At 40.8% G+C, this 72,089-nt stretch overlaps 3 protein-coding genes and 1 pseudogene across 4 annotated transcripts; 2 read left to right on the top strand and 2 right to left on the bottom strand.

Moving 5' to 3' along the window:
- Positions 1–18,195: 18,195 nt before the first annotated feature.
- On the bottom strand, positions 18,196–37,075 carry LOC147306686 (calpain-1 catalytic subunit-like; annotated as a pseudogene).
- An 8,813-nt stretch (positions 37,076–45,888) lies between these two features.
- On the bottom strand, positions 45,889–56,575 carry LOC147306685 (calpain-1 catalytic subunit-like). Of its 2 annotated transcripts, XM_086275512.1 has the most exons (22): positions 55,788–56,575; positions 54,276–54,529; positions 53,646–53,715; positions 53,443–53,561; positions 53,136–53,269; positions 52,873–53,047; positions 52,182–52,256; positions 51,294–51,379; positions 51,100–51,174; positions 50,755–50,915; positions 50,486–50,643; positions 50,130–50,141; positions 49,718–49,926; positions 49,558–49,603; positions 49,411–49,479; positions 49,224–49,281; positions 48,710–48,771; positions 48,436–48,504; positions 48,256–48,334; positions 47,086–47,202; positions 46,862–46,914; positions 45,889–46,739 (listed from the first exon to the last, which is right to left on the bottom strand). In XM_086275512.1, exons 2-22 carry the CDS (start codon positions 54,510–54,512, stop codon positions 46,713–46,715), a joined length of 2,091 nt encoding a protein of 696 aa, XP_086131638.1. In that variant the 5' UTR covers positions 54,513–54,529; positions 55,788–56,575; the 3' UTR covers positions 45,889–46,712. The 2 variants fall into 2 exon arrangements, with proteins under 2 accessions (XP_086131638.1, XP_086131639.1); XM_086275513.1 differs by lacking the exons at positions 45,889–46,739; positions 46,862–46,914 and having other exon boundaries at positions 47,092–47,202; positions 48,256–48,348.
- An 8,962-nt stretch (positions 56,576–65,537) lies between these two features.
- Positions 65,538–68,625, top strand: cd93 (CD93 molecule). The gene has a single exon (XM_086275238.1). It carries the CDS (start codon positions 65,737–65,739, stop codon positions 67,438–67,440), a length of 1,704 nt encoding a protein of 567 aa, XP_086131364.1. The 5' UTR covers positions 65,538–65,736; the 3' UTR covers positions 67,441–68,625.
- A 139-nt stretch (positions 68,626–68,764) lies between these two features.
- LOC147306683 (complement component C1q receptor-like) lies at positions 68,765–71,748 on the top strand. The gene has a single exon (XM_086275239.1). The coding sequence runs from the start codon at positions 69,195–69,197 to the stop codon at positions 70,188–70,190; it is 996 nt and encodes a 331-aa protein (XP_086131365.1). The 5' UTR covers positions 68,765–69,194; the 3' UTR covers positions 70,191–71,748.
- Positions 71,749–72,089: the final 341 nt, after the last annotated feature.

The following is a 72,089-nucleotide window of genomic DNA, read 5'->3' as shown; positions in this document are numbered from 1 at the left end:
GACGAACAAAAAAGTCTGTGGGCCCATTGACGCAAACCCAACAGGAAGTCCGCCATTTGGAAGAGAAGGTGACATTTTGGCTCAAATTTTGCCATTTCCATGCCTCGAACTTTTGCGAACTCCTCCTTGGGGTTTCATTTCATAACCTTCAAATTTGGACAGTGTCAACTACACCCTTGTGCCATGTTAAATTGCGGAGCTTTTGAGTTTTCACAATACTATGAGGCCGTGGCGCCATGGCGAATTTCGATGACTCGCCATGAAAATCTTATTGCCTCTCATTTTGTCATACATTTTCTGACCTTGACCAAAGTGAACACATATGATAAGGCTCCACCCCTGAACATATTTCAACTGCCATATTTGACACCAGGTACAGCGCCACCTAGTGGGAACAGGAAATGTCATGTTTTACACTTTGGGGTACAGTATTGTGATGGGTGACATCTGCAGCCTCAAATTTCTCCAGGAAAGCCTTAAGGAGTTGGTCTTGGGTTACAGTGAAGACTGTGACTTTTCACGAAAGGGTGTGACCCCAGCAGCATGGCGAACTTTGATGTCACGCCATGAAGAAACAAATTAGTATAACTCAATGAAATCCAGTCTGATCAGTACCAGACTTTACAGGCATGATGTCAGACCCGCCCTGAACAGATTGATGTGCCCATTGTCGGAAATATGGACAGCGCCACCTAGTGGCAACAGGAAATGTCATGGCTTTAACTTTGTTGTACTGATTTTCACAGGTTGATCGTGGCCACCTCAAAAGCGGTGAATATCACCATCAGTCCCTCGTGATGCTTCAGTGCAAAAATTGTGACTTTAAAATGAACGGCGCACCCTGGTGGCAACGCGGTTCATCATGAAAGATGAAGTGGCTTTTGAGGGGCTTGGAAAGTTTATAGAGGCTTGAAATTTGGCACACACCTCCAAATGGATGAAGGCATTGTTGTTATGTAACCATTTTCCTTGAATAGCGCAAAATGGCTCCACAGCGCCCCCTACAATATTTCAAAACATCAGCCCCTGCTCTGTGTTTCATCTATGAGTCTGACACTTGGTAAGCTTGTGTAAGATATCAAGATGTACAAAAAAGTCTCTTGGAGCAATATCCCAAATCCAACAGGAAGTCAGCCATTTTAAAATTAATGTGCAATTTTGGCAACATTTTCCCCTCTTTTCAGGCCTCATACTTTGACGAACTCCTCCAAGGGATTTCATCATATTGAAGCATTCTTCAGTGTGTGGAATCCAAAGACCTTTGTGTTGTTAAATTGCGAAGCTTTTTACGTCCAGGGAAACGGGGTGGTTATGGCGGCACTTAGAGTTTGAATCACTCGCCAAAAAGCAGTAATCTGCTGTCACTCAAAAACACAATGTCCAATCTCTCCCAAACGTCTCAGGTGTGATGAGACTCGAGCTTGGAAGTGTTTGTTATGCCATTTGTACATAATGGTTAGAGCGCCACCTAGTGGAACGACTAACTAATCATGAATGAATGAGTTGAAATGTTAGCTGGTGGTTAAATGCATGAATTCCATCAATGTGACATCAGATCGGAGATGCTGGTTTTAGGTGTTGGGCGTGGCTCGACGCGCCGGGGGTGCGAGGGCCCTCATAACGCTGCTTGCAGCTTTAATTATTATTATTATTATTATTATTATTATTCAGGCGAAACAAGGGCCTTTTTGAGGGCCTAAACATGCTCAAAAACTCATGAAATTTTGCACACATGCCAGGTCTGGTGAAAAATTTTGTATTTTAATGGTTTTACATATGAGCACTGGGAAATGGCTCTAGAGCGCCACCTATGCCTTGTTAAATGCAGCCCTACGACCACATCGTTTGAGCTACATGTATGAAATTTGGCACACATGTGTATCATGCCAAGACGAACAAAAAAGTCTGTGGGCCCATTGACGCAAACCCAACAGGAAGTCCGCCATTTGGAAGAGAAGGTGACATTTTGGCTCTAATTTTGCCATTTCCATGCCTCGAACTTTTGCGAACTCCTCCTTGGGGTTTCATTTCATAACCTTCATATTTGGTCAGTGTCAACTACACCCTTGTGCCATGTTAAATTGCGGAGCTTTTGAGTTTTCACAATACCATGAGGCCGTGGCGCCATGGCGAATTTCGATGACTCGCCATGAAAATCTTATTGCCTCTCATTCTGTCATACATGTTCCGATCTGGACCAAAGAGCACACATATGATAAGGCTCCACCCCTGAACATATTTCAACTGCCATATTTGACATCAAGGACAGCGCCACCTAGTGGGAACAGGAAATGTCATGTTTTACACTTTGGGGTACAGTATAGTGATGGGTGACATCTGCAGCCTCAAATTTCTCCAGGAAAGGCGTAAGGAGTTGGTCTTGGGTTACAGTGAAAACTGTGACTTTTCGCAAAAGGGTGTGACCCCAGCGGCGTGGCGAACTTTGATGTCACGCCATGAAGAAACAAATTAGTATAACTCAATGAAATCCAGTCTGATCAGTACCAGACTTTACAGGCATGATGTCAGACCCGCCCTGAACAGATTGATGTGCCCATTGTCGGAAATACGGACAGCGCCACCTAGTGGCAACAGGAAATGTCATGGCTTTAATTTTGTTGTACTGATTTTCACAGGTTCATCTTGGCCACCTCAAAAGCGGTGAATATCACCATCAGTCCCTCGTGATGCTTCAGTGCAAAAATTGTGAGTTTAAACTGAACGGCGCACCCTGGTGGCAACGCTGTTCAACATGAAAGATGAAGTGGCTTTTGAGGGGCTTGGCAAGTTTATAGAGGCTTGAAATTTGGCCCACACCTCCAAGTGGATGAAGGCTTTGTTGTCATGTGATCATTTTCATTGAATAGCGCGAAATTGCTCCACAGCGCCCCCTACAAAATTTCAAAACAACAGCCCCTGCTCTGTGTTTCATCTATGAGTCTGAAACCTGGTAAGCTTATGGAAAATATCAAGATGTACAAAAAAGTCTCTTGGAGCAATATCCCAAATCCAACAGGAAGTCAGCCATTTTAAAATTAATGTGCAATTTTGGCGACATTTTCCCCTCTTTTCAGGCTTCATACTTTGACGAACTCCTCCAAGGGATTTCATCATATTGAACCATTCTCCAGTGTGTGGAATCTAAAGACCTTTGTGATGTTAAATTGCGAAGCTTTTTACGTTCAAGGAAATGGGGTGGTCATGGCGGCACGTAGAGTTTCAATCACTCGCCAAAAAGCAGTAATCTGCTGTCACTCAAAAACACAATGTCCAATCTCTCCCAAAGCTCATAGGCGTGATGAGACTCGAGCTCGGAAACGTTTGTTATGCCATTTGTGCATAAGGGTTAGAGCGCCACCTATTGGAACGACTAACAAATCATGAATGAATGAGTTGAATTGTTAGCTGGTGGTTAAATGCATGAATTCCATCAATGTGACATGAGATCGGAGGTGCTGGTTTTAGGTGTTGGGCGTGGCTCGACACGCCGGGGGTGCGAGGGCCCTCATAACGCTGCTTGCAGCTTTAATTATTATTATTATTATTATTCAGGCGAAACAAGGGCCTTTTTGAGGGCCTAAACATGCTCAAAAACTCATGAAATTTTGCACACATGCCAGGTCTGGTGAAAAATTTTGTATTTTAATGGTTTTACATATGAGCACTGGGAAATGGCTCTAGAGCGCCACCTATGCCTTGTTAAATGCAGCCCTACGACCACATCGTTTGAGCTACATGTATGAAATTTGGCACACATATGTATCATGCCAAGACGAACAAAAAAGTCTGTGGGCCCATTGACGCAAACCCAACAGGAAGTCCGCCATTTGGAAGAGAAGGTGACATTTTGGCTCAAATTTTGCCATTTCCATGCCTCGAACTTTTGCGAACTCCTCCTTGGGGTTTCATTTCATAACCTTCAAATTTGGACAGTGTCAACTACACCCTTGTGCCATGTTAAATTGCGGAGCTTTTGAGTTTTCACAATACGGTGACGCCGTGGCGCCATGGCGAATTTCGATGACTCGCCATGAAAATCTTATTGCCTCTCATTTTGTCATACATTTTCTGACCTTGACCAAAGTGAACACATATGATAAGGCTCCACCCCTGAACATATTTCAACTGCCATATTTGACACCAGGTACAGCGCCACCTAGTGGGAACAGGAAATGTCATGTTTTACACTTTGGGGTACAGTATTGTGATGGGTGACATCTGCAGCCTCAAATTTCTCCAGGAAAGCCTTAAGGAGTTGGTCTTGGGTTACAGTGAAGACTGTGACTTTTCACGAAAGGGTGTGACCCCAGCAGCATGGCGAACTTTGATGTCACGCCATGAAGAAACAAATTAGTATAACTCAATGAAATCCAGTCTGATCAGTACCAGACTTTACAGGCATGATGTCAGACCCGCCCTGAACAGATTGATGTGCCCATTGTCGGAAATATGGACAGCGCCACCTAGTGGCAACAGGAAATGTCATGGCTTTAACTTTGTTGTACTGATTTTCACAGGTTGATCGTGGCCACCTCAAAAGCGGTGAATATCACCATCAGTCCCTCGTGATGCTTCAGTGCAAAAATTGTGACTTTAAAATGAACGGCGCACCCTGGTGGCAACGCGGTTCATCATGAAAGATGAAGTGGCTTTTGAGGGGCTTGGAAAGTTTATAGAGGCTTGAAATTTGGCACACACCTCCAAATGGATGAAGGCATTGTTGTTATGTAACCATTTTCCTTGAATAGCGCAAAATGGCTCCACAGCGCCCCCTACAATATTTCAAAACATCAGCCCCTGCTCTGTGTTTCATCTATGAGTCTGACACTTGGTAAGCTTGTGTAAGATATCAAGATGTACAAAAAAGTCTCTTGGAGCAATATCCCAAATCCAACAGGAAGTCAGCCATTTTAAAATTAATGTGCAATTTTGGCAACATTTTCCCCTCTTTTCAGGCCTCATACTTTGACGAACTCCTCCAAGGGATTTCATCATATTGAAGCATTCTTCAGTGTGTGGAATCCAAAGACCTTTGTGTTGTTAAATTGCGAAGCTTTTTACGTCCAGGGAAACGGGGTGGTTATGGCGGCACTTAGAGTTTGAATCACTCGCCAAAAAGCAGTAATCTGCTGTCACTCAAAAACACAATGTCCAATCTCTCCCAAACGTCTCAGGTGTGATGAGACTCGAGCTTGGAAGTGTTTGTTATGCCATTTGTACATAATGGTTAGAGCGCCACCTAGTGGAACGACTAACTAATCATGAATGAATGAGTTGAAATGTTAGCTGGTGGTTAAATGCATGAATTCCATCAATGTGACATCAGATCGGAGGTGCTGGTTTTAGGTGTTGGGCGTGGCTCGACGCGCCGGGGGTGCGAGGGCCCTCATAACGCTGCTTGCAGCTTTAATTATTAGGGCCCGAGCACCGAGAGTGCGAAGGCCCTATTGTATCTGCTCCGTTTCTTATTATTATTATTATTATTATTATTATTATTATTATTATTATTATTATTATTATTCACCCCAAACAAGGGCCTTTTTGAGGGCCTAAACATGCTCAAAAACTCATGAAATTTTGCACACATGCCAGGTCTGGTGAAAAATTTTGTATTTTAATGGTTTTACATATGAGCACTGGGAAATGGCTCTACAGCGCCACCTATGCCTTGTTAAATGCAGCCCTACGACCACATGGTTTGAGCTACATGTATGAAATTTGGCACACATGTGTATCATGCCAAGACGAACAAAAAAGTCTGTGGGCCCATTGACGCAAACCCAACAGGAAGTCCGCCATTTGGAAGAGAAGGTGACATTTTGGCTCTAATTTTGCCATTTCCATGCCTCGAACTTTTGCGAACTCCTCCTTGGGGTTTCATTTCATAACCTTCAAATTTGGACAGTGTCAACTACACCCTTGTGCCATGTTAAATTGCGGAGCTTTTGAGTTTTCACAATACTATGAGGCCGTGGCGCCATGGCGAATTTCGATGACTCGCCATGAAAATCTTATTGCCTCTCATTTTGTCATACATTTTCTGACCTTGACCAAAGTGAACACATATGATAAGGCTCCACCCCTGAACATATTTCAACTGCCATATTTGACCTCAAGGACAGCGCCACCTAGTGGGAACAGGAAATGTCATGTTTTACACTTTGGGGTACAGTATAGTGATGGGTGACATCTGCAGCCTCAAATTTCTCCAGGAAAGCCTTAAGGAGTTGGTCTTGGGTTACAGTGAAAACTGTGAGTTTTCGCGAAAGGGTGTGACCCCAGCAGCATGGCGAACTTTGATGTCACGCCATGAAGAAACAACTTAGTATAACTCAATGAAATCCAGTCTGATCAGTACCAGACTTTACAGGCATGATGTCAGACCCGCCCTGAACAGATTGATGTGCCCATTGTCGGAAATACGGACAGCGCCACCTAGTGGCAACAGGAAATGTCATGGCTTTAACTTTGTTGTACTGATTTTCACAGGTTGATCGTGGCCACCTCAAAAGCGGTGAATATCACCATCAGTCCCTCGTGATGCTTCAGTGCAAAAATTGTGACTTTAAACTGAACGGCGCACCCTGGTGGCAACGCGGTTCATCATGAAAGATGAAGTGGCTTTTGAGGGGCTTGGAAAGTTTATAGAGGCTTTAAATTTGGCGCACACCTCCAAATGGATGAAGGCATTGTTGTTATGTAACCATTTTCCTTGAATAGCGCAAAATGGCTCCACAGCGCCCCCTACAATATTTCAAAACATCAGCCCCTGCTCTGTGTTTCATCTATGAGTCTGACACTTGGTAAGCTTGTGTAAGATATCAAGATGTACAAAAAAGTCTCTTGGAGCAATATCCCAAATCCAACAGGAAGTCAGCCATTTTAAAATTAATGTGTAATTTTGATGACATTTTCCCCCCTTTTCAGGCCTCATACTTTGACGAACTCCTCCAAGGGATTTCATCATATTGAAGCATTCTTCAGTGTGTAGAATCTAAAGACCTTTGTGATGTTAAATTGCGAAGCTTTTTCCGTTCAGGGAAACGGGGTGGTCATGGCGGCACGTAGAGTTTCAATCACTCGCAAAAAGCAGTAATCTGCTGTCACTAAAAAACACAATGTCCAATCTCTCCCAAAGGTCGCAGGTGTGATGAGACTCGAGCTTGGAAATGTTTGTTATGCTATTTGTCAATAATGGTTAGAGCGCCACCTAGTGGCATGACTATAATCCTGGTTGAATAAGATGAAATGTTAGCTGGTGATTAAAAGCATGAAATCCATCAATGTGACATCACATCGGACGTGCCGGTTTGAGGTGTTGGCAGTGGCTCGACGTGCCGGGGGTGCGAGGGCCCTCATAACGCTGCTTGCAGCTTTAATTATTATTATTATTATTATTATTCAGGCGAAACAAGGGCCTTTTTGAGGGCCTAAACATGCTCAAAAACTCATGAAATTTTGCACACATGCCAGGTCTGGTGAAAAATTTTGTATTTTAATGGTTTTACATATGAGCACTGGGAAATGGCTCTAGAGCGCCACCTATGCCTTGTTAAATGCAGCCCTACGACCACATCGTTTGAGCTACATGTATGAAATTTGGCACACATATGTATCATGCCAAGACGAACAAAAAAGTCTGTGGGCCCATTGACGCAAACCCAACAGGAAGTCCGCCATTTGGAAGAGAAGGTGACATTTTGGCTCAAATTTTGCCATTTCCATGCCTCGAACTTTTGCGAACTCCTCCTTGGGGTTTGATTTCATAACCTTCATATTTGGTCAGTGTCAACTACACCCTTGTGCCATGTTAAATTGCGGAGCTTTTGAGTTTTCACAATACTATGAGGCCGTGGCGCCATGGCGAATTTCGATGACTCGCCATGAAAATCTTATTGCCTCTCATTTTGTCATACATGTTCCGATCTGGACCAAAGAGCACACATATGATAAGGCTCCACCCCTGAACATATTTCAACTGCCATATTTGACATCAAGGACAGCGCCACCTAGTGGGAACAGGAAATGTCATGTTTTACACTTTGGGGTACAGTATAGTGAAGGGTGACATCTGCAGCCTCAAATTTCTCCAGGAAAGCCTTAAGGAGTTGGTCTTGGGTTACAGTGAAAACTGTGAGTTTTCGCGAAAGGGTGTGACCCCAGCAGCATGGCGAACTTTGATGTCACGCCATGAAGAAACAAATTAGTATAACTCAATGAAATCCAGTCTGATCAGTACCAGACTTTACAGGCATGATGTCAGACCCGCCCTGAACAGATTGATGTGCCCATTGTCGGAAATACGGACAGCGCCACCTAGTGGCAACAGGAAATGTCATGTCTTACACTTTGTTGTACTGATTTTCACAGGTTCATTGTGGACACCTCAAAAGCGGTGAATATCACCGTCAGTCCTTCATGATGCTGCAGTGCGAATATTGTGACTTTATACTGAACGGCGCACCCTGGTGGCAACGCTGTTCACCATGAAAAATGAAGTGGCTTTTGAGAGGCTTGGAAAGTTTAAAAAGTCTTGAAATTTGGTGCACACCTCCAATGTGCATAAGGCTTTGTTGTTATGTGATCATTTTTATTGAATAGCGCAAAATGGCTCCACAGCGCCCCCTACGAAATTTCAAAACATCAGCCCCAGCTCTGTGTTTTATGTATGAGTCTTAAACCTGGTAAGCTTATAGGAGATATCAAGATGTACAAAAAAGTCTCTTGGAGCAATATCCCAAATCCAACAGGAAGTCAGCCATTTTAAAATGAATGTGTAATTTTGGCAACATTTTCCCCGCTTTCCAGGCACCGTTCTTTGACGTACTCCTCCAAGGGATTTCATCATATTGAACCAATCTCCAGTGTGTGGAATCTAAAGACCTTTGTGATGTTAAATTGCGAAGCTTTTTACGTTCAGGGAAACGGGGTTGTCATGGCGGCACGTGGAGTTTCAATCACTCGCCAAAAAGCAGTAATCTGCTGTCACTCAAAATCTAAATGTCCAAATTCTCCCAAAGGTCGCAGGCGTGATGAGACTCGAGCTTGGAAATGTTTGTTATGCCATTTGTCAGTAATGGTTAGAGCGCCACCTAGTGGGACGACTATAATGATGACTGAATGAGATGAAATGTTAGCTGGTGGTTAAATGCATGAATTCCATCAATGTGACATCAGATCGGAGGTGCTGGTTGTAGGTGTTGGGCGTGGCTCGATGCGATGTGGTGCGAGGGCCCTCATAACGCTGCTTGCAGCTTTAATTAGGGCCCGAGCACCGAGAGTGCGAAGGCCCTATTGTATCTGCTCCGTTTCTTATTATTATTATTATTATTATTATTATTATTCAGGCGAAACAAGGGCCTTTTTGAGGGCCTAAACATGCTCAAAAACTCATGAAATTTTGCACACATGCCAGGTCTGGTGAAAAATTTTGTATTTTAATGGTTTTACATATGAGCACTGGGAAATGGCTCTAGAGCGCCACCTATGCCTTGTTAAATGCAGCCCTACGACCACATCGTTTGAGCTACATGTATGAAATTTGGCACACATATGTATCATGCCAAGACGAACAAAAAAGTCTGTGGGCCCATTGACGCAAACCCAACAGGAAGTCCGCCATTTGGAAGAGAAGGTGACATTTTGGCTCTAATTTTGCCATTTCCATGCCTCGAACTTTTGCGAACTCCTCCTTGGGGTTTGATTTCATAACCTTCATATTTGGTCAGTGTCAACTACACCCTTGTGCCATGTTAAATTGCGGAGCTTTTGAGTTTTCACAATACTATGAGGCCGTGGCGCCATGGCGAATTTCGATGACTCGCCATGAAAATCTTATTGCCTCTCATTTTGTCATACATTTTCTGACCTTGACCAAAGTGAACACATATGATAAGGCTCCACCCCTGAACATATTTCAACTGCCATATTTGACACCAGGTACAGCGCCACCTAGTGGGAACAGGAAATGTCATGTTTTACACTTTGGGGTACAGTATTGTGATGGGTGACATCTGCAGCCTCAAATTTCTCCAGGAAAGCCTTAAGGAGTTGGTCTTGGGTTACAGTGAAAACTGTGAGTTTTCACGAAAGGGTGTGACCCCAGCAGCATGGCGAACTTTGATGTCACGCCATGAAGAAACAAATTAGTATAACTCAATGAAATCCAGTCTGATCAGTACCAGACTTTACAGGCATGATGTCAGACCCGCCCTGAACAGATTGATGTGCCCATTGTCGGAAATACGGACAGCGCCACCTAGTGGCAACAGGAAATGTCATGGCTTTAATTTTGTTGTACTGATTTTCACAGGTTCATCGTGGCCACCTCAAAAGCGGTGAATATCAACATCAGTCCCTCGTGATGCTTCAGTGCAAAAATTGTGACTTTAAACTGAACGGCGCACCCTGGTGGTAACGCGGTTCACCATGAAAGATGAAGTGGCTTTTGAGGGGCTTGGAAAGTTTATAGAGGCTTGAAATTTGGCACACACCTCCAAATGGATGAACGCTTTGTTGGCATGTGATCATTTTCATTGAATAGCGCGAAATGGCTCCACAGCGCCCCCTACAAAATTTCAAAACATCAGCCCCTGCTCTGTGTTTCATCTATGAGTCTGACACTTGGTAAGCTTGTGTAAGATATCAAGATGTACAAAAAAGTCTCTTGGAGCAATATCCCAAATCCAACAGGAAGTCAGCCATTTTAAAATTAATGTGTAATTTTGATGACATTTTCCCCCCTTTTCAGGCCTCATACTTTGACGAACTCCTCCAAGGGATTTCATCATATTGAAGCATTCTTCAGTGTGTAGAATCTAAAGACCTTTGTGATGTTAAATTGCGAAGCTTTTTCCGTTCAGGGAAACGGGGTGGTCATGGCGGCACGTAGAGTTTCAATCACTCGCAAAAAGCAGTAATCTGCTGTCACTAAAAAACACAATGTCCAATCTCTCCCAAAGGTCGCAGGTGTGATGAGACTCGAGCTTGGAAATGTTTGTTATGCTATTTGTCAATAATGGTTAGAGCGCCACCTAGTGGCATGACTATAATCCTGGTTGAATAAGATGAAATGTTAGCTGGTGATTAAAAGCATGAAATCCATCAATGTGACATCACATCGGACGTGCCGGTTTGAGGTGTTGGCAGTGGCTCGACGTGCCGGGGGTGCGAGGGCCCTCATAACGCTGCTTGCAGCTTTAATTAGGGCCCGAGCACTGAGAGTGCGAAGGCCCTATTGTATCTGCTCCGTTTCTTATTATTATTATTATTATTCACCCCAAACAAGGGCCTTTTTGAGGGCCTAAACATGCTCAAAAACTCATGAAATTTTGCACACATGCCAGGTTTGGTGAAAAATTTTGTATTTTAATGGTTTTACATATGAGCACTGGGAAATGGCTCTACAGCGCCACCTATGCCTTGTTAAATGCAGCCCTACGACCACATCGTTTGAGCTACATGTATGAAATTTGGCACACATGTGTATCATGCCAAGACGAACAAAAAAGTCTGGGGGCCCATTGACGCAAACCCAACAGGAAGTCCGCCATTTGGAAGAGAAGGTGACATTTTGGCTCTAATTTTGCCATTTCCATGCCTCGAACTTTAACGAACTCCTCCTTGGGATTTGGTCCTATAAGCTTCAAATTTGGACAGTGTCAACTACACCCTTGTGCCATGTTAAATTGCGGAGCTTTTGAGTTTTCACAATACTATGAGGCCGTGGCGCCATGGCGAATTTTGATGACTCGCCATGAAAATCTTATTGCCTCTCGTTCTGTCATACATGTTCCGATCTGGACCAAAGAGCACACATATGATAAGGCTCCACCCCTGAACATATTTCAACTGCCATATTTGACATCAAGGACAGCGCCACCTAGTGGGAACAGGAAATGTCATGTTTTACACTTTGGGGTACAGTATTGTGATGGGTGACATCTGCAGCCTCAAATTTCTCCAGGAAAGCCTTAAGGAGTTGGTCTTGGGTTACAGTGAAAACTGTGACTTTTCACGAAAGGGTGTGACCCCAGCAGCATGGCGAACTTTGATGTCACGCCATGAAGAAACAAATTAGTATAACTCAATGAAATCCAGTCTGATCAGTACCAGACTTTACAGGCATGATGTCAGACCCGCCCTGAACAGATTGATATGCCCATTGTCGGAAATACGGACAGCGCCACCTAGTGGCAACAGGAAATGTCATGGCTTTAACTTTGTTGTACTGATTTTCACAGGTTCATCGTGGCCACCTCAAAAGCGGTGAATATCACCATCAGTCCCTCGTGATGCTTCAGTGCAAAAATTGTGACTTTAAACTGAACGGCGCACCCTGGTGGCAACGCTGTTCATCATGAAAGATGAAGTGGCTTTTGAGGGGCTTGAAAAGTTTATAGAGGCTTGAAATTTGGCACACACCTCCAAATGGATGAAGGCATTGTTGTTATGTAACCATTTTCCTTGAATAGCGCAAAATGGCTCCACAGCGCCCCCTACAATATTTCAAAACATCAGCCCCTGCTCTGTGTTTCATCTATGAGTCTGACACTTGGTAAGCTTGTGTAAGATATCAAGATGTACAAAAAAGTCTCTTGGAGCAATATCCCAAATCCAACAGGAAGTCAGCCATTTTAAAATTAATGTGTAATTTTGGCGACATTTTCCCCTCTTTTCAGGCTTCATACTTTGACGAACTCCTCCAAGGGATTTCATCATATTGAACCATTCTCCAGTGTGTGGAATCCAAAGACCTTTGTGATGTTAAATTGCGAAGCTTTTTACGTTCAGGGAAAAGGGGTGGTTATGGCGGCACTTAGAGTTTGAATCACTCGCCAAAAAGCAGTAATCTGCTGTCACTCAAAAACACAATATCCAATCTCTCCCAAAGGTCGCAGGCGTGATGAGACTCGAGCTCGGAAATGTTTGTTATGCTATTTGTCAATAATGGTTAGAGCGCCACCTAGTGGCATGACTATAATCCTGGTTGAATAAGATGAAATGTTAGCTGGTGATTAAAAGCATGAAATCCATCAATGTGACATCACATCGGACGTGCCGGTTTGAGGTGTTGGCAGTGGCTCGACGTGCCGGGGGTGCGAGGGCCCTCATAACGCTGCTTGCAGCTTTAATTATTATTATTATTATTATTCCGGCAAATGAATTGGCCTTTTGAGGGCCTAAACATGCTCGAAAACTCATGAAATTTTGCACACGCGTCAGGTCTGGTGAAAATTTACGTATTTTAATGTTCTCAGACATGGCCAGGGAAAATTAGCTCAGTAGCGCCACCTAGAAAAATGAAAAATGCGAGCCCCCGGTATGGGTATGACCTACATATTTGAAAGTCGGTACACCTATATAACGATGAGAGTCGAACAAAAAAGTCTATTATGGCAATGTCCTAAACCCAACAGGAAGTCCGCCATTTTGGATTGAAGGTGACATTTTGGCTCTGATTTTACCGTTTCCATGCCTTGTACTTTAACGAACTCCTCCTTGGGATTTGGTCCTATAAACTTCAAATTTGGACAGTGTCAACTACACCCTTGTGCCATGTTAAATTGCGGAGCTTTTGAGTTTTCACAATAGTATGAGGCCGTGGCGCCATGGCGAATTTTGATGACTCGCCATGAAAATCTTATTGGCTCTCATTCTGTCATACATGTTCCGATCTGGACCAAAGAGCACACATATGATAAGGCTCCACCCCTGAACATATTTCAACTGCCATATTTGACATCAAGGACAGCGCCACCTAGTGGGAACAGGAAATGTCATGTTTTACACTTTGGGGTACAGTATAGTGATGGGTGACATCTGCAGCCTCAAATTTCTCCAGGAAAGCCTTAAGGAGTTGGTCTTGGGTTACAGTGAAAACTGTGACTTTTCGCAAAAGGGTGTGACCCCAGCGGCGTGGCGAACTTTGATGTCACGCCATGAAGAAACAAATTAGTATAACTCAATGAAATCCAGTCTGATCAGTACCAGACTTTACAGGCATGATGTCAGACCCGCCCTGAACAGATTGATGTGCCCATTGTCGGAAATACGGACAGCGCCACCTAGTGGCAACAGGAAATGTCATGGCTTTAATTTTGTTGTACTGATTTTCACAGGTTCATCTTGGCCACCTCAAAAGCGGTGAATATCACCATCAGTCCCTCGTGATGCTTCAGTGCAAAAATTGTGAGTTTAAACTGAACGGCGCACCCTGGTGGCAACGCTGTTCAACATGAAAGATGAAGTGGCTTTTGAGGGTCTTGGCAAGTTTATAGAGGCTTGAAATTTGGCACACACCTCCAAATGGATGAAGGCTTTGTTGGCATGTGATCATTTTCATTGAATAGCGCGAAATGGCTCCACAGCGCCCCCTACAAAATTTCAAAATATCAGCCCCTGCTCTGTGTTCTATGTATGATTCTGAAACCTGGTAAGCTTATAGGAGATATCAAGATGTACAAAAAAGTCTCTTGGTGCAATATCCCAAATCCAACAGGAAGTCAGCCATTTTAAAATTAATGTGTAATTTTGGCAACATTTTCCCCTCTTTCCAGGCACCGTTCTTTGACGAACTCCTCCAAGGGATTTCATCATATTGAACCAATCTCCAGTGTGTGGAATCTAAATACCTTTGTGATGTTAAATTGCGAAGCTTTTTACGTTCAGTGAAACGGGGTGGTTATGGTGGCACTTAGAGTTTGAATCACTCGCCAAAAAGCAGTAATCTGCTGTCACTCAAAGACACAATGTCCAATCTCTCCCAAACGTCTCAGGTGTGATAAGACTCGAGCTCGGAAGTGTTTGTTATGCCATTTGTACATAATGGTTAGAGCGCCACCTAGTGGAACGACTAACTAATCATGAATGAATGAGTTGAAATGTTAGCTGGTGGTTAAATGCATGAATTCCATCAATGTGACATCAGATCGGACGTGCTGGTTTTAGGTGTTGGGCTTGGCTCGACGCGCCGGGGGTGCGAGGGCCCTCGTAACGCTGCTTGCAGCTTTAATTATTATTATTATTATTATTCACCCCAAACAAGGGTCTTTTTGAGGGCCTAAACATGCTCAAAAACTCATGAAATTTTGCACACATGCCAGGTCTGGTGAAAAATTTTGTATTTTAATGGTTTTACGTATGAGCACTGGGAAATGGCTCTACAGCGCCACCTATGCCTTGTTAAATGCAGCCCTACGACCACATCGTTTGAGCTACATGTATGAAATTTGGCACACATGTGTATCATGCCAAGACGAACAAAAAAGTCTGTGGGCCCATTGACGCAAACCCAACAGGAAGTCCGCCATTTGGAAGAGAAGGTGACATTTTGGCTCTAATTTTGCCATTTCCATGCCTCGAACTTTTGCGAACTCCTCCTTGGGGTTTCATTTCTTAACCTTCAAATTTGGACAGTGTCAACTACACCCTTGTGCCATGTTAAATTGCGGAGCTTTTGAGTTTTCACAATACTATGAGGCCGTGGCGCCATGGCGAATTTCGATGACTCGCCATGAAAATCTTATTGCCTCTCATTTTGTCATACATTTTCTGACCTTGACCAAAGTGAACACATATGATAAGGCTCCACCCCTGAACATATTTCAACTGCCATATTTGACCTCAAGGACAGCGCCACCTAGTGGGAACAGGAAATGTCATGTTTTACACTTTGGGGTACAGTATAGTAATGGGTGACATCTGCAGCCTCAAATTTCTCCAGGAAAGCCTTAAGGAGTTGGTCTTGGGTTACAGTGAAAACTGTGAGTTTTCGCGAAAGGGTGTGACCCCAGCAGCATGGCGAACTTTGATGTCACGCCATGAAGAAACAAATTAGTATAACTCAATGAAATCCAGTCTGATCAGTACCAGACTTTACAGGCATGATGTCAGACCCGCCCTGAACAGATTGATGTGCCCATTGTCAGAAATACGGACAGCGCCACCTAGTGGCAACAGGAAATGTCATGGCTTTAATTTTGTTGTACTGATCTTCACAGGTTCATCGTGGCCACCTCAAAAGCGGTGAATATCACCATCAGTCCCTCGTGATGCTTCAGTGCAAAAATTGTGACTTTAAACTGAACGGCGCACCCTGGTGGCAACGCTGTTCACGATGAAAGATGAAGTGGCTTTTGAGGGTCTTGGCAAGTTTATAGAGGCTTGAAATTTGGCACACACCTCCAATGTGACGAAGGCTTTGTTGTTATGTGATCATTTTCATTGAATATCCCAAAATGGCTCCACAGCGCCCCCTACAAAGTTTCAAAACCACAGCCCCAGCTCTGTGTTTTATGTATGAATCTGAAACCTGGTAGGCTTATAGGAGATATCAAGATGTACAAAAAAGTCTCTTGGAGCAATATCCCAAATCCAACAGGAAGTCAGCCATTTTAAAATGAATGTGCAATTTTGGCAACATTTTCCCCACTTTCCAGGCACCGTTCTTTGACGAACTCCTCCAAGGGATTTCATCATATTGAACCAATCTCCAGTGTGTGGAATCTAAAGACCTTTGTGATGTTAAATTGCGAAGCTTTTTACGTCCAGGGAAACGGGGTGGTTATGGCGGCACTTAGAGTTTGAATCACTCGCCAAAAAGCAGTAATCTGCTGTCACTCAAAAACACAATGTCCAATCTCTCCCAAACGTCTCAGGTGTGATGAGACTCGAGCTTGGAAGTGTTTGTTATGCCATTTGTACATAATGGTTAGAGCGCCACCTAGTGGAACGACTAACTAATCATGAATGAATGAGTTGAAATGTTAGCTGGTGGTTAAATGCATGAATTCCATCAATGTGACATCAGATCGGAGGTGCTGGTTTTAGGTGTTGGGCGTGGCTCGACGCGCCGGGGGTGCGAGGGCCCTCATAACGCTGCTTGCAGCTTTAATTTTCTTTGAATTTCCATTTTCCGAGATTTTTTAAAATTTATTTACTTATCAGTTTAATTTCCCATCCACTTCATTCATTTTTGATTCATACAGTAGTCCCATGTCATTCACTAACTTCTGTATTTTGTTTCTATTAAAATTAGAGATGGACCGATCTGATATTACGTATTGGTATCAGTCCAATACTGACCTAAATTACTGGATCGGATATCAGAGAGAAATCGGAGAGAAATCAAAAATGTAATCCGATCCATTAAATATCACGTAACTCAGCTCATAACCTTAGCACGTCGAGCAGTATGCGTGACGTGATAGAGTGGCTATGGCGTGCGAGACCTCTCGGTGGTCTGGTTGAGTGTTTGGAGCCTCGCTACCAAACCAGCATTTCATCTCCAAGAAAGTTATCCCAGAGAGAAGTAAAGCAAGTGTGTAAATTCATCTCTGAATGTTTGTACAGCATTCCCATATTAAGCCCTGCCTCTTCTGCAGGGGCGGGTGTAGCAAAATTTAGCCAGGTGGGCCGATAGGGCATTAACAGGAAAAGGGGGGCACAAAAACATACTTTTCTTTCTTATTCTCAGTTAAAATGTCTAGCTTTTAATAAATAACTATCTGAATCTTACACCCAAAGTTTTAATCTGATGTAAAATGTATAAAATCCATTACTGTATATAGTAACTATTAAGTCTAATATACCCTAGGAAGCTACTTTTTTCCTTTGGGAAGGTTCCATCTGTGCAGTCTGCAAATTTGTTGAAGAAAGATGTTAAGCATCATGAGGTGGAGGGTGGGGGTGCTTCCCTTTTTTTTTTTTTTTTTTTGCTGGGAGTTGGCAACCCTATTACCGTAGTTAGGTTGCTTAATATTTCCGCTAAGTGCTCTTTAAAATACCAGAATAAGGAGGATGGAGTAGGTTTAAGTTTATTAGATTGATCAGTTTTGCTGAACTATGAAATATTTTGGGTGCAGTGTATTTTTTGCATACAGGTTTAACAGAATAGCTTTATTTATTTATTTTTTTAAAACTTCAGTATGAACTTGTACAAAACACAGCAAGATATTAAAACAGTTTTATTGATTAAAAAATACACTATATCGGATTCATATCGGTATCAGCAGATATCCAAATTTATGATATCGGTATCGGTATTGGACATACAAAAGTGGTATCGTGCCATCTCTAATTCAAACACAGATTGACAAGTTTGCAATACTATTTATAAATAAAAAGCAGTTATTCAGTCATTGACATAATATGCAGAGAGGCATATGGTTTACAGCTTTAAATGATAGTGTTTGTTATAGTTTCACATTATTGTGTTTAGTTGTTTCAAAGTAATAAAGTGTTATAGCTAATTCACAGAAAACAAGTTTTTGAAATATCTTCTTGTGTTTTCCAGATGAAACGTGCATCTGTCTTTCAGCTGGCTTAAGTGTACATGGAAACGTACATCCACTGAAAATAAGACAGAGATTATTTATTAATAACATTTAAGTATCACCATTTAAACGAATGCATTTTCTTTGTATAAATATTTATATTTATTTATTCGTTTGCTCTGTCAGCACTAAAGTGACTTTATTACCTCTGACTCCTTGAGATTAATGGATTTTCCATCAGACAACTGTTTGAAGATTTCTGTTGAAGAACACAACTTTGAGTTTAAACTGTACAAATCATGAACCTTAATCAAATCTTAGAAGCGAGAAAGATGTTTTCAACTGAAAAAACTTTTCATTCTCACTGCATGAGATTTATTTTCAGCTATCTACACATCTACTGTTGTTATTTCTTCTCGGCTTCACTTACTCTTCATGCAGTCCAAGCGAATCATGAGACTGATGAAGCACTCCAGTGCCATGTGTCCAGAGGAGGCGCCATAGCGCAGAGCCATCAGACTGAGCATGTCATCTGAAACCTTCATTCCTGAAGAACACACACAGTCAGACTTCAGGAGGAGTTTGCTTATCTATCCATCTATCTAATTGCATTATTAAGCTGGTATGAAATCCCATGCCATTTGTGAGGATGACAGACAGTAGTCACAATATTCAGCCATGTGCAAAGTCATAAGGATGACCTGACATCAAGAGTAAGTAAGTAGGATGTGGGCCAACAGCTGGACTCGGGATCATCTAATCTTGCCATCAGGCTTTAAATATGTTTGGAAAACAATCTCATCCAGCTCCAAAGGAGCTATTCAGGGCTTTGGTTGTTTCATGGGATGGGTAGTGTACAGGGAGGGAGGTTCTCTGGTTGAACCTGTCCTGTCTGGCTGATGCAAATAAAGCAGAAGTCACAGATAAAGGTATATTTTGCCTAACCAGATAATAAGGACAAGGGGGGCAGGTATTTGCAGATATTAGAAACCCTCATTTCCCCTCATCCAAATGCACCAGGAAGTGGTTTGTGTGCTTGTAACTTTATGATGATAATTTTTGTACAAACATTAACATGTTTACTGTGACGTTTACAATATCATCTATATAATGAATATATATTAATTATACAATACTATACTATAATTCTTGTATTTTTTCTAATGATAATTTATGCAGTTAAACTATAATCTAGAATTTTATTACATAATTTAATGTGATTCAGTGTTGCAGTATGAAGCACAGAAATTTTTTTTTGTTCATACTATTTATATTTGAACATATTACATTTATATTAAATATACTGAATCCTTGTCTGATATACCTGAAGCTACAAATGCGTTCCTCAGCTCACTCAGTGACAGCGTTCCTGTTTTTGAAACGTCGGTGAGGAAGAAAGTCTCCTGATAAGAGAAGAAAAAAAAAAGAAACTGTGATCAGGGAAAATCTTCACATCTATAGCAGATGTAGTGATATATGTTTTAAGACTGTTTTTTTCCCTTTACCTTGTACTTGGTGACCTTGTTCCACAGACGGACAAATTCCTCACTGTTTAGTTTGCCTGTGATTGATGTCTTTTAAAACCCACATTAAGGTAGCAAAGGGACAAATCTTAGTCTGGTCTTTCAGATGAGTAATGCTGGTTATATCAACAGAAGACCACTCAGGTTTGCTTACACATAGACTATTCTTCTGTTATGTACCTACAAAGATTCATTGTTACTTTTCAACAGCTCAGAAAGGCAAACTACAAAGTTTCTTAATCTGCTTTTTCTAGTATCACATGTATTATAACAGGATACATCAATTAGAGCCACCATGCTGCGACAGGCATCAAGGCTGAACCCTCCAGATTTCATTTCTCCTAAATAAAACAGAGTTGAATTAGCAAAGACAGTGTAGCACAATTGTCATCCACAGTATTCAGAGTCATAGACTGCATGTCGAAGTAGCCATGGCGATTAAGAAACTGAGGGTCTTGCACACCCTTACTGATGTTTACACTCATGTGGACCACAGTTAATTTTGTATTAATAAGTTAGAGTCATAGTCTCATAAACCAGAGTTTGCCAGAGTCCGATGAAGGCTTACAGGAAATAATACTGATTTATAAATTGGACGGGTCAGACCTGGAAACTACGCTATATGAACAAAAGTATTTACAGGGCTCCAAACCTCCTCTGGCAATAACATCAGCACAAAAACTGTGCACAAGGAGCTTCATGGAATGGGTTCCCATGGCCAAACAGCCATGTGTAGGTGGCCCAGTAAATTTAAATTGAGCTTGACAGACTTTTTAAAGGCCAAACCTTTCAGGATGTTTTCATTTAGAAGCCTCTGGAGCTGCTCAGCATCCACTTCTTCATACTGAAACATTAATTGATTTGGTTTACTACATGATACATTACACAGACGTTAGACACATAATGCTATATAAACTTGTAATATTGCAGTAATGCGGCTAATATTATTAGCAAAAAGATCTTTTTTAATTACCTTGTCAGAGTATTGACGGAAGAATGTTTTCTTGTTTTCTTCATCCTGATGGTTTTTTACTTTTGTGACCTGACGAGTCAACAGTTCACATTAATAACACATGAACAGCAAAATAACACGGACACAATTAAATGATTTGTTACAAACCTTTTCAACTGGCTCATATCTTTGCTCATTTGAATTTGAATTCTCACTGTGGGGAGACCAATATGCATTACTTTCATAGAAATCAATTGTAATGTGTCAAATGCAAATTTTGTTTCAAAACTTTTTTTTATGTCATATCTTCAGACATCGAGGGTGAGCATACTAGCAACACGTCTCTTCTCTTGAGTGGATGGTGAGGATGAAGGAGGCTGTCTCGTTGGGTTTGAAGGTGGATGGCACAATCAGGTATTCACCAAGCTTCAGCATAAGGAACTCTATCACCTCACGAGCATTCATGTATTTATCTCTCCGAGCAACAGGCAGATGGGTGTTGAAGAACATTGCTGGAAACTTCCCACTTTGCGTTTTGTACTGAAATTATTCAAAGTGATATTTCAGCTCCCCAATTTCATTTGAAGAAGTTTCTGAAGTGCGTACAGACATGTCAACTTGAAGGTTTTATGTATCAGCACATAAATTAGCTGTAAAATGAGATAAATACAATCACAAATGAACACCAACAGTTGGCGTACAACAAATTGAAACACTGTGGCGGGACCTCGAGAGAGTTGAGCATAAACAAATGCAGACAAACCTCAATGAATTGCAGCAACAATGTTCTTTCACGTTATTGCTGCTAAAGCTGGTTCTACAGCTTATTGAACCATGGGGTGTACTTAGTTTTTCCACACACCTCTTATTTGGCTTGGCCTTTGTTACATAAATAATTACACAGTGTGTTATATCATGCATTGTTTTTGATTTAAACAATCTTACAACATAGCAGTGTTTCCTGATACATAAAACCTTAATAGTGAAAGACAGTGTACTTTCTTTTTCACATCACCATACAGTGGCTTGCAACAGTATTCGGCCCCCTTGAACTTTCCCACATTTTGTCACATTACAGCCACAAACATGATCAATTTTATTGGAATTCCACGTGAAAGACCAATTCAAAGTGGTGTACACGTGAGAAGTGGAACGAAAATCATACATGATTCCAAACATTTTTTACAAATAAATAACTGCAAAGTGGGGTGTGCGTAATTATTCAGCCCCCTGAGTTAATACTTTGTAGAACCACCTTTTGCTGCAATTACAGCTGCCAGTGTTTTAGGGTCTGTCTCTACCAGCTTCGCACATCTAGAGACTGAAATCTAAGGAGCTTGGAAAGAAAAGCGTCTGGACTTCTTTAAGTTGCTTAAAGACGTTTCACCTCTCATCCAAGAAGCTTCTTCAGTTCTAAGGTCAAATGGTGGAGAGTCCCAGATTTAAACCCAGTGGGAGTATCCCCCCAATAGAGGGAGCCAAGGGAGCCTTGGCTCATGTGATTAGGTAGAGGATCATCAGGGGGACCTTTTGTCCCTCTTTTGGGGGGATACTCCTACTGGGTTTAAATCTGGGACTCTCCACCATTTGACCTTAGAACTGAAGAAGCTTCTTGGATGAGAGGTGAAACGTCTTCAAGCAACTTAAAGAAGCCCAGACGCTTTTCTTTCCAAGCTCCTTAGATTACGATGATCTGGATGACTGAGAACCTTCACAGACATCTACAGACTGAAATCCTTGCCCATTCTTCTTTGCAAAACAGCTCCAGCTCAGTCAGATTAGATGGACAGCGTTTGTGAACAGCAGTTTTCAGATCTTGCCACAGATTCTGGATTGGATTTAGATCTGGACTTTGACTGGGCCATTCTAACACATGGATATGTTTTGTTTTAAACCAGTCCATTGTTGCCCTGGCTTTATGTTTAGGGTCGTTGTCCTGCTGGAAGGTGAACCTCCGCCCCAGTCTCAAGTCTTATGCAGACTCCAAGAGGTTTTCTTCCAAGATTGCCCTGTATTTGGCTCCATCCATCTTCCCATCAACTCTGACCAGCTTCCCTGTCCCTGCTGAAGAGAAGCACCCCCAGAGCATGATGCTGCCACCACCATATTTGACAGTGGGGATGGTGTGTTCAGAGTGATGTGCAGTGTTAGTTTTCCGCCACACACAGCGTTTTGCATTTTGGCCAAAAAGTTCCATTTTGGTCTCATCTGACCAGAGCAGCTTCTTCCACATGTTTGCTGTGTCCCCCACATGGCTTGTGGCAAACTGCAAACAAGTCTTCTTATGGTTTCTGTTAACAATGGCTTTCTTCTTGCCACTCTTTATGCAAAGACCAACTTTGTGCAGTGCACGACTAATAGTTTTCCTATGGACAGATTCCCCCACCTGAGCTGTAGATCTCTGCAGCTCGTCCAGAGTCACCATGGGCCTCTTGGCTGCATTTCTGATCAGCGCTCTCCTTGTTCGGCCTGTGAGTTTAGGTGGACGGCCTTGTCTTGGTAGGTTTACAGTTGTGCCATACTCCTTCCATTTCTGAATGATTGCTTGAACAGTGCTCCGTGTGATGTTCAAGGCTTGGGAAATCTTTTTGTAGCCTAAGCCTGCTTTAAATTTCTCAATAACTTCATCCCTGACCTGTCTGGTGTGTTCTTTGGACTTCATGGTGTTGTTGCTCCCAATATTCTCTTAGACAACCTCTGAGGCCGTCACAGAGCAGCTGTATTTGTACTGACATTAGATTACACACAGGTGCACTCTGTTTAGTCATTAGCACTCATCAGGCAATGTCTATGGGCAACTGACTGCACTCAGACCAAAGGGGGCTGAATAATTACGCACACCGCACTTTGCAGTTATTTATTTGTAAAAAATGTTTGGAATCATGTATGATTTTCGTTCCCCTTCTCACGTGTACACCACTTTGTGTTGGTCTTTCACGTGGAATTCTAATAAAATTGATTCATGTTTGTGGCTGTAATGTGACAAAATGTGGGAAAGTTCAAGGGGGCCGAATACTTTTGCAAGCCACTGTATGTGTATTATAAACATGAAATAGAATAAATTAGCTTCTTACGTCTTTGGTCACCTTGAAGGACGTCAGGAATTTCATTCATGTTGGGAATAAATAATAATTCAGTTAGTCATTAGTTAGTTATTTCAACATGTGCACAGCCACTGTATGAATGTTTGGACAGCATATTAAAGCTTGGCTTGCTAACAAAATGTTTTCTAGCCCACAAATAATTTTTATGTTGTAGTTAATTTTTGATCTGTCATTTTCTGCATTTAAATGCCACATTATTATTGTTGTTTCCACATTACGATACAAATTCTGACAATGGTTAAATACATTTTCATGCTCTGAAAATGTCAACTTCAACATGGATTTTATTTTCACCATAGTTAGTTTATGTTCTCTTTTGCATGCATTTTCTTTCCATATGTATGATAGATAGAGACAGAGAAATACTTACTAAATATACAGAAAAACCAATGTGGAGGTTCTACACCAGGCGTCTGTTCCTCTTGTCAGGCTTTTGCATGAGAGACACTAGGATGTTTTTCTCCCCATTGGACTCAGAGTTTTCACCTACGACCTTAATTCGATACTGTGGATTTGTCCAGAAAGTGTCTGGAGGACATAGAGGGAAAAATATGTTTTATTTACATGAATTGAAGATTAAAACATTATGTTTTTGCTGTATGTGGCGCTGGCCCTTTCCCTCATTCCCCTTATTTGTCAGAGCTCAGTGACAATCAGTTTCTGCATGTTTCTGTAAAATCTTATTTTCTTGCAAATGTTTTTCTGTATTATAGCAAAACATTAATATTGTTTTAATGTACAACAGAACATTTAAACACCTATATTCCAGTATATGCTATATAATTACCTCTGTTATTTATGCAGCCTCCAGCAGTAGTTCCAGCAACCCACCGACCCTCGTACACAGAGGTCTTCCACTGAGCAGAGGATTTTCCATCTATGAAGTCTGGTTTCAGGCCACAGATGTCAAGATCTGTGTAGAACTTACAGAGATCTTCAAATGCCATCCTGTTAATAAAATCAGGTAGATTCTCATTCCTAATTTATTTAGATGTGATGTCAAAGTATAAAACTCTAAGCTTATAACATAGTACAGAGTAAATAAAGCAAAAAAAGAGAAAACTACAACTTCTGGTGGTATTAATATAATACCGCCAGAGGTTGTAGTTTTCTTTTGACGAAATTTGCTTACCAAAACTCTCCATCATCAGCCACTGAAAGGCACTTTTGGCGGTCTTGAGAACTCAGTGGGACCTTAAAGACAGTATTTTAGGTAAGAGATGACACATTATGTTGTTAATTTTTATCTAGAGTTGCATGTATTGAAGAAAAAATATTCCCTAAGCAAATATAGGCAGTGTTTGGTAAGTTACTTTAAATTAGTAACTTAGTTACATTAATAGTTACTTCTATCAAAAGTAACTCTGTTACTTCAAGTTACTCGTTACTTTCAAAGTAACTAGTTACTAGGGAAAGTAACTTTGGTTTTACTCAGAATTCTCTTGTTAATGTGTTGCTTCCATAACTTTGCCAGTCTTCTAGCTTGCTTACTTTCCACAAGTGCACTGTGCTACCTTCCAACAGAAAGGAAAAAATAATGTGCATATTTCCACGAGAGAAATCCAACGCCTGGGCCGTCGTTGAGCACCCCCATGATTCTAGCCTACGTCACAGCGTCATGTGCGCTTCTTACATCCAACACAAAAACTGCAGTCGTGGTGCTTTGATTGTACTCAGAACTCGGAAATTCTGCCTTCTGAATAGGAAGATGTAGGTAACACCAGACTGCAGATGAGCTGCATACAGGGCTGGACTGGGACAAAAAATCAGCCCAGGCATTTTGACTAGAGAGCGGCCGCCATTATAGGAAAAATCATAAAGCCTTTGAATGAAAACAAACGCTGTTGTGACAATGATATACACTGTTTTGATGGTATATATGTATCAATCTATCAATTGTTTGTTGTAAGATTGAGATAATTATTCATTAAAAGCTAGATATTTTAAATGAGAATAAGAAAGAAAAGTATTTCTTTGTGCCCCCCTCTCCCTGTTAATGCCCAACATGGCCCCCCCGGCAAAACTTAGCTAGACCCGCCCCTGCAGTTGCCAGCCGTCAGCTACGTAAAAAAGGATCCTGGGGTTATTTGTCTCTCAGAAACAGTTCATAACTTCCCTTCAACTCATTCATGTCACCTAAAAGGTAAACCTGTTTCTCCATCACCTGTTCAGCTCTGATGATTCAGTAAAGACATCTCCTGGTTTCATCTTCATGTTTCCCTCTCACCACATACCCAAACCGATATCATGACCAGCAGCTTTTACAGCTGTGGCTCCAGCAAACATCAGCTGATACTAGAAAGCATCTAAGTATTCTAACAACAGCTGATCAAGCTTAAACGTGCTGCTGTTGTTTAGCGCGACATCCGCTGGTTTCCTCTTTCGGCGCAAAGTGAGCGATAAACAAACGAGAGAGAAAATCCGATCAGCTGATCATTGATCAGTTTCATGATTGAAGTAGCAACAGGAGAGGGAGGGGTGAGAATGAGAGAAGAAGAGGCAGCTGTGCAGCAAAGACACAGAATAACTCCAGCTTTGTGTCTTTTTCATTCTAGCTGAAGTCCGGGACAAACTGTGTCCCTTTTCACCTCGATACGAAACGCTTGATATTTTCTCTGAATACAAGACAATTCCGTTTTTCATGGGACGGTTGGCAACACTAATAATTAACCTTATGAACAAAATAAAGTTCAACATCAGTAACATCATAGCACCCACCCAGCTATATAGAAACTCTGTCATGCTAGCTAGTACCCAGAATGAAAAAGTCGCATAACGAAAATAAACTACCCCTAAACTTGGTTTATATCTCACCCAGAGAGACTGCAGGTCATAACTTCTTACCTGAAGTTCAGTTCACCTGACACTCCGACCGTCGGCCGCCTCTGGTCTCTGCTTCACCTGCTTCCCCTTTCCCCCATCCACCTGCTGGCCTCCTCCACTTGCTAATGTTACTGAATCTGTGGAAGCTCCACGATAGCCACCGCAAGAAGTAACGAATAACGACCCTATCTAAATCCCAGTAACGATTGAATCCTGATTTTGGCATAATAACTAGTTACCGTGCTCGTTACCACAATAATAACGTAGTTACTGTAACGCGTTAGTCCCAACACTCAATATAGGTTAAAAGGTTGTACTTTCACCTGCATTTTAAACTAAATATTACACCGGTTTGTTTAAGCAGTAACTGGAAGAAACAGTTCAGACTAAATTTCCCTTAAAGACCAGAACTACTTGAGTAACTGAGTCACTTTTAGAGCAGCAAGTACACAATGCAGATGTCAACATTTTTACAACATGTAATTTTATCCATCATGTCTTCATGAAACAGTACCAAAGCTGATTACTGCTTACCAATCACTCCAGTCTCCTTCCCACTCTCCTTTGCCCCAGGGGTTCCACAAACGGATCAGCTTCACAACTTTTCCTTGGCTAATAAGCTGGCAGCAGGCAACAGAAAAATCAGTTGTTATGGTATTTAAATGTATGCTCAAAGGTTTTTAAATCTCCCCTTTAACATATTTGTCCAATATGTCAGGAACCTGTTTTTGCTGTAATTCTTCCTAAACTGCATACTGTGGGAAATGTTATTACTGTAGATTCACTTCCAATAATAACTGTGATTACTGTATAATTCTTTACCTCTTTAACCCCTGTTACAGTGTAGGCGTGCCCTTGGACCAGTCCATTTGGCAAAACTGTGTTAGCAGATGTTTCCTACAACCAAAGAACATTATTTTTATTTTTTACAATGACCAAAGACTTCTGATACAATAATATCATTAGGAAAAAGTGACTGCAAAATTTTTCGTTATGTTGATTTAAAGCAAATTTCAACATTTTGCGACACACTTATTTGTCTTCATAAAGCTACTTCTGGCAGTCAATTAACAAAAAAGTTCAAATCAAATCAAATCAAATCACTTTTATTGTCACATCACATGTGCAGGTACATTGGTACAGCACATGTGAGTGAAATTCTTGTGTGCGAGCTTCACAAGCAACAGAGTTGTGCAAAATACAATAATGTAAACAAGCAAAATACAAGAATGGCTACATCTGAAACTAATAAATATATGTACAATATATAATAGTATATGCATTTCTGGATGTGTATACTAAATATTTTTCTACGTGTGTGTGTGTGTGTGTGTGTGTGTGTGTGTGTGTGTGTGTGTGTACACATATTTTACAAATTAAATAGAGTAAACAATAAATAAAAATATATAAAATAAAATATACAGAGTGAGACATGTGCAAAACAGTGGCGTTACTGTACAGTATGGAGTGCATAATGTTAAAGTTCCAGTAGTGAAGCTGAGGTGTCTATGAAGTGTTCAGCAGTCTGATGGCCTGGTGGAAGAAGCTGTCTCTCAGTCTGCTGGTTCGGGACCGGATGCTGCAGAACCTCCTTCCTGATGGAAGCAGTCTGAACAGTTTATGGCTGGGGTGACTGGAGTCCTTGATGATCCTCCCCGCTTTCCTCAGGCACCGCTTCCTGTAGATGTCTTGGAGGGAGGGAAGCTCACCTCCAATTATCCGTTCAGAGCACCGCACTACTCGCTGGAGAGTCTAGCTATCAACTCAAGTCACCCTCAATATAAGGATTCACAGATGCGGGAGACCAAAGTTACAAAAAAAATATTTCTTCTAAAATTAAAAAAAGGCTTTTGCCATGAAAATGATGGGTATAATCTATGTACATCATTCTCAGTTCATGTATGCATACAAAAAAAATCCACATCACAAGATGCTTGTGTTCAAGTATATTCACCATCTTCATCTCCATGATTTAGCATTCTCATCTTTCCATGAGAAGGCGGTGCTGTTGCCATACCAGGTGGTGATGCATCCAGTGAGGATGCTCTCAATGGCACAGTGATAGAAGGTCCTGAGGATGCAGGGACTCATGCCGAATCTTTTCAGTCTCCTGAGAAAGAAGAGGCGCTGCTGCGCCTTCTTCACTGTTTTGTTTGTGTGTACTGACCATGTAAGATCCTCAGCCAGGTGTACGCCAAGGAACCGGAAGCTGCTCACTCTCTCCACAGCAGCGCCGCTGATGGTGATGGGGGTGTGTACTTCTCTGCACCTCCGGAAGTCCACTATCAACTCCTTTGTCTTTGCGACGTTGAGGGTGAGATGGTTGTAAGTAAGTAAGTAAGTAAAATTTATTTATATAGCACTTTTTAAGACAAAAACGCTGTTACAAAGTGCTTCACATAAAAACATGTCAAACGAACAATATTAGAAGAAATATAAAAGCATATCAAACAGGCAATAGTACAATATAAATATAAAATAAGACAACATATTACCCAAATGCCTGTCTAAACAGATGAGTTTTAAGCTGTTTTTTAAAAGAGGCCACCGTGTCGATGGTGCGTAGTGAGGAGGGTAAACCGTTCCACAGTATTGGAACCAGGGTTTGAAAAGCGTGATCCCCCTTTGTTTTCAGACGAGTCCGTGGAATAGATAGACGACCACTATCAGTGGATCTAAGAGTTCGCTTTGGAGAATAGGGTTTGAGAAGCTCCGAGATATAGATGGGGGCCTCACCTTGTAGAGACATAAACGTAAAGGTGAGGATTTTAAACTTATATCTATACCCAATCGGAAGCCAATGCAAGGATTTTAGTATAGGAGTGATATGGGAAAATTTATTGCTGTGGGTTAAAAGCCTTGCTGCAGCATTTTGAACCGCTTGGAGCAGATTTAGTGAGGCCTTAGATACACAGGAGAAAAGTGCATTACAATAGTCTAGCCGGGAGGAAATAAAGGTGTGGACAAGCATCTCCAGTTCGGTTGTGGAGACAATAGTCCTGAGTTTGGCAATATTTCTTAAGTGGAAAAAGCAGGAACGGGTCACGGATTTAATATGAACGTCAAAGGACAAAGATTGGTCAAAAATTATCCCAAGATTCCGAGCAGTGGCTTTTATCGTCGATGAAAAAGCACCCAGATGTTGACTAATTTGGGGCTTGATATTCTCTGGGGCAAGGATTAAGCACTCTGTCTTATCTGCGTTCAGTTGCAGGAAATTGTTTGTCATCCAAAGATTAATTTCCTTAAGACAGTCCATAAGAGTGGATAGCTTGTCTAATTCCCAAGATTTAAAAGAAATGTATAATTGGATGTCGTCTGCATACAAATGATAAGAAATATTTTTGAAACCGCTAATGATCCGGCCTAAGGGAAGAATATATAGTGAAAATAACAGGGGGCTTAAAACCGAACCTTGTGGAACTCCACATAGGAACTTCGCCACGTCTGATTGGAAGTTTCCCACTGAAACTAGAAGCGTCCTATCTTCCAGAAATGAGGTGAACCACTTTAGGACAGATCCAGATATCCCTACCATGCAATTTAAGCGATGGATTAAGATCTGATGGTCAACGGTATCAAAGGCTGAACTAAGGTCCAGAAGAACCAGGACTGAGCAATCACCCCTGTCTGCAGCCATCAAGAGGTCATTTGTGACTTTCAGCAGAGCTATTTCTGTAGAGTGTAACTTTCTAAAACCCGATTGGAATTTATCAAGAACGTTATGCTTCTCCAGCGCTTTCTTTACTTGTAGCCAAACAACTTTTTCTAAGATTTTAGAGATAAAAGGAAGTTTTGAGATGGGCCTGTAGCTTGACTGAAGTGTTGGATCCAGGTTAGGCTTTTTCAGCAGAGGTTGAATAACCCCCTGTTTAAAGCACCTGGGGACAGAGCCAGATAGCAATGAATGGTTTATCAGCGTGACCACAGAGGGCCCGATGGTCTCAAAAACTTTACAAAATAGATGAGTAGGTAAGACATCAGCTAAACTCGTTGAAGGATTCAATTGAGTCAGTGTTTCCAATAAATCCTCTAAAGAAACTGGGAGGAAAGATTCCATAATTATGGAGTGTGGACGATCATAGTTGGTGGGGTTACCTGAGGGAGTTATGTTACCTCTTAGGCAACTAATCTTATCTTGAAAAAATTTTAAAAATTCATTACAGTCTTTATCTGAAAAGACAGGTATACATGGCGTTGGGGGGGAGACGATGCTACTCACTGTATCAAAGACAACTTTCGGATTTCTTTTTCCTACTGCAAGTAGTTGAGAGAAGTAAGTGGCTCTTGAGTCTGTCACCATGTCATTAAAGGTAGATAATAGTTCTTTTAAATGGAGCTTGTGAACCTCGAGTTTTGTGATTTTCCACAGGCGCTCGGTTTTTCGGCATATTCGCCTAAAGCTGCGGATAGCTTCTGTAAACCAGGGCGGGCATTTAACAGTACTGCCTTTCCTGATTTTAAGAGGAGCCACTTTATCTAGAATTTTTTGACATTGTGAATTGAAGGAGGCCATCTGCTGATCTATATCATCTGTTTCAGATAAATTGTTATCAAACAATTCCATAAATTCTTCTACCGCTGAGTCGTTAATTAATCGTGAACGCTTCTCATAAACAGAGGGTAGAGTGTCATAAGTAAAAGAAAGGTCAAATAAAAGGTATTTATGATCACTAATAAAAATGTCTCTGCAATGGACTGGGCCAATATCCAAACCCAGTGATAATATCAGGTCCAGGGTGTGGCCACCACTGTGTGTTGGCCCAGTCACATGTTGGACAAGGTTAAAAGAGTCTAAGAGAGTGAGAAAATCCGAAGCAGCGTGACATGAACTGTCATCAACATGAAGATTAAAATCCCCCAGCAGAAGAATTCTTTCCAGCTTAATGGTGGAGGATAGAAAATCCCCAAACTCCACCAAGAAACTCCTAGCTAGTCCCGGTGGCCTATAGATTAAAATCACATAGAAGGGGTGAGTCCTATTGATCTTCATCATCTGGATTTCAAAGGAGTTAAAGGAGGGGGTCTTTACCAGCCGACAGAAAAAGGAGTTTCTAGAAATAACTGCCAACCCACCACCACGTCCTGAGAGACGCGGTGTGGTTAAGCACTTACAGTCTGCTGGACACAGTTCATTAAAATGGACAAATTCCATATTCCGCTGCCAGGTTTCAGTTAGGAACATAAAGTCCAAATTATTCCTAATGAAAAGGTCGTTGAGAACAAATGCCTTATTTGAGATCGAGCGGCAATTTAATAGAGCCATGTTAATCGGCGGTGCTGGAGCATCACTGTTTACACCCTGAGGGGCTTGGTGCAGGTTCGCACTGCATACTCCTCGGGGCTTTTTACCGTTTAGTATAATCCGTGGGACAATAGGACGGTCACTCACATGGTCTGGGAAGACTGTTCTCAGACACGGCGTCCTGATGAAGCCCAAGCGGGGAAGCTGTGTATTTAGCTGGAGGTCCGCCTTAGCAAAAACATCCAATGTTGAGAGCTCCAAGCAGGACGTTAAATCAGCGGTACTCTTATATTTCCGTAATCTCACTTGGATGCCCGCTCTCCTTCCTCGTCTTCTCTGACGGTGATTTGTCCGGGAACGGTGGCTCCGGTTTTTCCCTGGCCCGGGCAAGCAAGGGACGTAATGGGCAACAGCTGATCGCCCGGAGGGTGGAGAGAAGCCTCGAAAATATTTCCAGGTTTCATCCATAGATTCCATAGTTGATTTAATCCGAAGTAAAGTGTGGCGATCGTAAACATAGGTAGCTGTAATCTTATCCACAGACAGCAGCAAAATCGGTAATGCAACATAAAACAGGAGAACACAGAGTTTGACAGCGGCATTGCCGATCACAGGCGCCATCTTGTCAAAAGAGTAGCATGATAAGACCCACTGGTGTCTTGACACCAGTGGGTCAGGGCGCTGACCTCCTCCCTGTAAGCTGTCTCATCACTGTTGGTGATAAGACCCACCACTGTAGTGTCGTCCGCAAACTTCACAATGATGTTGGAGTTGTTAGTGGCCGTGCAGTCGTAGGTGTAGAGTGAGTACAGGAGAGGGCTCAGTACACACCCCTGTGGAGCACCAGTGTTCAGTGTGACGGGGGATGAGGTGATGCTGCCCAGTCTGACCACTTGGCGTCTGTCAGACAGGAAGCTAAGGATCCAGCTGCAGAGGGAGCTGCTCAGTCCTAGATCCTGCAGTTTCCTATCCAGCTTCGAGGGAACGATGGTATTGAATGCTGAGCTGTAATCTACAAACAGCATTCTCACATACGTGTCTCTCTTCTCCAGGTGTGACAGGGCAGTATGTAGTGTCAGGGCTATGGCATCATCAGTGGACCTGTTGTGGCGGTATGCGAACTGTAGAGGGTCCAGTGAGTCGGGTAGTGCAGAGCAGATGAAGTCCCTGACCAGCTTCTCGAAGCATTTGCTTACGATGGGGGTCAGGGCTACAGGTCGCCAGTCGTTCAATGAGGAGATGGTGGAGGATTTGGGTACAGGGACGATGGTGGCCATTTTGAAGCAGGCTGGGACTACAGACAGAGAGAGGGAAAGGTTGAAGATGTGCGTGAACACTCCAGCCAGCTGAGCCGCGCATGACTTGAGGACGCGGCCGGGAATCCCGTCCGGACCAGTAGCTTTGCGTGCGTTCACCTTCCTGAAGCACCTCCGCACATCCTCCTCAGACACAGTGTGCGCACTGACGTCATCCACGGTGCGCACACTGTCCGGTCTCATGGTGTTCGCTGTGTCGAATCTAGCGTAGAATACGTTTAGATCCTCACACAGAGAGGCCGTGGTCTGCAGTGTGCTGGTTTTCCCTCTAAAGTCTGTGATCGTGTTTAGTCCCTGCCACATACTCCGAGGGTTGTCAAACTGTTGCTCCACCCTGTCCCTGTACTCACGTTTGGCTGCTTTGATTGTCTTCCGGAGTTGGTAATGTGCGTGTTTGTAGTCCGATGTACTCTGAAAGTTTTGCAACTTTCAGAGTCAAATAGGTCAAAACTGTCTTCTAGTTCCAGAATCTACATTCCCAATTAAGCACATCCCAAAGTGCATGCTAACTTGGGTTGCATTTTTGCAGTATTGGTTGATTACTCCATAACTGTAACTTATCATTACATCATTGCTTTAGTTTTATATTTTTCGTGGAATATGTTACCAGTTTTATCAGTTGATAATGAAGTGCAGTCTGAGTGGAAAACACTCAACACATTTTAAATCTCACCATCTCTCATCCGCAAAACAAAATCATGATGTGGGAGACCAGGAAGTATTGGCTATCAAGCTCACTTCGGAGGAATGGAGGCACTGGCTGGAGAGCATGGCTCAACCATTTATTGTTTGGACAGACCACAAAAATCTGGCATATCTGCAATCAGCTAAACATCTAAATACTTGACAGAGACGCCCGTGAATATGTTATAGCCTGTTCGACCTGCGCTTGGAATAAGCACTGGAACCAACCACCTGCTGGTCGATTACAACCACTGCCTACTGCTCTCCAATGTGTTGCAACATCCAATCAATCTATCTGAAGCTAGCAGCTACCTTGGGTGGAGTACACAATAGCCTGACATCTCGGTGTGGTGGGGCATTGTCTGCTGGGCTGTGCGGACGCACCTGCAGGGCATCCGCAATCACGCCCGACGTGTTAAAACATGGCGACTCAAGGGTTGGTTTGTGTTGTGGCGAGAAGTGCTGAATAAAGATGGCTAAAATTCAAGATCTGTGGTCCCACCGTGCCTTATTCTCACCACACTGGTGCCGAAACCCAGGACGCGGCACAACAGAGCCAGGGCAGGGAGGGGCTGTCCCAGATGATGGCTGACTTGGCGGCTATCCAGCAGGAGCAGGTGGCAGAGGTACGCGTTAGGCACCTTAGCAGTAGACGGTAGACGAGGCAGGCAATAGTCCGCGCCGGCCGGAGGAGAGTAAGCGGCTGGGTGAAGGGCTGCTACTGCCAGGAGCAGTGGAGGAGCTGCTCCAGCCGAATGCGGCAGACAAGGCACGCGAGGTGTCTACACCTACTGGAGGTAGAGGAGCCACTGCGGGAAGGGCTGCTCCAGCCGGGAGTGGTGGAGGAGGCCCTCAAGCCGGAGGTGTACGAGGTGCGAGGGGGTCCATGCCTGCTGGGTGAGGAGCCACTGCATGAGGGGTTGCTCCAGCCGGGAGTGGTAGAGGAGCCGCTGCAGCCAGAGAGGAATCAGGTGCACGAGGGTCCTGTCCAGCCGGGAGCAGTGGAGCAGCTGCTCCAGCCGGAGACAATGGAGGAGCCACGCAGGGAGACAGAGGTCCCCGTGTAAGGGGGACCTGCACGAACTGGGGCCAAGAGCAAGACGCAAGCTGTCCTGGAACAATGGACGAGTGTCCAACCGCCTTTGAGCAGGTGCTCACGGCTGTGCCTGCAGGGTCGTGCCGGTTCGCCAGGTATTCAACTGCCGGACCAGTGTCGCTGCTGGAGGCGTGGGCGGCCTCCGCAAGAGACACTGCCCTGTCATCAGGTTGGAGGCCGGTGGGCGGGAGTAGGTTCGGCCAGATGGCTCCCCGGCCTCAATCGGGCGATGGGTTGTATGTGGTGGGGGTATGTGGTGGGGTGTGGTCTGCGGTGCCGTGCGGACGCACCTGCAGGACATCCGCAATCACGCCCGCCGTGTTAAAACACAGGACTCAGGGGTTGATGTGTGTTGAGGTGAGAAGTGCTGAATAAAGATGGCTCAAATTCAAGATGGTCCCGCTGTGCCTTATTCTCGCCACACTCGGCTACTGCTCTGACTCTGTTTATTTGTGCTTACCCCTTGAGGTGTACCACAGCTCATCAATGTGTTGGATTTGCCAGCTCTGCATATCAGCCCCCACACGTCTGAACTGGCGTCCGACAGCTGGACGCACATGTGGACGCCACCGGTGAAATCCATCACAGCCTCTGAAGGAGTTCCAGAAGTCATGTCGGTGTAGGAACCACAAACCCTGACAGAGGTAGATAATATTTTTCACAGATCCCCCACATGTAACTTGTTCACTGTATATCGGATAAATCATATGTTTCTTTGCATACTTGGCATAAGCTTTCTCCAGCAGAGCAGGCCAGAACTCATTTGGATCTTTGGAGTGAACAAAGATTAGTCTGCCATTGATCGTCGGCAACTTGTCATCAATGACGACGTCCACCCACCGCCCGAATCTCCAGAACTAAAGTAAAGATACAATTGTTTTGTGAGCTTGTTGTGTTTCATGAAATTTGATCATTAGAGACAAAATAATCCAAACTCTGTGAAATAAACAGCTTTTAAATTTTCGTTTAGTGGGGGAAAAAAACAGTTAAAGATAATAATTACTTCTCCTATTCTGATAGTTTAATGATGTTTACCCTGAAGTGAAAAATGCCACAGTAGTTCTCTTTGATTTTTTGGTCGAGCGGAACAACTTGTTCAAAAATGTGATTCTGGAAAGTCAGTGCGCCGATTGATGCAAGAAACCAGCAGTTTCCTGTTTAACAACAACAAAAAAAGAACAATCAGGACTGTAGGCAGATACAAGAGTGTAAATATTAGGAGTGAAGAAATGACCCTACCAAGTACACCTTGACCAAAGTCAAATCTGGAGACGCCATCAACCACAAATTCAGCATCAGGAGCAATTTGCTGTAAAACAGGGAGTATGCCCGAAATTTGAGAGGTTTGGGTCTCAGTTTGAAATATGAAACTCTTCCAGGGCCCTTAATTCACAACTTTTTTATATAACAGAAAATGAAATAAACTGAATAATTATCCTGAAAAGAAGCTCATGATCAAAAGTCAGTCAGAAAAAGAAAGAATAATCATAATTTTGTAAACTTGTGGCTTTGATTCTTTTCAGAATGTGAATATTTCATGTTATTTTTAAACTAGATTACAAACTAACTAATCAGGTTGTTTAGGATAACAGAATGCATTTTTAATAGAATATCTTTTATTTAATCCTTAAGGATTGATTTAATTCTTTTTCACAGCCACTAGAGGGCACTGTTATAGTCAAAATTTCACTTCTTGAGTCATGAGAAGATTTATAGTTTCACAATCTCAAATATGGTAGGGCAAAGGTGGAAAAAAATGTTGCTTTGCAGTAATGTGATACTGCGTCTAATGTGCAGTTTAAACATCTTTAAATACTCACCGCAGGTCTTAGCCACTTCACGTGGGCCAGGTCGGAGGGCATCAGTATCCCCTGGCCAACAGACTTTGCATCAGGGGGGAACATGTCATCGAGGTACCTTACTCCTTTGGTTAGACAGTACTGTTTCAGGTTCTTGAAGTCTTGGTTAAAGAACTTCTCAGGGTTGGAGATGCTCCCATATCCCATCTGCTTGTGACGAGCCTCCATAATGTTCAGGCATGCACCAGGAGGAGGCATTGCTGCAGTGTTTGTCTCTGTTTTCAAGAAGTTGGCATGTAAATTTGACAGATTAGTATAATAAATGACACAGTACAAAAAAAACATGTCAGCTCAAATTATAATATATTAATATATATAAATAATGCAAACATTGTTTAGGTTATTTTCTTTCAAAAGAAAAAGAAAATAACTGCAACAAAAAAAGTATCAATGAAATGCCCATATAGTAAGAATATTTAAGAACTATTACTATGAAACTAATAAAAACAAAACAAAACCTAACACTAAAAATAAACAGAAAAAGAAAAACTATAATAACTTTGATTTGAGTCATTAGTCCTTAAATTGTTAAACAAACATTTTACCTGAACGAGTCACGAAAGAGGAAGCATGTTGTTTAGTAGATACGGAGCAGGTCTGCAGGTAAGAGTGGACAGGCTTCAGTCTTATATAATGCCCACAATCCCCTAAATCAGCCAGGAAAGGTTGTGGCTCCTCCTTACCTTACTATGGAAATTTCACTTAAACTCCACCACTTTCCTTGGAATTACCCTTGAACCTGCAGGGTTAGTTTTATAGGTGTTTACACACAAGTGTTACGTTTGTAGTCCAAGCGAGTGAAAAAACGCAACACGAGGGTTAGCCCCCCCCCACTCCCCACCCAAGTAAGTACACCGACAACAATACCGTTCAAGTGGTAAGCAGCCGTTTATTTTCGTCGGCAGTGAGCAATGCCAAAACAACAAACAAAACTCCCTAGCGATCCCTACGCTTCCCTACACCAAATAAAAAAGAAGCCAAACAAAAGACAAGTCGCTTACCTACCTTTCTAAGGGAAAAAACAGGAGAAAACGTGTTAAAAAAAAAAAACGGCTTCTCACGCCTACAAGGCTGCGGCAGTGACAGTGATATATCAGGTGAACCAACCCGTGATCACTATTTGACAATCTATTTACAATTATTTACAACATAATAGCCATCCCACCCAGATATACTATTTACACTATTTACAACCAAGTAGACATCCCAACCAGATATACACTCAAAACTCTACACTGCACTAACATAGATCATCACACAGGTTCTTGGTCGAGTGGTGGAGGCTCGGGGAGAGCTTCCAGGTGGCTGTCGTTAAGTCCTTAAGTACCGGAGGTGGTCCATCAATTATCCACACAGGATCCACACAGGACAGGCAGAGACTCCACCCGGATACCCAGCAGCCACGCCCAGGTTTCCACCTCCTAGGAGAGAAAAAGGGGAAAGATACCCACAGCCATCCCCCCCGTGGGAGGCATAACACAACACACACATCACTGGGTCGTAACACAAGTCATGTTAGTCCCTTTCACTTCTGAATGTACAGGTGCAATGTTCTGTATACAGCTTTCTGTTTTTTATTAAAACATCACATGAATGAAAATAATCAGAAGGCAGAGCCAAACATTTTCAGCTCTCATGACCGTTACAGTGAGTGAATAATCCTTGATACTGAAAAGCAAGCAAGAGGAAAGAATAACCCAAAAGTTTTCTTGACTTCAGTGCAAATATGTAACTCTGTTGTTGTATGTTGTCTGCTAAATATAAAATGTTTTAGATATTTGAACAACCTTGAGTAAGTCTGATTACACTTACAGGACTGCCATGGTACCGGTAGTTGGCATTTATTTTGATAATGATAAGTAAAATATTTACTCACATAAAAACTGACTTCATCGGTTAACTGAAAAGGTAATTTGCTTGTGTACATGTGCAGTAAAAGATAGTGATGTTACTTGCTTAACAAAGCTTTACTACCATATTTTTTGCACTATAAAGCCCACTTCAAGTCCTTTAATCTTCTCAAAAATCAGTAATTGGGTTGATGCATTCTCAATCATCCAGAAAAGTAAATCTCCAAAAGTTGATTCTGTTCATCTGGACGTAGCGTTTTGTGGGAGAAACGTTTTGTCACTCATCCAAGTGACTTCTTCAGTCTTAGCTGACTGCAGGAGCAATTGAAGGAACAATGAAGGAACATTGAAAAATCAGTAATGCACCTGTATGAATTCAGGTTGTGCTTGCTGACCTCGAATCGATTTTATGTGGTATACGCGTTGCTGCTTTACCAGGTAACAATTAAGTTTAACATCCAGGCATCCATGAAAACCGAATGCATTAAATTTAATGCAGTTAAAACTTAGCGGGAAGTTAGCTCGCTAGTTTCCACCTACAAGACATCATAAACCACAGAGGCTGCGCTGTGTGCAGCTGGCAGAGGAAATAAACTGTCATGGTTCTGGGTCAATTTTGACCCAGCTTTTTCTTTTTCTGTTTTGTTTTGCTAAATATATGAATTATTTGGGTTTTTGAGTTGTGCTTGGTTGATTTTGTATTAAGGGTTATTCTTGGTTTTGTTCTCTTTACTTTATTTGGTGTTCTGGCCATTAGTTTAAGTCACTGTCTTCTCTGTTTCATGTGTCATATTCTTTCTGTCTATCTCTCTGTGTCAAGTTTGCGTTTTCGTGATTGAAACCAAAGAGGTCATTGTTGATTTCAGGAGGCACAGCACTTAGTCCTCCTCAGCATCAACAGGGAGTGTTTGGAGAGGGTCCACCTTTCGGTTCCTTGATAACACAGTTCCACCCCGCACTCCAAGGACTTCCCACTATTAACCACCACTATGTAATACTTATTTTTACATGCAATAACCAAAACTGTAAACACACAACATTATTTATTTGCATATTTATTTCCTTTTTTCTTTTTTTTCCTGGATTTGTATATCTGTACATTTCATATACACAGTATCTCACAAAAGTGAGTGCAACCCCCTACAATTTTTTGTAAATATTTTGTTATGTTTTCATGGGACAAAACTGAAGATATGACACTTTGGTACAATGTATTAAAGTATACAGCTTCTATAACTGTGTAAATTTGCTGTCCCGTTTAAATAACGCACACAGCCATTATTGCTTAAACCTCTGGCAACAAAAGTGAGCACACCCCTAAATGAAAATGTCCAAATTGTGCCCAGTTAGCTATTTTCCTTTCCTGGCGTAATGTGACTCATGAGTGTTACAAGGTTCCAGGTGCAAATGGGAAATAGGTGTGTTGAATTTGCTACCACACTCTCTCATACTGGTCACTGGAAGTTTAACATGGCACACCATAGCAAAATCATGGGAAAAAAGAATTGTTACTTTACATAAAGATGGCTTAGGCAGTAAGAATCTTGCCAACACCCTGAAACCGAGCTGCAGCACGGAGACCAGTAGTGAGTGTTTTGAAAGTAGAGCTGATGGTTCACCTAAAATGTGAATATTAGGTGAAGTATATATCCTAATATTGTAAAATGTTACTAAAATGTTGAGCAAATTTTTTAAAAGAGCAATTCAGTTTTAGTACTTTCACTGCATTTAGATTGAGTCTCACTACACGTAGAATTTCTTATTCCACGGTTCAAAAACAGCACAGTCAGGTTTCTGGTTTAGTTTGTCACAGCTGGAAACAGATATTTGATACACTGTTTCTAATACAAGCAATATCTTGTATTAGAAATACAAACAGATTTCAGGGATGTTTTTTAGTGTGGTTCAACCAAAACAGTCTTCAACATGCTATTGTGACTCTTATAACAATTGAAAGATTATTTCAGTGTGCATGAATATATGCACATTTTTGTGAAGGATACACTAACAAAGAAATTTGCATCCTTTCTTTTAAGACTTTCAGAGCTTTACTCTCTGATCAGCACTCTCCCTTTTTCAGGAAATTGTTTGTTTTCCAGCCTTTGTACTTGACGGAGTCTCCAGGTTTGATTTTGGTCAAGGAAACTTCATAGGTGAAATGTATTCGTGAATATATATGAATATATATTTATTGTTCTCCTCACATGATTTCCTCTAGTAACCATGAGAATATTTTTGAACAGGAAACTGCTGATGAGAATAACTGTGGGATTTTTCACTTCAGTGTAAATACCAACATCTAACAACACATCTGATTATAATTTTTTGACAGATATATTTTTATTGATCACTACTTGTGTTCAATAAAAACACACCTATCAAAAATACTCACCGATTTATTTATTTATTTATTTTTGAGATGTTGCTTTTTGTTTGTATTTTAACCACAGCAGAATGAACTAGCTAACAAGCATGTGCTACATGGTTTAAAATTCTTTTACTGCTTATATTTTATTTTAACACATTTTCATGTTAAAACTAAACTGTGTGTAATTGTAACCTCATAAATGACTGGTTTATGATACCAGAGGCCAGTAAGTCACAGTCCCCGCCTTTGCCTGCTGCCCATCCAACGTAAATGCAGAATCTCCAACTTTTAGGGCCAAAGGGAGGAAGTAACTTGCTATTTTGCTAAACACATCCCAATAAATAGATTGGCCTGAAAGGGAATAAAATCCCTGGCCTAAAACATCATTTCATCTATCATCACTTTTACAGACCGAGGTCGAGCCCCAACACGCTACAAGACATTTTTTGAATAATAAATCAAGAGTGGCAAACTAGATTCATTCTTTTTTTTCCCCAGTTCTGGAGATTTGGGCAGTGGGAGGATGTGGTCATTGATGACAAACTACCAACAATCAATGGCAGACTAATCTTTTTCATTCCAAAAACCAAAATGAGTTCTGGCCTGCTCTCCTGGAGAAAGCCTATGCCAAGTATGCAGTCTTAATCTTAGACATAATGAGAGTTGAAGGTGTGATTTCTCTAAATATCTGTAAAAAAACAAACAAACTATTATTTTGTCAGGGTTTGTGGCTCCTACTCTGACATGATTGCTGGAACTCCTTCAGAGGCTATGATGGACTTCACCGGCGGCGTCCACATTAACATCGAGCTGTCACAACCGAGTCCAAGCCTGTGGAGGCTGATCTGCAGAACTGGCAAATCAAACACACTGATGGGCTGTGGTACACCTCCCAGGGTAAGTAGAACTACACCACACAGAACCACCAGCATTGGCTTAATGTCCCTGATACTTCTGCTGCCCTATACTCACTCATACATGAGGACTTATTTTCATTCCTTTCACTAAACACCTATAAAGTTATATAACTATATCCTGCTGTGGTATAATTTCGTCAGAATTTACCCAGAGACAGCGGTTTAAACATCTGCCAAAGCAACTGAAAGGACCTTAATCCTTTTATAGAGGCATTTATAAAGTGACTGTAATAAAAGCTTATAACCATGACTGCTATCAGTTACTGTAAATAAACGCACTGCTTGCATTAAAGTGTCCTGCATTTTGGGTCTTACTTCGCCACATACCCATGGTCTGCCACCACAGACCGTGACAGAATGATCCAGCCACACATGGACCCAGCGGACTCTGAGGAGACGCTCAGGAGGGAGATAATGGATAAAATTTACAACCTGTGTGATCTGTGGTGGAAGAACCCTGGGGAAGGGTTGCGTCACGCCATAGAGAGGCGGCTGCAGTAAACACTTTTTAATTTTCCCAGGAAAGACAGTTTCTGGACCAAACCACAGTGTCGTTTCAAATTTTGCAGTGGCTCAGACAAAGATGGCGATAAAAACATAATGGTGTCACTCATTCAAAAGCCTGAAAAAAGGAACAGTCACCTGGTGCAAAACCTCCACATTGGGTTTTTCATATTTGAGGTAAACATTGCTCTTCACTGTCTAACATGGATATGTCATGACACCTTTATTTCTTGAATCTGACACTTGATTGTGCCATCTACCTTCAATCCCAGTGGCCTCTATCCTGACCATCCACCCAAAAGCAGAGACCAACTGCTAGTATGCACACTCATAAGTGCATACTAGCAGGGCTGAAGGACAAAATATGGCAATGCTAAATTGGAACAATCTTCATGATACATGTGCAAACACGGAAATGTTTTTCTGTGAAGAAGAAATATGCATCACAAACATGAGCTTGATGAGAATGTGGGTATTCAACAATAAATCATGTCTCATTGCTGTTGTGTTATTTGCTAAGTGATAATGTGAATACCTTTTTATTTAGGTCAAAGTCAAAAGTCCACAGGAAGATGAACATAAGAGACTTTTTCAATAAACACTCTGACAAGGTAACTTCTCACTGGCACACTTGACACTGTTGAGTTTACTATGTCTCCTATTTCTATTGAGTTTTATCACAAAGTAGAAACTTTACTTTAAAAATGATGCATATTGGTGTCAGAATGGTGATAAGAACTTTAAGGTAAACTTATCCATGAGAGGTTTGACTATTATACTTCAATAGACGTGATTAAACTGTTTGACTTCTGTATATAATGAACATGAAATGTGCTAAATTCTTTAGAAATGTAAAGAATGTTGGAAAATGGACATTTATTTGAATTTGTTCTAAACGAATAAAATTCATAACAGAACATCAGTTATGTATAAAAGGGAGAAATTTTAAATGGAAACCTCAATCATCCTGATCGTTCCTTATGTGTCTTTAAAGATGCACTTGTGGTTTAGCTTTCTTCTCACTGGTGATGATTTATCACAGTTGTTTAGTAGCAAATTCAGATAGGATCAAAATATGCATATTTGGTAGAAAGCATATTTTCCTGGCTCAGAATGATGAAAAAAGCTCAACTTAGTTAATATAAATAAGACATAGAAGAACTTTCCCTAATTTGGTATCCAATTAAAAGTAGCAATATTTAACCTAAAGCAATGTTAGTCATCTTTCCATCAATCTTCTTCTGCTTATCTGGGGCCAGGTCACGGGGGCAGCAGCATCAGCAGAGAAGCTCAGACCTCCCTCTCTCTAGCCATCTCCTCCAGCTTGTCCAGGGGAACACCAATACGTTCCCAGACCAGCCAAGAGATATAAACTCTCCAGTGTGCCCTGTGTCTGCCCTGGGGCCTCCTCCCAGTGGGACATGCCTGGAACACCTCACCCAGGAGGCATCCTTATGAGATGCCCTCACAGCCTCAACTGACTCCTTTCGATGTGGAGGAGCAGCGGCTCTACTTTGAGCCCCTCCTGGGTGGCCGAACTCCTCACCTTATCACGAAGGGAGAGGCCAGCCACCCTTCAGAGGGAGCCATTTCCGCCGCTTGTATCTGCAATCTCGTTCGTTCGGTCACAACATCTCGTGACCATAGGTGAAGGTAGTAATCAATCGGTAGATCGAGAGCTTTGCTTTTATGCTCCGCTCTCTCTTCACCACGACGGACCAGAATAGTGTCTGCATCACTGCAGCCGCAGCACCAATACATCTGTTGATCTCCCATTCCTTTCTCCCATCACTTGGGAACAAGATACTTGAACTCCTCTACTTGGGGCAGGAACTCATCCATGACCCGGAGTGGGCACTCCACCCTTTTCCAGCTCAGGACCATGGCCTCAGATTTGGAGGTGCTGATTCTCATTTCCACCACTTTAAACTCAGCTGTGAACCTTTCCAGTGCGAGCTGGAAACCACCCCATAAAGCCAACAGAACCAGATGACCGCTATGGGCACCAAGCTCTTGCAATGGTTGTATAAGGATTGAATAGCCTGTAGCAATGGGCAAGACAATCAATACTACCAAAGCACCTCCCACACTCTGAGGGACACAGTCGAATGTCTTTTCCAAGTCCACAAAACACATGTGGACTAGTTGGACAAACTCCCATGCACCCCCAAGTATCCTTGAGAGGCTAAAGAGCTGGTCCAGTGTTACACTGTACAATGACAATAAATACATTTCTAAGTTGCAAGTTCTTCACGACCAGGACGAAAATCGCTTTGTTCCTCCTGTATTTAAGATTCGACTAACAAACGGACTCTTCTTTCCAACACTGGCATAGACTTTCCCAGGGAGGCTGAGGAGTGTGATCCCCCTATAGTTGGAATACACCCTCCGGTCCCCGTTCTTAAAGATGTGAACCACCACTCTGGTCTAGCAGTCCAGATGTACCGCCCCCGATCTCCATGGAACATTTGGAGGTGTGTCAACCAAGACTGCCCTACAACACCCAAAGCCCTTAGCAACTCAGGGCGATCCTCATCCACCCCAGGGGCCCTGCAACCAAGGAGTTGTTTTACTGCCTCAGTGACCTCACCCTCAAATATAAACGAGTTGTCCTCCTCTTCCCAACACTCTGCTTCCTCAGCAGAAGATGTGCCATTGATATTAAGGAGGTCCTCGAAGTATTCCTTCCACCACCCAACAATGTTCTCAGTTGAAGTCAGCTACGTTCCGCCTGCACTATACACAGTGCAGGTAGAGTATCGCTTTCCCCTCCCAAGTCGCTCAACAGTTTTCCATCAGTTTGAAAGTCTTTTTCAATGGCCTTTCCAAACTCCTCTCATACCCGAATTTTTGCTTCAGGCACTGCCCAAGCCATATTCTGCTTGGCCTGTTGGCACCTACTGGCTGCTTCCAAAGTCCCACGGGCTAACCAAGCCCAATAGGACTTCTCCTTCAGTCTGGTGGCTCCCTTCACCTCGGGTTTCCTCCATTTGGTTCGGGGGTTACCACCACAACAGGCACCAATCACCTTGCAGCCGCAGCGGCTTTAGCAATGGAGGCGCTGAACACGGTCCATTTGGACTCAGTGTCCCCCAATCTCCCTTGGAATGCTGTTGCAGCTCTGCCGGTGGTGTGAGTTGAAGATCTCGCGGACCAGGACCTTTGCTAAGCATTCCCAGCACACCCTCACTATACTGCTAGGTCTGTCCAGCATCATCTTCCACCACCTAATCCAACTCACAACTGATCAGTTGACAGCTCAGCCCGACCCTTCACCCTAGTGCTCAGAACATATGGCCACAGGTCTGGTGATACGTTAATAAAAATTGATCATTGACCTACTGCCTAGGGTGCCTCGGTGTCACCTGCATTTATAGACATCCTTATGTAAGCAAATGTCTAAATGCTTTAGACGTTTTTTAGTATGTCTAAAGCATTCAATGTAATAAAGGGAAGTATCTATAAAAGTGTCTGGGTAAAAGAAGATCTCTCAAAGAAAAATCAAAGACGGCAAATCTACAAAATAACACATGATTTTATTAAGAAAATGTAACTTTAACAGGCAATTATGCAGCTAAATATATCAAAACCCACAAAACAAATGATAAGATTAAAAAAAATCCCAGCTGCTGGAAAAAAGAAAATTGCTGAAGATCACAAAGGCAATGCTTCATTGAAAGGAGGAGAACGCAACCTCTCACTATTGAAACTGACCCACTGAAGTTTGGTACTTCCTTTCCCCAATATAAAAGGAATTTTAAAAAGCAGCTGATATAGAAAATTACATATAAAAACAAAGGTACTAGTTAAATTTGACATTTTCTTCCTTTGAATTTCCATTTTCCGAGTTTTTGTAGTTATCTTATCAGTTTAATTTCCCATCCACTTCATTCATTTTTGACTGATACAATAGTCCCATGTCATTCACGAACATCTGTATTATGTTTCTATTATAAAACACAGATTGACAAGTTTGCAGTACTAGTCACAAAAAAATGCAGTTATTCAGTCTTTGACATAATATGCAGAGAGGCATAAGGTTTACAGCTTTAAATGTTAGTGTTTGTTATAGTTTCACATTATTGTGTTTAGTTGTTTCAAAGTAATAAAGTGTTATAGCTAATTCACAGAAAACAAGTTTTTGAAATATCTTCTTGTGTTTTCCAGATGAAACGTGCATCTGTCTTTCAGCTGGCTTAAGTGTACATGGAAACGTACATCCACTGAAAATAAGACAGATTATTTATTAACATTTAAGTATCACTTAAACTGATGCGTTTTCTTTGTATAAATATTTATATTTATTTATTCGTTTGCTCTGTCAGCACTAAAGTGACTTTATTACCTCTGACTCCTTGAGATGAATGGATTTTCCATCAGACAACTGTTTGAAGATTTCTGTTGAAGAACACAACTTTGAGTTTAAACTGTACAAATCATGAACCTTAATCAAATCTTAGAAGCGAGAAAGATGTTTTCCACTGAAAAAACTTTTCATTCTCACTGCATGAGATTTATTTTCAGCTATCTACACATCTACTGTTGTTATTTCTTCTCGGCTTCACTTACTCTTCATGCAGTCCAAGCGAATCATGAGACTGATGAAGCACTCCAGTGCCATGTGTCCAGAGGAGGCGCCATAGCGCAGAGCCATCAGACTGAGCATGTCATCTGAAACCTTCATTCCTGAAGAACACACACAGTCAGACTTCAGGAGGAGTTTGCTGAGATATATGTACATACATACATATACTAGTGCTGTCAGCGTTAATCTCGTTAAAATGATGTTAACGCGCCGTCCAGCTGCACGCACGGGTCAATCCGCGCTATCTTGCTAATGAAGATTTGCCGCGTTAATGTAGTTATGGCAGTGGTTCCCGAACTTTTTTTGCTGGGGCCCCCTTTGTTTTACAAGAAAAATGTTCGCCCCCCGCATGCACAAACACATCCTCCAGCCACACACGCCCATATTTTGTTTTCAAACACCAACAGTTTATTTCACATCTCAAACATTTAGTAAACAATTAAACAAATACAAGTAATCTGCAATAAATTACAGGTAGTGATAAAATACACTACTAAATCTTTTACGCTACGCCCACACCTACACGGGTATTTTTGAAAACGCAGCTGTTTCTATGCGTTTGGGCCTTTCGTCAGCACGTAAACGGCGTTTGGAATCACCGAAAATGGAGATTTTTTTAAAACTCCTTTTTTAGACTCCTTTTCCATCCCTCCGTGTGGACGAGGGATAGACAGTTCGTCAGGCAACGTCAAAGGTATGTGCCTTTTTTCACGTCACGCTGTGCGCACGTTATTGTTTACATGAGATGAATTGCAGAATGGCAGATAAACAGTATTTTGTCTCCATCTTCAGGTTTTACACGCTTACATACACACACGATATGCTTCATCGTATTTTCTAGTCTTTGGCTTAGAATTAAGTTGGTTTGGAAACATATTTGGCGATGCTTCATCTCCTGCTTTGCGTTTGTGTGGACACCCGTCAAAAACCTGTCCATTATGCTAGCAGTGTCCAAGTGTCCTTTTTTTTTTTTTTTCTTTTCATACCCCCTGCAATGGCTCTGCGCCCCACCCTAGGGGGTGGGCCACACACTTTGGGAAGCTCTGGGTTATGGCGCTAGCATTATTTTAACGAGATTAACGCTGACAGCACTAATATATACTAATACACACACATATATGTATATATACATACATATAACTATAAACATATACCTGAAGCTACAAATGCATTCCTCAGCTCACTCAGTGACAGCGTTCCTGTTTTTGAAACGTCGGTGAGGAAGAAAGTCTCCTGATAAGAGAAGACTGAAACCATGAAACTGATCAGGGAAAATCTTCACATCTATAGCAGATGTATTGATATATGTTTTAAGGCTGTTTTTTTCCCTTTACCTTGTACTTGGTGACCTTGTTCCACAGACGGACAAATTCCTCACTGTTTAGTTTGCCTGTGATCGATGTCTTTTAAAACCCACATTAAGGTAGCAAAGGGACAAATCTTAGTCTGGTCTTTCAGATGAGTAATGCTGGTTATATCAACAGAGAAGCACTTAGGTTTGCTTACATATAGACTTCTGCAATAGTTACTTTTCAACAGCTCAAAAAGGCAAACTACAAAGTTTCTTAATCTGCTTTTTCCAGTATCACATGTATTATAACAGGATACATCCATTAGAGCCACCATGCTGCGACAGGCATCAAGGCTGAACCCTCCAGATTTCATTTCTCCTAAATAAAACAGAGTTGAATTAGCAAAGACAGTGTAGCACAATTGTCATCCACAGTATTCAGAGTCATAGACTGCATGTCGAAGTAGCCATGGCGACTAAGAAACTTAGGGTCTTGCACACCCTGCTGTATTACTGATGTTTACACTAATGTGGACCACAGTTAATTTTGTATTAATAAGTTAGAGTCATATTCTCATAAACCAGAGTTTGCCAGAGTCCGATGAAGGCTTACAGGAAATAATACTGATTTATAAATTGGACGGGTCAGACCTGGAAACTACGCTATATGAACAAAAGTATTTACAGGGCTCCAAACCTCCTCTGGCAATAACATCAGCACAAAAACTGTGCACAAGGAGCTTCATGGAATGGGTTCCCATGGCCAAACAGCCATGTGTAGGTGGCCCAGTAAATTTAAATTGAGCTTGACAGACTTTTTAAAGGCCAAACCTTTCAGGATGTTTTCATTTAGAAGCCTCTGGAGCTGCTCAGCATCCACTTCTTCATACTGAAACATTAATTGATTTGGTTTACTACATGATACATTACACAGACGTTAGACACATAATGCTATATAAACTTGTAATATTGCAGTAATGCGGCTAATATTATTAGCAAAAAGATCTTTTTTAATTACCTTGTCAGAGTATTGACGGAAGAATGTTTTCTTGTTTTCTTCATCCTGATGGTTTTTTACTTTTGTGACCTGACGAGTCAACAGTTCACATTAATAACACATGAACAGCAAAATAACACGGACACAATTAAATGATTTGTTACAAACCTTTTCAACTGGCTCATATCTTTGCTCATTTGAATTTGAATTCTCACTGTGGGGAGACCAATATGCATTACTTTCATAGAAATCAACTGTAATGTGTCAAATGCAAATTTTGTTTTAAATTTTTTTATGTCATATCATCAGACATCGACAGTGAGCATACTAGCAACACGTCTCTTCTCTTGAGTGGATGGTGAGGATGAAGGAGGCTGTCTCGTTGGGTTTGAAGGTGGATGGCACAATCAGGTATTCACCAGGCTTCAGCATAAGGAACTCTATCACCTCACGGGCATTCATGTATTTATCACTCCGAGCAACAGGCAGATGGGTGTTGAAGAACATTGCTGGAAACTTCCCACTTTGCGTTTTGTACTGAAATTATTCAAAGTGATATTTCAGCTCCCCAATTTCATTTGAAGAAGTTTCTGAAGTGCGTACAGACATGTCAACTTGAAGGTTTTATGTATCAGCGCATACAGATACACAGAACCTTAATAGTGAAAGACAGTGTACTTTCCTTTTCACATCACCATATGTGTATTATAAACATGAAATAGATTAAATTAGTTTCTTACGTCTTCGGACACCTTGAAGGACGTCAGATGAATTTTGTTCATGTTGGGAATAAACAATAATTCAGTTAGTCGTTAGTTAGTTATTTCAACATGTGCACAGCCACTGTATGAATGCTTGGACAGCATATTAAAGCTTGGCTTGCTAACAAAATGGTTTTTTGTATGTTGTAGTAAATTTTTGATCTGTCATTTTCTGCATTTCAACACCACATTATTATTGTTGTTTCCACATTACGATACAAGTTCTGACAATAGTTAAATACATTTTCATGCTCTGAAAATGTCAACTTCAACATGGTATTTGTTTTCACCATAGTTATGCATGTATGAATGATATGACAAAGAGAAATATTTACCAAATATACAGCAAAACCAATGTGGAGGTTCTGCACCAGGCGTCTGTTCCTCTTGTCAGGCTTTTGCATGAGAGACACTAGGATGTTTTTCTCCCCATTGGTCTCTGAGTTTTCACCTACGACCTTAATTCGATACTGTGGATTTGTCCAGAAAGTGTCTGGAGGACATAGAGGGAAAAATATGTTTTATTTACATGAATTGAAGATTAAAAAATTATGTTCTGCTGAACATTTAAACACCTATATTCCAGTATATGCTATATAATTACCTCTGTTATTTATGCAGCCTCCAGCAGTAGTTCCAGCAACCCACCGACCCTCGTACACAGAGGTCTTCCACTGAGCAGAGGATTTTCCATCTATGAAGTCTGGTTTCAGGCCACAGATGTCAAGATCTGTGTAGAACTTACAGAAATCTTCAAATGCCATCCTGTTAATAAAATCAGGTAGATTCTCATTCCTAATTTATTTAGATGTGATGTCAAAGTATAAAACTCTAAGCTTATAACATAGTACAGAGTAAATAAAGCAAAAAAAGAGAAAACTACAACTTCTGGTGGTATTAATATAATTCCGCCAGAGGTTGTAGTTTTCTTTTGACGAAATTTGCTTACCAAAACTCTCCATCATCAGCCACTGAAAGGCACATTTGGCGGTCTTGAGAACTCACAATGTCCCACATGGGGGACCTTAAAGACAGTATTTTAGGTAAGAGATGACACATTATGTTGGTAATTTTTATCCAGAGTTGCATATTTTGAAGAAAATTATTCTCTAATTAAATATACCAAAGCTGATTACTGCTTACCGATCACTCCAGTCTCCTACCCACTCTCCTTTGCCCCAGGGGTTCCACAAACGGATCAGCTTCACAAGTTTTCCTTGGCTAATAAGCTGGCCGCAGGCACCAGAAAAATCACAGTTATTGGTTCGATGCATGCTCAATCATCCAGGTAAGTAAATCACAAAAGGTTGATTCTGTTCATCTGGACGTAACGTTTTCAATGCAAGAAACGTTTCGTCACTCATCCAAGTGACGTCTTCAGTTTCAGCTGACTGCAGGTTTCCCCAACCTTATAAACAGTACATTGCACAATGACTGAAACGAGCATCACTGAACGAACAATCAGCTGGAAACACTGGTTTGAGGGGGAGTCAAGGAGGCCATTTACGTGATTGCAGCCATTCCCCAACTCTCTGTGGATGGTACTCATTGCCACTGATCAGTGGTCTTTGATCAGTAGTTGTTAGTCAATGGTCATGAGAATTTGCATATTAATGATCAAGGAACTGATCTCAGAGCCCATTGTTCATTCAGTGGTTCTATTTTCAGTCATTGTGCAAATGTACTGTTTATAAGGTTGGGGAAACCTGCAGTCAGCTGAGACTGAATAAGTCACTTGGATGAGTGACGAAACGTTTCTCCCACAAAACGCTACGTCCAGATGAACAGAATCAACCTTCTGGGACATATTATTGTTGTATTTAAATGTATGCTTAAAGGTTTTTAAATCTCCCCTAAACATTTTGTGTAATATGTCATGCGCTTGTTTTTGCTGTAATTCTTCCTACACTGCATACTGTGATACTATGTGATAGCATTCTTTTTATTGCTGTAATCTTACCAGGGAAGTATTATTACTGTAGATTCACTTCCAATACTAACTGTGATTACTGTGTAAGTATAATTCTTTACCTCTTTAACCCCTGTCACAGTGTAGGCGTGCCCTTGGACCAGTCCATTTGGCAAAACTGTGTTAGCAGATGTTTCCTACAATCAAGGAACATTGGTCATTGTAAAAGCATAAAAAATGAAAATAAAGACTTCTGATACAATAATATCATTAGAAAAAAGTGACTGCAAAGTTTGGTTATGTTGACTTAAAGCAAATTTCAACATTTTGGGACACTTTGTCTTCATAAAAGATGTTTCTGGCAGTCAACCAACCGCTTCACAAAAAACTTAAAATAGATTTTGAACTTTCAGAGTCTACTAAGTCAAAACAGTCTTCTTGTTCCAGGATTTGCATTCCCACTTAAGCAGTCCCAAAGTGCATGCTAACTTGGGTTGTATTTGTGCAATATTGGTTGATTATGCCATAAATATAACTTCATCATTACATCATTGATTTAGTTTTATAGTTTTTAGGCAATATGATACCAGTTTTATTGGTAGATGATGAAGTGCAGTCTGAGTGGAAAACACAGACTTTGTTATAACTCACCTCAAAATGCATAAAATGTTTGTTAAAATGTCAAAACAGTTTCACAGCATCTCTAATCTATACTAACACTAATCAAAGTCCTCTAAGCCCTTTTTTGTAGTTGGAGAATAATCTCCCTGAATAACCTCGGGCTGTTTCTGAGTTCTGTTTTTTTGTGCTTACCCCTTGAGGTGTACCACAGCCCATCAATGTGTTGGATTTGCCAGCTCTGCATATCAGCCCCCACACGTCTGAACTGGCGTCCGACAGCTGGACGCACATGTGGACGCCACCGGTGAAATCCATCATAGCCTCTGAAGGAGTTCCAGAAGTCATGTCGGTGTAGGAACCACAAACCCTGACAGAGGTAGATAATATTTTTCACAGATCCCCCACATGTAACTTGTTCACTGTATATCGGATAAATCATATGTTTCTTTGCATACTTGGCATAAGCTTTCTCCAGCAGAGCAGGCCAGAACTCATTTGGATCTTTGGAGTGAACAAAGATTAGTCTGCCATTGATCGTCGGCAACTTGTCATCAATGACGACGTCCACCCACCGCCCGAATCTCCAGAACTTAAATAAAGATACAATTGTTTTGTGAGCTTGTTGTGTTTCATGAAATTTGATCATTAGAGACAAAATAATCCAAACTCTGAAATAAACAGCTTTTAAGTTTTAGTTTAGTGGAGAAAAACAGTTAAAGATAATAATTACTTCTCTTATTCTGATAGTTTAATGATGTTTACCCTGAAGTGAAAAATGCCACAGTAGTTCTCTTTGATTTTTTGGTCGAGCGGAACAACTTGTTCAAAAATGTGATTCTGGAAAGTCAGTGCGCCGATTGATGCAAGAAACCAGCAGTTTCCTGGTTAACAACAACAAAAAAGAACAATCAGGACTGTAGGCAGTTACAAGAGTGTAAATATTAGGAGTGAAGAAATGACCCTACCAAGTACACCTTGACCAAAGTCAAATCTGGAGACGCCATCAACCACAAATTCAGCATCAGGAGCAATTTGCTGTAAAACAGGGAGTCAGTTTTCAAATATAAGGATTGCTTCACTCATTTCCACTTAATGTATCCGACCATTCCCAAATTTAAGAGGTTTGGGGCCAAGTTTGAAATATGAAACTCTACTTCACAGGCTTAAATATCAGGATTAATTTAATTATTGTCACATCCACTAGAGGGCACTGTTACAGTGAAAATCTCACTTCTTGGTTCATAAGAAGAGCTACATTTTCACAATCTCAAATGCAGTGGGGCAAAGGTGGAAAAGATATTGTATTTTGTTTTCTAAAATTCTAAAATGAATTATTAGCTCATGTCTAGCAGTCTAGGGCAACCACTTTTATTTTTGAAATGTTAAGCATTATTGTTAGCTGTGTACTGGGACTGTGTGAATTGAAGAACAGCTCATTCAAACACTTTTACAATCTGACTGCAGAAAAATGTCATTAGCAGAAAATTTAAACTGAATCACTTGCAGTGAAAAAGGGGGAATCAGTCCCCGGCTGATTAAACATTTAGATGTGATAGAGCATCTAATGTGCAATTTAAATATCTTTAAATACTCACCGCAGGTCTTAGCCACTTCACGTGGGCCAGGTCGGAGGGCTTCAGTATCCCCTGGCCAATAGACTTTGCATCAGGGGGGAACATGTCATCGAGGTACCTTACTCCTTTGATTAGACAGTACTGCTTCAGGTTCTTGAAGTCTTGGTTACAGAACCTTTCAGGGTTGGAGATGCTCCCATATCCCTTCTGCTTGTGACGAGCCTCCATAATGTTCAGGCATGCACCAGGAAGAGGCATTGCTGCAGTGTTTGTGTCTGTTTTCAAGAAGTTGGCATGTAAATTTGATAGATTAGTATAATAAATGATATGCTACAAAGAAACAATGTCAGCTCAAATCCTAACAGTAAAATTAAATTCTTCTTAAAATGATCAGTACGCTCCTCAAACCTCTAGGGTGATTATCAGTCTACTCCACCTCTAGATTACAACCAGTAAATTACATTAAATATTTTTTTGGTAACATAACTTTAGATATTAAAAATAAAGCTTGGTTGATGTAAGAATTGATGTAAAAAGTCAATGCCAAAAAAACATGACATACTCTGTCATTTCATATATTTAATTGTCATATAAGACAATTTTATTCTTCTTTGCTTGTGTTTAAATTCAGTACTTCAGAAAAGGTTATTTGTAGGCATGCTTCTTTATGTATGAAAATCTCTGTCTGCACAAAACAAGTACATACAAATTACAAATTCATTAGACCACCACCCAGTGTAATGTTTATACCACAGCTGCTCTCAATTAACAGTATTAGTAAATACCAAAATCATGTTTTATGTTTCTGTAACCAACTGTATGTGTAGCCTCTTTAATCAAAATAGTATTTTTAAAGCTGTTGTTATCCATTAATTTTCATATTTCATACAACTGTAATTTTATTTTAATTTGCCTAATAGATAACAATATAATTCTAAGTAATTTCTAAAAACACATTTTCATTCTTGTTATGATAGATGGTCTAATAAATTTGTTAAGCACTGTATGCCCATTTGCTTTTTAGGAAGCAGCTCAGCTCATGCTTAATGTTTATATTGACTATAGCTGCTACTACTAATAATATTAATAGAATTAACTAAAAACAATATACATACTGAGATTAAAGTGGTAGACATTTAGAGGAAATTACCTAAGATTTAACTCAGTTTTATGAGCCGTTTTTTGCAAGGTAACAGTCTGCAACAGCACAAGTGCAGCACCTGTTCTAATAGGTATAGGTGACCCATAATGATAAAGGTGGGTCGCCTAACTAAATCTAGGTGAGAAAAAAAATAGGTGAAATAATATATAAATATTAAAAACATTGCTTGGGTTTTTTTTCTCTTTTAAAAGAAAAAGAACTGCAATTTACAATAAAATATCAATGAAATGCCCATATAGTAATAATATTTAATGAGACTATGAAACTAATAAAAACAAAACAAAACCTAACACTAAAAATAAACAGAAAAAGAAAAACTATAATAACTGATTTTAGTCATTAGTCCTAAAATTGTTAAACAAACATCTTACCTGAACGAGTCACGAAAGAGGAAGCGTGTTGTTTAGTAGATATGGAGCAGGTCTGCAGGTAAGAGTGGACAGGCTTCAGTCTTATATAATGCCCACAATCCCCTAAATCAGACAGGACAGGTTGTGGCACCTCCTTATCTTACAATGCAAATTTCACTCAAACTCCACCACTTTCCTTGGAATTACTCTGCCTGCAGGGTTAGTTTTATAGGTGTTTACACACAAGTCATGTTAATTCTTTTTTTTTTTTTTTTTTTTTTTTAAATCTTTTTTTTTAAATCTTTTTTTTTTTTTTTTTTTTTTTTTTTTTTTTGGCCTGTCCCGTTTGGCTCTTTTGCCATCAGAATTGTTGTCTAAAGGCAAACAAAGATGCCCAACGGATTTACTTTACCAAACTGACCATCCCAGCCTTGCCGTAATGGTCCATTTGATTCACCTTTTATTGTTTATTTTATTTTCACTTACTGAATACAGGACAGACTTGACTGGGGGAAAGAAGGGGAGAAAGAAAGAGGGAAAGAGAAACAGCTGAGAAGAGGGACGGGGGAGAAGGGCAAAAGACAAAAACCAACAGAACGGGCAGAGAAAAAAAAATGCATATATCAATCACCTGGATCACCTGCTGAGAAAGAAAAAAGAAAGCAAGCAGAAGAGAACAAGAGTAATAGAATAAACAACATCACAATGATATATGGGAATATGACAGTAAATACTAAATGTTAAACATTATTGTGCAGCACATAAGATCAACAGAACACAGTGTGCTTTGAGGTAGGAGCCAAAAAGGGTGTAGTTTGTGGGTGTGATCACCCGTGTGTACACCTGTGAGCATGGACGCGCTTGTTTTTTGTTTTTTAAAAGGTTCCTTCATGTAATAATCTGCTAGAGGGTGTGGGGGGGCCACAGCCCCGTCCTCCAGGGCGTGAAGCAGGTGTGGAGGAGATCAAAACTCCAGACATCCAGAGGCCCCCAGAACACAAGAGACCAAGGAAGACCAACAGAGGGGCAGCTGCGCCACTGTCCCGGAAAGAGCTGAGGAGAGTCCCAGATGAGGGCTCACTCAGCAGCCGCGGAGCAGAAGCCAGGGGGGGTTGCAGTGACGCGCCCGTGAGCTCCGCCGGCAGCCAGCTGCGCCTGAGTGACCGAGCCCCAGGCCGAGAGGCCGGGGGCACCCCACCTCCGAAGTGGCCCGAGCGAGCCCCAGGCTCCAGGCCCCGATAAGCGGCCACCAAGGAGTGAGCCGGTGTGTACCTGGACGCCCATCCCCGGACACAAAGAACCACCAACGCACCGATGTCTGAGGGGGACCGCCACTGGCAGGGGAAGTGGTGGTAGGGGGAGATAGGCCTCCAAACCTTGGAGGGCCTGAGATGTCCCCAGAGTCATGTTAATTCTTAATGTACAGGTGTGATGCCCTGTATACAGCTTCCTGGTTTTTATTTAAAATAACCCAAAGGTTTGCTTGACTTCAGCGCAAATATGTAACTCTGTTGTTGTATGTTGTCTGCTAAATAAACATTATATTTTAGATGTTTGAACAACCTTGAGTAAGTTTGTTTAAACTTACAGGGCTGCCATGGTAGTTGGCATCCACTTTATTTTTGGTTTCTTCGAGCATTTGTGCATGTTAGAACTTGTAACTACACAAAGATTTTATGGCTGACAGTTAAATCTTTTTGCCTCTAAAGTGTTTGACTACTGTAGAACAAGAAAAAAAATTCACTAACAAAATAACTGACTTCACCAATTAAACTGCACGCCAAGATATTTTTGCTGATGTACATGTGCAGTAAAGATCCTGATGTTACTTGTTTAACAAAGATTTACTATATGATATATTTAAATATTTACAGACGTGGACAAAAATGTTGCTACCCTTCGGTCAATGAAAGAAAAACTCACAATGGTCACAGCAATAACTTTAATCTGACAAAAGTAATAATAAATAAAAGTTCTATAAATCTTAACCAATGAAAGTCAAACATTGCTTTTCAACCAAGCTTCAACTGAATTATTTAAAAAATAAATGCATGAAACAGGCCTGGACAAAAATGATGGTACCCACAACTTAATATTTTGTTGCACAACCTTTTGAGGCAAACACTGCAATCAAACGATTCCTGTAACTGTCACCTCTCAGCAGGTATTTTGGTCCACTCCTCATGAGCAAACTGATCCAGTTGTTTCCGGTTTGAAGGGCGCCTTTTCCAGACTGCATGTTTCAGCTCCTTCCAAAGATGCTCAATAGGATTGAGGTCAGGGTTCATAGAAGGCCACTTTAAAATAGTCTTATGTTTTCCTCTTAGCCATTCTTGGGTGTTTTTAGCTGTGTTTTGTGTCATTGTCCTGTTGTAAGACCCATGATCTGCGACTGAGACCAAGCTTTCTGATACTGACCAGCACATTTTTCTCTAGAATCCCTTGATAGTCTTGAGATTTCATTGTACCCCGCACAGATTCAAGACAACCTGTGCCAGATGCAGCAAAGCAGCACCTGTCACGGCCTGGGGGATCGGCAAGGCGCTGGTCGGCCTTTTTTTTTTTCTTTTCTCTCTCTTGCGCTCTCTCTCACCTCCTCTCTGTCGCTGGGGCAGAACTCATTGTGGGTTCACGCCCTCGGCCCTCGGCCCACGGAAAAGAACACACCTGATGCCCATCAAGGTGAATGGCATTTCAGCCAGGAGGTGACTGCTGGTCTTCGCTGGATTGTTGTCTACCACACGTCAGTGAGAGTCAAGCTACAGCTCAAGATAAGTCAAGTGTCTTTTGTGAATATCGTACTCATTCCTGTTTCCTCATCTACAGACCCCCTGGATAACCTTTCCCATGTGAATCTGTGTGTCAAGTGTGAAGAAAGGAACTGCAGTCATGTATGTGGAGAGTTGGAGAGCGAGTGATTCCCCCCCTTGGATTTCCCTGGAGTCCCGTCCCTCACATTGTTGTATATAGCACTGCCCGGCACTCTCTGTATATACACCTGGTGAACTCTGTAAATAAATCCTTGTGTTCAGTTGATTCAGGAGTCCTGCGTTTGAGTCCCCTGCATCTTTGATCTGTCATCAATTTCCTCCTGCAGCCACGTCCAGGGAGGTTGGCTTAAGATAAGATAAAGGATTTCAAAAGAGAGACTCTGGATTAACATGTCCCTTTGGCCACATTATTTTCTTTCTTTTCTAGGGGTACCATCATTTTTGTCCAGGCCTGTTTCATGCATTCATTTTTAATTCAGTCAAAGCATGGTTGAAAAGCAATGTCTGACTTTCATTGGTTAAGATTTATTATTGGTTTTGTAAGATTAAAGTTATTTCTGTGACCATTGTGAGTTTTTCTTTCATTGACCGAAGGGTACCAACAATTTTGCCCAAGTCTGTATATTATAGGAGAGGCTGACTTATGGAGCTTCTTTGAAATCTCACTTGAGACGAGCATGTGGGCATGTGCTTCTTTTTAAAACTTTCCCGTTCCATTTTGCAGAAGTTGAAGTTTTTCAACATTAAATTAAAGGCTGCTTTGAATAACAGGAGGAGGCATGCATAGCTCTGTTCTCCAACACTCCCCACTGCACGCACTGGCTTGCGGCCTGCCTGTGATTTATTTTTTTCATTTGTTAAGAAAAAAACAAACAAAAAAACAAAAACAAATGTGATGAACAAACCACACAACCTGCAACTACAAGATAACCAGAAGAGTACATGGTTAGGTTACTTTCACACCATAAAAACCTGTTTAGAGGCAAACCTCTCCCATGCATCCTTTTCACCACCGTTATACATCAGTGGTGAAATCAGCAAAGATGCACTTGAATGTCTCATCTGTTCTGGATGTTGAAGGATTCCCCTCACTGGCCATAATTTCCCCATTATAGATTACTTATATACAGTATTTCTAGGTGTATAGGTGAAGTTAACACTTGCATTATTGTAAGCCAGTGTCAATGTTAAGGCCTAAATTTCCATTAGAATATTGCAATTAGGAGGATAACTGCAATTATAAACTAAAGCTTTTTATCAGAGTGTGAGCCTGTCAGTGAGCAAAAACTCCTTATCCAGGCTGGCCACGTGAGAAGGGTTACTTTGTTTCCTTAAGGAGGCCAGAGGTTATAAACTCAGCAGTCAGGATATGGGAATTTCTATAGAAAGGGGCATCTGTACTTTCACACCTTTGCTAATGAGTTAATCTGAAATTTGTGGTAAACACAGATTCTATGTCATTCTTTTGCATGTTTTACCCTGTTCAGTCTAACCGCCTCTACCTGCAAATTTAGGATAGGTAAGCTGGCAAAGCACATTTCCAGTTTATTTATTCAGAAGTCATTCTTGCATGATAGCACATACAGTGATCTTATCACGTTCAGATCCTTTCAAGTGATGGGGAAAAATGAAACTAAATTACTGGTGTCATGTTAAGACCTGCCTATGGCTGCACAAGATGAAGATGAAGAAACTAAACTAAGATAACTAAAGGATGCCGTCAAATGCTGGAGTCTCCGAGGCCAAATTATCAAACAAAATCAAACCATTCCCAAGAAAATAGTTTAATTAAAAAGAAGGTAATGGTGAATTTCCCATCTAGTGAGAAGAAAAAGGAGTAGAATAGGCAGCAACAAAAAGGACAGGAGCGTAATGCCAGTTTGAGTTTGAGTTTGTTTTGTTCACACTAAACAACAAGCGAGCGAGAGAGATACTGCAACATGGCCAAACTTGTCTCCAAATTCGTAGTCATTTCGTTAAATTATGTTTTTGTTACGCAGCGGACCATGAAGACCACTCTACCCACATTTTAAAACTGAGACCTTCTAAAACATGAAGTCAAAAGATATAAGTCTTTTGACTTCAAGTTCTGTATGAGAACTCTTATGCCAGTCAAGGAAAAACTTATTTTTTAAGCTACAACATCAGTTTGACGTTAGAAAAGTAAACACCAAAGACTATGGGCTTTGAAACGTCTTGAACCAGAAAAATCGAAGCAGAATATTTCATTCAAACACACAATAGGTGTTCACAAACGTGAAAAAAAATATTAAAATCTTCTGAGAATTATTCTCTTTTACTCATGCCTAACGTTGCGTTGGTCTTATATTCATCAGTCATCGGGCGATGGTCTGATTTTCTAAGCTATTTCCAGTCAAACTGGTACCACTTGTCTTTAAAGTGTTCCCAGAAGCGATCACTAATCTCTTTACTGTTATTTGGAAATGCCAAAAACAACAACAACAACAAAAGGTTTTGTAGGCTGTTGACTTCGGAGGCCATTCTGTTGTTTTGTTGATTCTCTTTCAGTTAACAGGTGTCACTGATGGCATGTTAACTGTAAATGAACAATATCTAATTAGACTCTAGCTAGAGACCTGGACATTTCTGTTAGAAGCCAGTAGAGGGCAGTAGTGGAAATGATGGTGATCACACAAGAGAAGGTTGGGTCTGTAAAGACCTAAAATCATACATTAAACATACATCCTTGTTTATCAGAAACGATGTGATAATACACAAAAAAGTCTTTGGTGGAGGAAAAATAATTTTACTCAAATATTTTAACGTCACAATCAGTGATCTGATTGCTGACACTATTAACATGTACTCTATTCTCTTTGACTTCACTCAAGTGGTGCAGTGCTGCTATGCCCCAGTGTGATGGCTTAACCCATATTGTGCAGAACTAGAAGGTCATTAATGCTTTAATCTCTTACAGACTATAAGGAGACTATGACGATTGCAATGCACATTATTCTGACATCAGCAGGGAAAGCGTATGAAAACTGTGCTTCCTTCAACATCAGAATCTTAAATGTTGTGAATCGTGCCTACAGTTTGCCAACTCCTCTGTGATGTCCCAGTGCAGGATTAGAAACTTCCTTATGGCTGCTAATTTTTGACTGAACATCAAAGGTGACGTGGTCTTTGCAGAGCCCTCGGCAGGCTAAGTCATTGATAAACAAAAGGTTTACATAGGTTATGTTTTCTATTATGTTTTAAAAATGTAATTGAATTTCAGGTAAAAATTGTTTTTTTGTTTTTTTAAATTTCTCCCTGTAATTACAATACAGTAATTGTATAAGTGAGCATGGAGGCTGGTGGAGGGAATAATGTCCCAGTGGTGATGCTGGGTAATTTCCTGCCTTTAAACAAACACACTGCCTAATATTCTAGATAACATAACATGGCAATAAAATATATGAAATTAAAGGTATAACCTAACCAGCTCTTCCTTATTTGTAGCCGTCTCAGAATAAAGTTGGCACATGAATTACAGCTGTTCTGTTAACCTTAAATTAAATGTTCAATCACAAAGAGTTGAAAACATACTCACCTGTTTTGCTCATGTCTCCTTTAGCGCTCCCAATTCCGAAGAACTTCATGCCTTTGCTGTGTTTCTTTAGCAACCACAGCTGTCATCACATTTTCCCTAGAATAAGTGTAACTTACTTGCACAGATTCCTGAGCAGAGGTTCCAGCAGGTTATCAGCTCATAAAGCTGTCCTGCCCTGACAGGTGCAATGAATCTCTGACTGTAGGAGCTGTCAGTCAGCATGAACATGCCTAAAATGCAAATATGGAGATTGCATTTTTGAATGAAAACAAAAAAAAGCTCACTGAATATTTGTGTTATTTGCAATATTTGCAAGTTGGGGCAAGTTTCTACCATCTTTTATCACCTGGTACAGTTTATCCATCATAGGCTTTGATTGCTTTGATCGAGGATGGAAGTCTAGCCAATACCACAGATGACATGGAGAGTCATAATCTGGTTCTCAAATACTTTCTTACTTACAGTTAAGTCTTTGCTTAGCAGGAGATAATGGAGGACAATAGGACAAATGTGCTGTCAACCCAAAAAATAGTGTCACTATAGGTCATGGTTCCTGTAAAAGTAAATAACCCGAGTTACCAACCTCCCTTTACAAACAAAACTGTGCCATGCTGTCAGCACTTGCTGGGGTGATTTTATCCAAGTCATGATGAAGCCTGTTGTTTCCTCAGACTTTAAATAGCAGACTCCACGTATGGACTTATATTGTACTCAGTGTTCTCTGTTTAGCTGCTCTAACAGCTGACATGGCTTCCAAGTTTTCCCACCACTGGATATCTGAAGGTTTGTTGGCAACTGTTCTGTTATTAATCATATCCTTCACTCTGAACGCCTTCCGTGACATTAATATTGAGAACACTTAACACTTCAGAAATGTTTTCATACCGATGTGTGCGTCAGCCTCTCCAGAGAGCTCTTTTGACTTCATTGAATTGATTTTGCCCTGACCTTATGTACATTGTGCCAGACTAAATGTTCTTGCACAATATATCTTGGACTCCAGACAAGTTTGTTAGCAAAGTAAACAGGATACATCTGGCCCACAGTTTCTCGTCCCACAGGAATGCATGTTTTTACCTTTTCTTAATGAGCTGTTAAGTGTCTGAGACAATGTAAATATCTTCGACTGAGAGAAAGTTGCCAGGATGTAGTGGAAAACTTAAAGCATTATCATTTAACGACACTACTTTCTGCTACTAATTAATAGCTGAAAATATAATCCTACTATTACCGACTGGCCAGAAAACGTGTCAAAAAAATATGGGCAAAACAGAAGCTAGACTCCCTTTATCATGTAGTTGCGCTCAACTACATGTCCACTCTTGTCTGTCAATTTCTCTTTCTCTCTCTTTATAACAATATTTAGAATGAATACAGGCTTTGACTTGTCACATCCTTTAGACTTGCTCTCACCTGGATTTAGATCTGTACTGTAAACAAACAATGAAGCGCAGAACAGGAATAGAAGGTAGATAGAAAGTAAAATAAACTTTACATCAGCTTCTTTACCGGCAACTTGTAATATGCCAGCAGACTAATGGCTCCGAAAGTTAAAATTGGCCAATAATCTAGTAATTTAAGCTACATAAGCTAATGTTTCTGATGCTATTTTGAGAACAAATTCAAATAATGCAGGGGCGATGTTGTGACTTATCAGAACAGTTTGCACTTTTACAGTATTTCATATAAATGTTTTAAATCTGCATCTCTAATTTATATCATGAAATGACCTCTGCATCTTCTTTCTGCCAGAGCAACCAAAGTCTCATTTAATCTATTAATGACAAACCAGCCTCTGTGTGAGCGCTCTGGGTAGCTTTCATTTTCCAGTAGAGGAGATGGCAAAATATGATTATAAAACAATGTCAGAAAATAATATTAAAACACATTATCATTACCCTGATAAAAGGTCTAAACACACCCATGACCTAAAAAGAAGATGAAACCATAAAAAAACTGTGATATTCTGGATTAGGCTCTTAAAAGGATCAGGACAGAAGGATGTGGATAGGTGCCTTTATTGAACAGCAGGACATCACACACTAACTTGTTGTTTCTTAGCGGTGCAGAAAACTACCCTTTTTTGTTGTTATATATTGGTCAACCAAGAACTAGCCCTGTAACAGGCACTTCTGTATTTTACCACTGGGGGGCAACAATTCACTCTATTACAAAAACCATGTACGTTTACAGTGTTTTAATTATGGCTGTGAAAATACCAAAATAAAATTTTATTAAGTGGACCACATATTAAAACAGACACACCCTCAGGTCAACAATCCCGAATTATATTTTTCATATAGCTTCTCAGAATATTGAACAAAATTTTTTACATGTTTTTATTTAAAATTGGAAAATATTTTATCCAAACAAATGGTGTTTGACATATTTTCAAGTATTTTTTAATTTCCAAATATAAACTATAAGAGTACTTGCAAGAATATAACCAGAAACCTAAATTAAATATAAACAGCTGAATTACAAAAGCTCGTGACTGGGTTGAATTCAAAGAAATCTGCTTCAGAAAATATTGCAAACAATAGCTTAAATATAGATGTTAAGGCAGTTTTCTATAAAGTGTGAGAATTACTAAGTCACATCACATCAGAAAAGATTTACGTTTGTTTTCTGATCGTTGTCATGTAACTAAAGCCACCAGTTTCGTAGATTCACCCAGTTTGGTAAAATGTAGTTATTTGAATTTCCTACACCAAAGTAGACAGGCGGTGATTAACCTGATAGTAATAATATTTTAAATAGACTTGGAAGAATTTATTAGCAAGGCTTTGTTTGAAGTAGACACTATTTAAGTGCCACTGTGCACTCAGAGGGTGGAGATTGGTGTCTGTTTCCTGTGATTGAAGTCGAGGCACTTCCTGTATTTAAACAAATACAGGAAACGTCTGTATTCACATGAAGGCCCGCAAAGGTCTTCTGTACTTGCCCTCCAAAAAGTTATTGGGTTTAAATATGAAAAAGCAGTAATCAAGAGTTATGTAAATTGTACATTTTGGGAGGTTTTAAACAATCCATTACAGTATGAATATTAAAACTCATATTTTGGTTATTATACACAAAAGATTAAATAGCAGCATAAGAGCTGGGGGTAGGCAGCAAATCTAATCAATAGTGATACTTCTATACCTGCATAACAGGAGGAAGATTACACATTAATAAAATACTGATGGTTTACGATAAGTGCAATTTTAACATCTTTATAGTAAATAATGAGGTGAAGGTCAGACGTGGCGACAGATTGGCAAAGTTCACGGGTTCACTTCCTGTGGCGGCTATTTGTAATGGCACAGTCCCCTCCATGAATCTGACCGCTCCATGTTCATGTATTGAAAGGCACCACAATTCAGGGAGTCTGCTTAAAAAGCTTGAACTCTGTTGGGGCCGGAGACATCTGGATAACCAGTCAAAACACTCCAGAGCCTTTCATTGTTTTCTTCCTCGAAACGGAACCAGTCAGCATGGGAGTATGAAAGAGCTACTAACTGCTGCTAAACATGATTTCCGTCTTTAGTTTTGCAAACAGGATACTGGAGCCTGAATGTTGCTTTGAGAAACACTTGTTCTTTGGCTAAAACTCCCAGGAACCCTTTGGAGAGCAAACATTTTGCTGATCTTCGTGGCAACTATGTTGTGGCTTCTTGTCCTGCAGCTCATTAACAGCTTCGAAGGTTTATCAGGGTTTGAACATGAAACGCTGTGCACCTCTAATGCCTGCTTCACTGCACACATGAAGAAGGAGAGGTTTGACAAGGCCAAAGAAGACTGCGACAAAAGAGGAGGATATTTGATGACCATAAGAGACCGAAAAGAAGAGGATGTGGTGCGCTCACTTCTCTCATTATTAAAAAGTCAACGACATGGGACGCTGCTTGAATTTTGGATTGGATTAAAACTCAAAGAAACCAATTGTGTATTTCCTGACCAGCCACTCCGAGGATTTAAATGGGTATCTGGAAATGAGGAATCCCACTACTCCAACTGGAAAGAAGAGCCTGCCTCCACATGCTTAGCAGAGAGATGTGTAAATATTGATTACAACTTTTCAAGTGAGAATCACCTGAAATGGACTGCTGTCCCTTGCAAAAAACGTAAAGCTTTTTATGCATGCAAGTTTTATTTTAAGGGGATGTGTGAACCTTTGGCTCTACTGGGGCCTGGGGAAATCGCTTACACAGTACCTTTCTCACAAGACCCACTTAAAAGTCAACTGAAGTCATTTCCTCATGGAACTTTTGCTATAATTCGGTGTAGCGATCAGGAGGATCGCATGTCTTTGTGCAACGCTGTTAACCATACCTACCGGTGGACTAACCTGGGCCCCTTTTGCAAAACAGGAAAGCGAAGCTGTGATATCAGCAATGGTGGGTGTGAACATTTGTGCCGTCAGGATGCAGATGAAATTCGATGCGATTGCAGAGAAGGTTATGAATTGGAAAAAGATGGACTCCGCTGCAGGATCAAAGACTTGTGCAGTCCTGACACCTGTGAGCGTCAGTGTGTAATGAGCGAGTCGGGATATTTCTGCAAATGTCCAGTTGGCTTCGAACTGCACGAAAACCAACGCAACTGCTCTGACATTGATGAGTGCCAATCACAGGCTTGTAAGAACGACCTGTGCATAAACACACATGGCAGTTATAAGTGTGCCTGCAAAGTCGGCTACAAAATGATGGATGGCAAATGCAGGGATGTTGATGAGTGTGCACAAAGGAAATGTGAGCACATCTGCTTGAATACCATTGGATCGTTCTCTTGTTTTTGCAAGGAAGGCTTTGCTTTCTCTGAAGATGGCCATTCATGTGAAGACATTAATGAATGTGTGACTGACAGCTGTTCAGGGGCTAAGTTTGAATGTGTAAATACTGTAGGAAGCTTCATATGCACCCACCTGGAAAATGATGGAACCACTTATGCTCCAAATGTGACCTTTGCACCATTAACCTCATCAGATTACCCATCTTATGAGAAGACACAAGAAAACTTTACAGAGTCTTTAACCAGTTCTACAACTGAGCACCCATATCCTCAAACCGATTCACCCATTCCAGACCCGGAGAAAGTTACAAACAAGGATCCACTGAGCAACACAACCATGGCCACGAGTTTCGCCAAGACAATCAATTCCAGGGTGATAATCTGCGTCCTCGGTTCAGTCATTCCTCTTGTTGTGTTGATTGCAATTACTTTGTTTTTTGCAATTTTTCGATGCAGTCGCTCTAAAAAAGAAGTGAAGAAGAACACCACTGCAGATGGCTACTGCTGGGTGTCCTCTGGCTTGGATCCACGTTTAGAGAAACTATACGAGTCCATCTTGACTGATGACCCATGACCATTTAGTGACAGAAAAGACTGACTAGAGTTATGTTTATTTATGCAATTCTTGCAATCTCCTGTGATTACACTACATATCAAAACGCAAATCAGAAAACGTCATTGTCCATCAAATAGTATTTGAATAAGAGTAGAGTCATAATGGGGGAAAAATAAAAAGTAAATGGGTGTTAAGTGGAAGTGCATAATATGCTGTAACGGTTATGAAGGATGTGTAACGACTGTTTTTATTGCACGGTTAATAGTCTGAGGCAATGTAAATATCTTTACCTATGAGAAAGTTACCAGTATTTGCTGTAAAAAAAATTTCATTCAATGTTAAGATCAGACACTTTTCTTCATTTGTTTGTGACAATATTTTATGCTATTGTGTATAATCCTGCTATTACCTCCTGTCCTGAGAATCTGCTTGTGTACTATGAAAACAAAAGAGGATCTTTAGCTTTAATATCACAGAAAATGATCATTAGACCATTTACTGATCACTCTACAACCTGTGCCCCAAATAACACAACAAAAAAAGAAAAAAATACACAAGTATCGAAGTAAAAGTACTAAAGAGATATTATTTGTATAATATGATCATTATTACTGGTGCATTAAAATGTTGGTGGTACTTTGCTGTTTGAGCTGGCTGAAGTATAATATAATCTAGAAGTAAAAAGTGGACTAACACGTATATTCTCCAGAGAGTATACCTCACAAACATTCTTAAGAACTTAAAGGTACTTTTTGAAAAAAAAAATTGTTTAGAAGAGCTTCAAAGGTCAAAGCTTTTGTACTGTGTTGCAGCGATATGAAGTTGAAATAGGCTCTGGCTGTAAACTCTCATTTGGACCACGTGATAATACAGCGAGTTATTTTGACCTGCCCAGAGTTCAGCACAACACATTTCAGCCTTTTTAAAGATATTATTAAACTCCATCCTGCTAAAACAGAGCAGATTCAGACTATGATAAAAAACAAAAGGTGCCTTTCAAAATGTTTAAAAATGCTGGTAATTTTCTTGTTTTTGTTGAACAAGAAGTACCTTTAAGTAAACCTGTTTAGTCTCTGACAATGACATGTACTTGTACACACCAACAAATAAGTCTTTTTGATTGAAGTTCCACATCTACACACCATCATGTAAAGATGAAACTGGTGTCAATTTATATACTGCAAGTATAAAATCTAAAATGAATTGTTTGCTTGTTTTTCTTTGTTGTTCTTATTTACATATATAGATAGCACTACCATTCATGAAGCCCATTCTATTACCAGAATTATTGTTTATGTTTCTGTAAAGGTTAATTTGTTAGAATTTGAATCCAATTTAATTTTTTTTATTTAATATTATTGTTATTATCCATGAATTTATTTTAAACACATTACTGTTTTTGATGAGGTTGCCAAATTAAACCTTACATTCCAGAAAAAAATAAATAAAAATTAGCAATCAATTGTTCTGCTTGATTAATTCCTGACTTCCCAGAGAGGTCCAGTGTGCCGGCTCACATTTTGGTATAAAATCGGGAATCTTGATTTTAGGCAAGTACTTGAATTAGTTTGGCAGTTTATATAAGAGCCCTTTGCATATTTAGTATATCTAAACGTTGTTCTTCATTTTGTTGCTGCTGGTCCTACTTCAACTAATTTTTTTTTCTTTATCTCATTTCCTTCCTGAGATACCCTGTTTCCGCAATGGCACAAAGACTGGAAATTCCCCATCGTTTAAGACAGGCAACCTTTTGCACTCCACTATGAGACAGCATGGCCTGCTTGCAGACGAGAGTGCCTGTGCTTAGGATGAGTATGACTATTCTGATGGTTTCACTGACTGTTGGAAAAGGATTGGATATAAAGCAGCCAGACCACTGCAGAGCAGTTTGCAGTAATTATGGCAAACCTGACTGCATAACTCTAAACCAGGGTGAAGTGGATTTTAAAACAGCTGAAGAAGCCTGCCATGACAGGAAAGGAGAACTTCTGCAGTTGTGCTCTAAGAGTGATAAGAGGTTGTTTGACATTCTGAGTCAGGAATTGTTTGGGAACTACTGGATCGGGCTGCATTTACCAGCTGGTGCCTGCAGCAACCTCTCAGCTCCACTGAGAGGCTATAAGTGGATATCTGGCAGACCGGGCATCACCTTTCTTCCATCCTGGAATAACCACATTCAACTCTGCTCTCCACATTGCGTATCACTGTCAAGTGATGAAAAATGGACAGAGAGACCGTGCTTAGATAAAGCTGATGGGTTTCTGTGCAAAGTTGAGCTCCAAGATGCATGCCGTGGACAAGAAGTATCGCATCCAACCCTTTTTCAAAGCTATAAAGGCTGTTCATCTGGACCATGTGAGCAGAATTGTGAGGATTTTAAGGGTGGTTACACATGCTCTTGTTTCAAACAATATATACCAGACAACAAAGACCCCAGGCAGTGCAAACCACACTGTGCACAAAAGAGATGCCCTAGTATACAAGAGGCTGGCTATGACATATGTCCTGAAGGCTTTCTAAAGGTTGACGGAAACTTTTGTGAGGACCCTAATGAAGGTCCAGTCACAACTCCTCCCGTTGTAGCGTTTGTCAAACCACCCATCAGCAACAATACACTGAAGGCGTCTTCTGTTCCTGGGGTGCGCTTTCTGTGGGTTTGGATTGTGGTCATTGTTGTTGTCATTGCATCTATTTTTGTCATTAGGTTTTATGTAGTTAAGCGTAACAGGCAAAGAGAAAATTCTAATCGCAACAACGTTGTGACTTAATTATTGCCCCAAAATGACAGAGTCCTCTGGCTCTTTGTTCTTTATCGCAGACTTGGGTATTCTGTGTTGTCTCCTAGTTATTTAATGGTACACTCATGAACCTAAAGGTGTGGTCCACATCACTGGGAACAGAAAACGCTAAATGTTTAAGTGGTTTAACAAGTCAAAGTAGCTCTAACCTACACCTCCAATTACTGACTGGCCTCCAACTATTAGTTCCAGTCATATTTTCTTCCTCAGAAGCCTGACCAGCAGGCTGAGCCTATGGTCATTACTCATGGTTTATTTATGTGTTTTGTCAAAAAGGAGCGTAGATTAGATGAACAACTGGCCAGATGTATAGATGAATGTAAAGAATTCCAAATGTTTTACATCTCATTTTTCCTTTTGGAAAACAAGAAAAGTGAGAACTACATTTTGATACATGAAACATTTTAACAGCCATCATTTTAGGAGGTTTACACCTTTATTTTATTACATAAGAGCTTATATGAATGAAACCCAATGTGCTGTTCTTGTTACTACTACTACAACATCATCTTCATTTCAGAAATATACATACACACACACACACACGCACACGCGCACACACACACACGTTCTCAGACAAAAACAAAAATTAAAATAAAATAAATAGAATCTAAATTACATGAAACGACAACCGTTAAGTCTGAAATGGAGTAGGAAGAAATATGTACATACTTATTAATCCCTACCTTACGCTCACTCTATTGAATCACCATATTCAGTGTTACCCCAACTTCCCCTCATCACTTCCCCCACACAATAAGGAATGAAGGACAAGTATAAAGATAGCTACAGTGATAGCTATAATTCAGATACAATTTAGCATAGTTATATATACTATCAGTCATCAACTTTATCAGTTTTGTATTCTTCCAAAAGCAGTTTTTGAAACATCTTTATGAACTTATTAATGCTTGAACATATAATATAGAAGTATATAAAATGTTAAAGAGTATTCAAAAAGTAATCAAACTATTTTTACAATCTTAACATACTTATGTGTACTTCACGTACAGCATATGTATAAATATGTTAACGCTGACCCTTTTCTATAATCATTCACATTTGTACATTTAACTGGTTGCAAATGAGTTTTAAAGATATGACATGTGTATACTTTTATTTCAGGTCTTTTTTGAGGTAATTTTATGGTCAATTACGTTTCATGTTCAAGCGTGAATTCTTTCAGATTTGCTCTTATAGCACCATCTACTGTCCTCAAGAACAAAGTGCTGAGAAAGCAGGCAGTCAGAACTGAGTCAAATTGTAATTTGGGAAATTACAGTTTGTTCCAACAGAAACCGAATTACTTAAGCTGTATCTTCTAATAATATAGCATTAGTAACAACTGTTTTAAAATATAAAATATCTCTAATATTAATTATTATTTAGTTTTTATGGCCTTAAGACGCTGTACACCTAATTTTTTTACATTTATTTTTCTTAAGCAACATGTAATGAAATATGCTGTATAAATAAAGAGACATGGACATTGTTGCAGGTATATTGATAAATAAATTATCGGACTTGTGTTTTTCTTTCAATTTTATTTAGCAAAAAATTATTTGTCCTTTTTATTCATCTGTTCGTGCTCACTGGCCACTTTAAGTACACTTGTTGAGCTACTCGTTACTAACAATGTCTGAATGAATCAGAATTCAGCAACTCATTGCACCTAGGCATGTAGACATGGTCGAGACAACCTGCTGAAATTCAAACTGAGCATCAATAAAAAAATAAAAAAAAAGGAAGGTTGTTTACGTGGCTCTGAATGTGACACAGTTGTTGGTGCCAGACGAGCTGGTGTGAGTATTACAGAAACTGCAGATCTGCTGGGATTTTAGAACACAACCATATCCAGAGTTTACAGAT

This window comes from Aulonocara sp. 'chitande type north' Nkhata Bay, linkage group LG19 (genome assembly GCF_057382095.1).
Source record: "Aulonocara sp. 'chitande type north' Nkhata Bay isolate Kocher_YH1m ecotype deep benthic linkage group LG19, A_spYH_male_GT1.1, whole genome shotgun sequence".
In the NCBI taxonomy this organism is placed as follows: Eukaryota; Metazoa; Chordata; class Actinopteri; order Cichliformes; family Cichlidae; genus Aulonocara; species Aulonocara sp. 'chitande type north' Nkhata Bay.
Note: the sequence above shows the minus strand (reverse complement) of the source record. Positions and strands in the feature narration are given on the sequence as shown.

Bases quoted from the DNA above. Each gene is read 5' to 3' on its own strand.
- LOC147306685 (XM_086275512.1), bottom strand. From the start codon at position 54,512: ATGCCTCTTCCTGGTGCATGCCTGAACATTATGGAGGCTCGTCACAAG. The intron at 48,772-49,223 runs GTTTGGCCTTTA...TGTTTTATTTAG, and splicing joins AAATGAAAACATCCTGAAAG to GAGAAATGAAATCTGGAGGG. The intron at 48,335-48,435 runs GTAAAGGGAAAA...TTCTCTTATCAG, and splicing joins ACAAGGTCACCAAGTACAAG to GAGACTTTCTTCCTCACCGA.
- cd93 (XM_086275238.1), top strand. From the start codon at position 65,737: ATGTTGTGGCTTCTTGTCCTGCAGCTCATTAACAGCTTCGAAGGTTTA.
- LOC147306683 (XM_086275239.1), top strand. From the start codon at position 69,195: ATGGCCTGCTTGCAGACGAGAGTGCCTGTGCTTAGGATGAGTATGACT.